At 43.7% G+C, this 72,089-nt stretch overlaps 1 long non-coding RNA gene across 4 annotated transcripts; it reads right to left on the reverse strand.

Annotated features, from left to right (window-relative positions):
- Positions 1-12,811: 12,811 nt before the first annotated feature.
- Positions 12,812-42,451, reverse strand: LOC310831384. Of its 4 annotated transcripts, none has more exons than XR_014557833.1 (3): positions 42,214-42,451; positions 38,150-38,314; positions 12,812-13,435 (listed from the first exon to the last, which is right to left on the reverse strand). It is a non-coding gene; the product is annotated as an uncharacterized lncRNA (long non-coding RNA). The 4 variants fall into 4 exon arrangements; XR_014557834.1 differs by lacking the exon at positions 12,812-13,435 and adding an exon at positions 28,850-29,016; XR_014557835.1 differs by lacking the exon at positions 12,812-13,435 and adding an exon at positions 34,941-35,020.
- Positions 42,452-72,089: the final 29,638 nt, after the last annotated feature.

The raw sequence follows: 72,089 nt of genomic DNA on the forward strand, positions 1-72,089 counted from the left end.
CCAGATGTTTTGAGACTACAACTCCCATCACCCCTGACCACTGGTCCTGTTAGCTAGGGATGATGGGAGTTGTAGTCCCAAAACATCTGGAGGGCCGAGTTTGCCTATGCCTGGTTTAGGGCATTCTCTGAGGTCCAACAAACATGTGGTCTTAGGACTATTTTGTTGTTTGGGTTACATAAGCCACATCTGGTATTTACACCAATGGTCTTGATATATCAATGGCCTTGGTGATGTTTATACTATCTCAGCAGTGGGAAAGTGATATTTTATGGAACTAAAAGGGAAAGGTAAACTTTCATTACAAGGCCCACAGGACTTCTAAGCAGGAAAGGAGCATCGCTGTATACCACCTAAACCTCCTTGAAATCACAATGGTCTTCCACGATTCGACAATACAACTTATCTTACCAGGAAATTAGTTTGAGATGGTTTGCTATTGTTTTATTCTGTTAACAAAATCATTGAACTTCCCTTCCCCAAATCACCGAATTTCTCCATGTTATAATATCAAGAAATCCAAAACGTCAGAGGCAAAAGTCTGAAGACGCTTCATTCCGGCAGAACTGAAAGGAAAGTTAAACTCCACCGTTCTCCAAACACTCTGCCAAGATCTGGACGACTTCGGCTACAAATCCTATGTGCAGATCTGGTTGCCTTCCCTCAAAAAGGACTTTGTGGAGTTGAGAAACACTTCGTAAAGGGCAACCACAGGAATCAAGGAGATTGGAGGAGATTGGTTGTAACATTGGGGGCTTTTAAAGTGAGAGGAAGGGTGAGGAATAAGAGACACAATAGGAGGAGAGTATCAAATTAGGCACAGCTCTCATTTGTGGCCTTTCCAGGGTGAAGCAAACTCAAGAGGGTGGTGGTGGGGGTGGGGAATGAGGTATGTTTCGAAAGTGTTTCCATTAGCAAGCAGGGTGGGGGGAAGCCTTGTGTAATAGTCTCTAACTGAAAGCAATTTATTCAAAGGAAATAGTTTTCCTAGCAGTCTTTTAAAGATGAACTAGAGCTTAAATCCCATCTGATTGCTTTCCTTCCTTATATCCTTGTGGGCATATATTGAGGATCAGTCTCCCACTGGCTATGTAAAGTAGCTTTAGAATAGCTTTCCCCAATGATACAACTTTTGGAGGTTGTCAGCCAGGCTATATAGGCGATGATTGGCTGCACTGGGCAACCTCTTAAAGTTACCAAATTAATTCAAAAATGTCTGAACTTCACCTGAAAGTAAGTTCCTGGAATTTCCAGGAAAACTTAACACCATTTAAGTTCCTTTTGCAGTGGAACTTTGGGCGATTTTTAATTCAATTCTGTTTTAATTCATAAGCACACAGACATGGGTTTTCATCACATTTAACACTGTTTGGTTGTGACTATTGCAGTTCAGATCCCGTTCTTCCACGAAGCTCATGGGTGGGGCTCGGGCCATCACTGCCTCTCAGCCTAACCTACCTCACAGGGTTGTTGTGGGGACTGAGGGGAGAGCCACGTATGCTGCTTTGAGTTCCTTGGAGAAAAGGGTGGGATATAAATGCAATGCAATACAATACAATAAAATAAATCTATAATGGTATCTCAGGTTACATACGCTTCAGGTTACAGACGCTGCTAACCCAGAAATAGTGCTTCAGGTTAAGAACTTTGCTTCAGGATGAGAACAGAATTCGTGCTCCGGTGGTGTGGCAGCAGCAGGAGGCCCCATTAGCTAAAGTGGTACCTCAGGTTAAGAACAGTTTCAGGTTAAGAAGAGACTTCTGGAACGAATTAAGTACTTAACCCAAGATACCACTATATAATGTTTACCTATCTGAAAAGTGCTGCTGCTGCTGCTGCTGCTTCAGCAGCATCAAAATTAGTGGGGAAAATAAAGAAAGCAATTATTCACATTTGCTACCCTCAAAAGAACTTGAGCTGGGTGTTCAGACCCAGAAACCTCCCCCCTAAATAAATTTACACTTGACTCAGAATTTGTTTTGGTTTCTGGCAGAATTTAGGCCACAACTTTATTGATTACAGAAAGTGACTGGTTGCATAGGCTCTGGTTTGACTAGCTCCCTGCCATGCAGGTAGCGCTGACCCAGGGCACCAGCATAGGTCAGCCAAGGGTGAACACCTGGATAAGTGGAAAGCCAGGAACGGGCTAACTCTGCCACCCAAATATCCCCCTGAACTCAGGCACAGGCACAATCCCCTCACAGGGGTTGACCAAACCATTGAGTCCCTGGATTCCTTTAACGGAATACCCTTCACATAGGGATGGCGAGAGCCTTCTCCCATCCCTATCACCTGAACCTGAGCCTATCCACAACCTTACAAGTGATGATTTGCCACAGCCAATCAGCCAAGTGGGGGAAATTCCTGCTGTGCCCCTGTCCCAATGACAGACGACACACGACTGCATAGCAAGGTCAAGCGCAAAGCCCTAAAAGTAGGGAGAGGTGGGCAGGTGTTCCGAATGCACGTGCCGAAAAAGGAAGCTCTGGGTCACGTGTATGGGCATAAATAGGTCCCTTGAACCGTTTGGACTGCGTCCCATTGGCCAGATTGCACCCAGCTTCGAGGGACCTACCAATCAGGTGTTGTGGTCGACCAGTCGTACCCACCCACAGCACAGGGTGTCAGTTTTCCTGGTCTCACCGCAATACTTGCCATCTTTAAGGGAGGACTGGATTTGTGGGAATGAGAGTAGGGAAAAAATGCCCTATTCAACTATTACAGTGGAGCAGGGATTGCTTGCAAAATTCAGTCTAATTTCATGTGGGAAGTGGAAAGAGGGTTGATGCCTTCTTACCCCACACACAGACTTCCTTCTTGTGAGTATCTGGTGCATAACAGAACTCTCGACTAGACAGATCTTTATCCCACTTGCTTGCTGGTGTTCTTGATGGAATTGTAACGCATCTTTGCATACAGGAGGTACCAGAGTGAAACCGTTTTGAATGTACCATGGGAGGAGAATCAGGAACTGGGGGTGGGGGGGGAGATATGCAAATTGTGGCCTATATCACCTACTGCCAAATTACAAGATCTGGAACAGGAGCTAGCTGGATTGGGAAAGAGATTTCGGCTCAGTAGTCCCAGATGCCAATGTGATATTTATATCCAAGGACCAATTAGGCATGTTTTTAGATCTTCCCTGCTGGTTTCTGGAGTCTCCATCTTTTTTTCCCCTTCTAAGCTCCCTACAGCTTCCTTAGATGTACTCAGTGGTACTTGGGATCCAGTCAAATGGCCTTTTCTTAAAGGATAACTGGCTTCAGAATATACTAGGAGGGCTGCAACACTCTCTGTCCAAAGTTTTTGCACAGTGACAAAGGGGTGGCAGAGACACTCCATTATAGTAAAAACTGAAGGGGAGCATCCCTGAACGAATTCAGTAAAATATGTGCTGAAAATTCATGGAGAGGTTGTCATTCCCCCTGCTCACTCCAGAATGCCCCCCCCAAAAAAAACATGGCAGTCACCAGCAGCCAGTCTCCAAAATTTCTGTTGCTGCCATCACCACAGCAACAACAACAATTGAAACACATGCAAACACTGGGGGGCAGTAATAATAAGAATAAGAATAAGAATTTATTTATTTATACCCACCCATCTGGCTGGGTTTCCCCAGCCACTCTGGGTGGCTCCCAACAGAATATTAATAAATCATCAAACATTAAAAACTTCCCTAAACAGGACTGCCTTCAGATGTCTTCTAATAGTCAGTTAGTTGTTTATTTCCTTGACATCTGATGGGAGGGTGTTCCACAGGGCAGGCGCCACCACTGAGAAGGCCATCTGCCTGGTTCCCTGTAACCTCACTTCTTGCAGTTAGGGAACTGTCAGAAGGCCCTCGGTGCTGGACCTCAGTGTCTGGGCTAAACAATGGGGGTAGAGACGCTCCTTCAGGTATACTGGGCCAAGGCTGTCTAGGGCTTTAAAGGTCAGCATCAACACATTCAATTGTGCTTGGAAATTGTGCAATAGCAACAATTAAACATGCACACACACTTTCCCTACCAATGGTAAATCCCTCTCCAGGCCTTTGAGAAATTTTATTTCCCTGCCCCCCACAAAAATTTCCCACCACCACTCCATGTGCTTCTTTCAGATAATACAGCACACCTGAGAACAAGGGTTTTCATTCGACCTTTACTTTACTTTCCTGCTTGCACATTTCACAGATGGACCCAGTCGTAGTCTTTACTGGAAGAGAATGCTAGAATAGATTGGAGCTGTGTGCAAATAAAAATTATCCAGATTCTCCATCCTCTGTTTATGGACAGAGAACTTGAGGAAAAGTGTGGAGAAAATTCACTAATTTTCTGGGGTGGGGTGAGGAGGAAAATGGACTTCTGCAGCTGTTTCTTGGAGGTGGGGCCCACCATCAGCAGTAGCAGAAATTCAACTTATTTCTTGCTTACTAAAGGTTGCTTGTTTCATTTTGCATTTCTGCTAGTAACCTGGCTGCCATTTTGCATCCTCCTGGACCTCATGTCCTTCTAGAGCATCATGGGAAGAAGACAATGGTTGCTACACACAATGGAGAATTTCCGGAGAAAATAGCACTTCGGAGGATAGTGAGAAAGATAAACATCTCATTTCCCCCTCTCATAAAAATTCCTAAGGAATTTCAGGTCAACTCTAAGCCATCTAGGCCCTTGGCATGTTCCAGCATCTCATTTTCTTTTCAAAGGGGGACATTTCTCTTCTTTTGTTTTAATCAAAATCCCAAAACTATTGAAAATTGGACGGGCCCTCTGTCACACATGACCGCCTTCCTGTTGTCATAGAAACAACACTCCTTCCATCTTTATGATGCATAGGTGTGATTGAGCCACCTGAAAAACATCACATCATAAAACTGATACTCACATTTCATGGGAAACTTCTTCAATACTGTCTCTCGGGTAAAAACACACACGGCAAAAAAAAAAACTCACAAAAAAACTGTTATCTTGCACAATTTCTCGGGTTAATTTTTGCCTATTGTTAAAGGATTGATCAGATGCTAATACGGCAGGTTGGCTTCTTTCCTCCCTAACCCTGTTGCTGATTAGAATTTTAAACTTGCCGGATGAATGCAATGATTTTGTGCCATTTTGTGTGTCTCTTTTATAGCCTAACGACATGTTCTCGCAAAACTCTTGAGGGCAGAGATTCTTTTTCTCTGGATATGAATGCGTGAGGAGAACAATGTTTGGGTAATTACAGAGGGAATGAAAAGAAAGCTTTAACAGGCTGGCAGGGACCGTGAAGTTTGGAAAGCGACATTAGGGTGGGTGTGTTCCTAAGGGAGAGTGGGAGAGAAGGAAGGAGAATTCTCCCTGAATCATCCTGCAAAACAGGGCTGAGGGGAACCAGTAGCCCTTGAGATGCTGCTGGACTTGAATTCCCACCATCTCCAGTTGGTATGGCCAATGGTCAGGGATGATGAGAGTGGAAGTTCTGCAACATCAGAAGGGCTTCCCCTCATCCTTGCTGTAAAGGAAACCCAACTGTAAGTGTTGCAAAGCTACAAGGAAGTCAGAATTAGTGGGCAATCTTTGGGCAGCTCTCAGCATCCTCAAAGAACTGCACTTGCACGGCAAGTCCCCCTCCCCCCCCCTTGGGAAATAAAGACACAGAACACGGTATTTAAGGTTAATGGGCGGAAAAGGCCACAACTTTATTGATTGTAGGAATTGAGCGGTATTGGCTTAGGCACTGGTCCTATCAACTAACCGGCTTCAGCCTGATTGCATGAAGACCGGCAAGGGTTAACCACCAGTGTGGGGAGTCCTGCTAATGTACATCAACTAGGAGCTCCCCCGGGGTCACCGCTCGGGGGCGTGCCTTAGGCCCACACCTCCATAGGCTTCAGACAGGGCAACGCCCCCCGGAATCCTTTACCGGACTACCCTTTGCTTTGGGGGAAGGTCATGGCGCTTCCTTCCCCCCTCATTTGCATAACAATACCCCTACCAATGCCTAACTGCCAATGCTGAGAAGTTGTGACGATTTGCTACGAGGTAGGCAAAAAACCAAATTGCTGGTGCCAATTTGCCAAGTGGAAAGAATTCCTACCAGGCCCCTTGATGGCGACCAACCGAAGTCCATAGCAAGGTCAGAGGAGCAAACTAAGGGCGGGTGGGGTGGGAAACCAGATCAGCTGGAACGGCGAAGAGAGGGCGGTCCTCTGGCGTGCTGGCCCTAAATAGCCCAGGCCACGCCTCCCTGGCCAGCCGATTGGCTGGACAGGGAGATGACGCGCCCGAGGATTCCCTCATTCTCGCGGGGGCTATGAGTCAGCCCCCGCGTGCGTGGGGAGGACGTGGACCCGCAACCCCACCTCCTCTCCAGTTCGGAAGTGGCTTTCTCAGGATTCCTTGGGGAAGCCAGAATGTTGCCTTAATTGTCTCCTAGGTTACAGACACCTGACTGGCCTCAGCTAGAAGTTGGGCATTTAGTGTCACCGATCCGATGCTGTGGAACACTCTCTTGCAACAGAGACACAGCAGGCACCTTCACTTTTGACTCCTAGAATCATAGAATTGTAAGGTTGGAAGGGAACCCAAAGGTCATCTAGTCCTACCCCCTCGAAGACCTTTTTATGTCAATGGGCCTTTGCAGCTGCTGAATTTTGACTCTTGCTTAGCTGGTCACCTTGCTGATAGCCATGTTTGTTTATTTTTTAAAAAAATGGCATTTTATGTTGTACATTTAAGTGCCCTGATATTTTGCAATATGACGGTATAAAAATACTTCTGTAAATAAATGCATTCTCATTTTTGTGTGTGTTGAGAACCACCCTGTGATCTTCTGATGAAGGGTGGTGTACAAATTTTTAATAATAAGAATTGCTATTTTTCAGCTGGAATGCACCGGAACTCAGTTCCGACACCTTTCAGGTGAACACCATTGCCATTCTAAGAGAGTGAGGAAGGTATTCATGGTGAGTTTCGGCAACTCTTTTTGTAGAAAAATAGCACAAATAATAATAGTAATAATAATAATAAATTGGGGTTTTTTGACAAGGATTTGGCTGGTTTCAGTCATTAGCCAGGATTGTTGTCTTTTGAATACAGGGTAGCTTTTCATGTGTGAATTTGACATGGACTCAGATCCAAAGCAGTGAGGATATGGGGAATCAGATCTCCCAGGGTTTTAAGAAGAGCCATTCAGGAGAATTTTGATTGGTCAGTTCAGGCGAAGGGGGATATAGACATGTGGTCTGATAATAAGTGGGGTTGGGGAATGTGCTGTCCCAAGGGTAGGCAACCTAAGGCCCAGGGGCCGGATGCGGCCCAATCACCTTCTCAATCTGCCCCACTGACAGTCCGGGAATCAGTGTGTTTTTATGTGAGTAGAATGTGTCCTTTTACAATGGTACCTCTAGTTATGAACTTAATTTGTTCTGGAGGTCCATTCCTAACCTGAAAATGTTCTTAACTAGAGGCATGCTTTCGCTAATGGGGCCTCCTGTTGCTGCTGAGCTGCCGGCACATGATTTCCGTTCTCATCCTGGGGCAAAGTTCTCAACTCAAGGTAACTCTTCCAGGTTAGCGGAGTTTGTAACCTGAAGCGGTTGTAACCTGAGGCATTTGTAACTCGTGGTACTACTGTATTTAAAATGCGTCTCTGGGTTATTTGTGGGGCATAGGAATTCGTTGTTGTTCTTTTTTCAAAATGTAGTCTGGCCCCCACAAGGTCTGAGGGACAGTGGACTGGCTCATGGCTGGAAAAGATTGCTGACTCTTGTGCTATCCCCTTTACTGAAGCACCCCTATCCCCACAAAAAAGGAGGTTATTAGCCCTAGTGGAGAAAAAAAGCAGACCTGAAAAACATAACTGTATTTTTTTTCCCAGGAGGGGGCTTTAAGCACGGTATTTCAATCAGAAGATGCCAAGGGGATGCTTAAATATGCTCTTTACCAGCACTGCTTGTGTGATCAAAACTGGACACACACACACACACACACAGAGAGAGAGAGAGAGAGAGAGAGAGAGAGAGAGAGAGAGAGAGAGAGCTGCTTTTAAGTTTAAAAATCCTTCAGAGTGTTATTTAAATATGCATCTGTTTCTGGCTTTACTTAGGAATAAATCCCATTGAAGTCAAGGGAACTTACTTCTGAGTAAATATGCACATAATCTTTTTTTCAATCACCAGGGAGTTCAAATATAATTCATTCAGCTGACTACCTTCCTACTCCCCAGCAATTATTATTTTTTGCGGGGGAGGGGGGAAACATCCACAATGCAGCGAAATGTTTTAAAGTCAGAATACTTTGATCTTTCTCTTCACTCAAGGTACATCCCCATTGTATGGATGCTAAGTAACTTGTATCCTGACTCTGGGTAATGGGAGCTGATAGGTTATTCATCAGATATAGAGTACAAAAGACAGAGTAAAAGGCTGTACTGGAAAGGTTTTAGAAGCAGATGTTTTGAACAAAAAGTTGCAAAACTCCACCTGTCCAAATCAAATAGGGAACAGGAGATGTTGTTGAATGAGGATTGTGTAAAGAGGGAAAGAAAGTGGGCAAAGAGAGGGGGAAGTATTTATCCTTGTCATTCCAATGCAAATAATAATAATAACAATAATTTATTACTTATACCACGCCCATCTGGCTGGGCCACCCCAGTCACTCTGGACGGCTTCCAAAAGGATATTAAAAACACAATAAAACATCAAATATTAGAAACTTCCCCAAATACTTTAATAGTAAAAGGAACGGGTGGGAGACAATCCCGAACCTTCCTTCTCTCCCATATCTTCCTACAGTTACAGATAGCCAAATCTGTCAATTTTGGTTTCTTCAAGTTTCTCATTTTCCCCCCCAATCTCTCTCCCACACCTTAGGGTTTTGTTTTTGTTTTGTTTGTTTTTTAAGATGAGAAGATTCAACAGCATTTAACGGACACATTTCGGCAAAGATTTTTCCCTATCATTGTTAATTCATGTTCTGCTTAAGGCCAAATTAAAAAAAAAAGACTTCTAAAACAGTTTCCAAAGTATAAATGTTGGTTGCACAAAGATGAAAACAAAAATCCATAATGAAAATAACTAGACAATAATATTTGAATAATAATCAAAATGCACAAACAACTCCATGAAAATGGAAAAAAGACACTTTATTTTGAATTTAGAAATGGCCAGTCATCCGCAAGCAGTGCCGGATTTACGTATAAGCTAAACAAGCTATAGCTTAGGGCCCCACTCTCTTGCCCCCCCCAAAAAAAATTTAAAGGATGTACATTTCCAAAATATAAGATAAAAAAAACAAATAAAATAAAACTTGCATACAGAAACAGTGTTTTGTGTTGTATATGGACCTATTAGGTCAGGGTTCAGCAAACTTTTTCAACAGGGGGCTGGTCCACCGTCCCTCAGACCTTGTGGGGGCCAGACTATATATTTTTTTTGGGGGGGAATGAACAAATTCCCATGCCCCACAAATAACCCAGAGATGCATTTTAAATAAAAGGACACATTCTACTCATGTAAAAACATGCTGATTCCTGGACCGTCCGCAGGCCAGATTTAGAAGGTGATTGGGCCAGATCCAGCCCCCGTATAGCATATATTCAACACAAAAAACTGCAACAATTTGTTGTTGACAAAGGACAGCTGGACATATAAAGGGCCCCATTACCTTGAGCAGCTTAGGGCCTCATCAAACCTAAATCTGGCCCTGTCTGCAAGTGTTGCATTTAAGAGCAGAAGAGGAGCTCTACTGGGTCAGGTAACAGGGCAGCATCTTGTTCTCACAGTGGCCAAGGAGATGTCTCTGAGATACCCACAGAGCAGCCCTCTCACCACATATGATAGCACAAAGCTCCTGCTCGCAGGCTTCCCAGAGGTATCTGCCTGACCATCATGAAAACAGGATGCTGGACCTGATGGACCTTTGCTCTGATCCTGCAGGGCTCATCTTATGTTCCGATGGGCTCAAAGTCAAAAGCAAACTGATGCACCAACTTGCTGCTTGCAATAGCCCCGTTCTCCCCTCTTGTGCACACTTGTGCTTCTGTGCGGCAAAATTACATGCACAGCTAAGCGCCTTGGAGTTTTTCGTTTTGTTTGCCAAACTGTGATCTTGGTGGGCCATTAAAAGTCACCATTAACACACCAGGATTTATCATGTTTACCTTTTTGTGCTCTTTTAACTTGTCACATCGGCCGTGTAAAACTAGGTCACCGTTGCTGATCAGACATGGCTTTTTCCCTTTTTTGCTTTTGACAGATGTTTGGCTAGAGGGAGGGAGGAAGCTACAGACCTAACAGTTATTTCCCAGGAAGCTTGCTAGAAGGTTAGTATGACCAGAACACTGCACAAGTTGCCTCCTCTAAGTGTCTCTCCTTTTTTTGCTAAGGAAACTGTCATAACAACTTGAATTTAGAATGCAGACTGATCAAGGAAGAAAAGCCTCCTGAGAATGGGTAGACTAGGCAAAGTGCTACTTGTGAAGGGATGAGAGTGAACTTTCACGGCATGCAGAAATGGCAGATCTTTTATTCCTGAAATGCGGGACTCTCCGTTAGAAAGCTGATTATTTTTTGTCTCTTGGTACAGGCTGCCCTGTGTGTGTGTGTGTGCACTGTTGTTGTTGTTTAGTCATTTAGTTGTGTCCGACTCTTCGTGACCCCATGGACCAGAGCACGCCAGGCACTCCTGTCTTCCACTCTGCCTCCCGCAATTTACTCAAACTCATGCTGGTAGCTTCAAGAACACTGTCCAACCATCTCGTCCTCTGTCGTCCCCTTCTCCTTGTGCCCTCCATCTTTCCCAACATCAGGGTCTTTTCCAGGGAGTCTTCTCTTCTCATGAGGTGGCCAAAGTATTGGAGCCTCAGCTTCAGAATCTGTCCTTCCAGTGAGCACTCAGGGCTGATTTCCTTCAGAATGGATCTTCTTGCAGTCCATGGGACTCTCAAGAGTCTCCTCCAGCACCATAATTCAAAAGCACCAATTCTTCGGCGATCAGCCTTCTTTATGGTCCAGCTCTCACTTCCATACATCACTACTGGGAAAACCATGGCTTTAACTATACGGACCTTTGTTGGCAAGGTGATGTCTCTGTTTTTTAAGATGCTGTCTAGGTTTGCCATCGCCTTTCTCCCAAGGAGCAGTTGTCTTTTAATTTTGTGACTGCTGTTACCATCTGCAGTGATCGTGTACACACTAGGGACTGCTACTTTCTTCTAACTGAGCCTCCATCCCTGCTCAACTCAAACTTCTGCTGCTGTTTTAAGCCATTACGTTTCCCCTCTCAGTGTCCTTCCCTTCTCACTCCCATGCCATAACCATAGCTGTTGTGCAACCTGCCTTTGCCTTTGCTCCTCTAACCCTCCCTGACTTCATGCAAATCATGTGATGTGGCACCACACATCCTCCAATAGGGGCTGTGCAACTGTGTGTCCGTGTGGAGCATTGGAGGACCTGGGAAACCAGGGTTCAAACCCCGCCACACTCAGCCATCAAGCTCTCTGAGTGAAATTAGGTCAGTTTCTCACCCTAAGCACCCTCAGAGAGTTGTGAGGATCAAATGAAAAACAGAAGAACCACTTGTGCAACCTTGGGCGCCTTGGAGCAAAGGAAGAATATACATGTACATAGAATCTCAGAACCATAGAGCTGGATGGACACCGAGGGTTATCTAGTCCAACCCCCTGCAATGCAAGAATTCTACCCATAGCCATCCTTGGGTGGGCTCAAACCACCAACCTTCTGGTTAGCAGCCAGACACACTGACCTATTGTGTATACAATGGTACCTCAGGTTAAGTACTTAATTTGTTCCGGAGGTCCATTCTTAACCTGAAGCACCACTTTAGCTAATGGGGTCTCCTGCTGCTGCCACGCCGCCGGAGCACAATTTCTGTTCTTATCCTGAAGCAAAGTTCTTAACCTGAAGCATTATTTCTGGGTTAGTGGAGTCTGTAACCTGAAGCATATGTAACCTGAGGTACCACTGTATGTAGAAACAATAACTTTATCATCATCATCATCACCACAGACATACAATAGCTTGCCACTTGGCATCAGTAACTCTTGCTACCGATGGAATGAATAGATTCCCAGAGATTTGTGGGTAAATAATACATATCCCTTGGTAGAGCCAGCCCTAAGGCAAAGGTACCCCTGACCATTAGGTCCAGTCGTGACCGAGTCTGGGGTTGTGGCGCTCATCTCGCTCTATGGGCCGAGGGAGCCGGCGTTTGTCCACAGACAGCTTCCGGGTCATGTGGCCAGCATGACTAAGCCGCTTCTGGCAAACCAGAGCAGCGCACGGAAACGCCGTTTACCTTTCCGCCGGAGCGGTTCCTATTTACCTACTTGCACTTTGATGTGCTTTAAAACTGCTAGGTTGGCAGGAGCAGGGACCGAGCAACAGGAGCTCACCTCGTTATGGGAATTTGAACCACCGACCTTCTGATCGGCAAGTCCTAGGCTCCTAACCCACAGCGCCACCCGCATCCCAATAACAGTAGAGCCAGCCCTACTGTTAGACAAAAGGAAAATGTTGTCCAGGAATTGGGGGCTGCAGGGGAAATGTTACATGCTAAATGGTCTATGCCCTAGCCAGATGGGCGGGGTATAAATAAATTGTTGTTGTTGTTGTTGCTGCTGCTGCTGTTGTTGTTGTTATGCACTGGTGGGATCTCCTGGCTGTTCAGCTGCAACAGCAATTCTCCCAGTTGCTCTCCTTCCTCTCCAAGTTTGCCTCCATAACCACAGGCCATTGCTGGAATGCTTTGACAGGTGTCAAACAAGGCATGTGCAATAAACTAGATTATAATCGGTCTAGTTACCTCTGCAGAAATTGCATCCTTTCTCAGTGTTGATTTTAGAAAATGTTTTATTGAAAAGGTTAGCTAACGATTTCCAACTTTAACACATCTCAAATGTAATTCATTAAAATGACAGTGCACAGTAAATTTTTAGCATCAAAGGCTAATTCATTCTCCTTCCTTCTCTCACCCCCCCCCATATTTTACATAACATCATTGCCAGCAGAAGAGAGAATATATTGTTATTTTAATCATCATGTGCCGAACATATAATTTTTTAAAGGAGGAATTTACTTTTAATGTAGGTTGGGTCACAGGAGAGCAATTATATTAGATAGCAAGGATGGTATGGCATTATTTAAAATATCCTTTCAGGTCAGCTTCTTTTACTTATCTAATTTATCAACAGTTTCGGCTAGCGGTTTCCATAATTGTATTAGCATAATACCTAGGTATGTAATTGCTTTTTGATTTCTTCCTTTCTAATCACAACGTCAACCTGTTAACTTGGTGAAAAGTTCATATTTGTGTCTGCTTGAAGATTATATATATAATGTTTTTAGGGAACCAATGAGTGATGATATTCATTTCTCTTTAAGGTCAGGCATTATGGAGATGTTGAAATGCCGACTCTCTCCTGGAGTAGGATCACTGGAGGCTGGTGTCTATTGGTCCTAGGAGGACAGGAAGCAAACAGTATAGGCAACATCTTATTTATGTGCATTCAATACATACATGGCCATGCATATGCACATCACGCCAAACCCAAAAGTGACCCCAGAACATCACAGAAACATCACAAAAAGGGGAAGAACAGGGCAGGGCTGGGGCAGAACAGGGTGTTTGCAGGCTTTTCCAATGGTGTTTCAAATATACACAATTTCACTGATGCCTTGGAACATAAAAGGTAAAGGTAAAGGACCCCTGACAGTTAAACCCAGTCGCAAACGACTCTGGGATTGCAGCGCTCATTTCGCTTTACTGGCCGAAAGAGGTGACGTTTATCTGCAGACAGTTTTTCCGGGTCACGTGGCCAGCATGACTAAGCAAAACCAGAGCAGCGCACGGAAACACCGTTTACCTTCCCGCTGGAGCTGTACCTATTTATCTACTTGCACTGGTGTGCTTTCGAACTGCTAGGTTGGCAGGAGCTGGGACCAAGCAATGGGAGCTCATCATGTTGCGGGGATTCAAACCGCCAACCTTCTGACTGGCAAGCCCTAGGCTCAGTGGTTTAGACCACAGCGCCACCCGTGTCCCCACATAAAGGGGGTGTTGCCTGTAGATGGTGCCAGAGCCAATGACAGGCAGAGCAAACTCAATTTACTTTTGCCCCCATTCTTCTCCCTACTGAGTTTTACAGTGGTAACATTGAGACTAAGGAGGAAGAAATCGATAAGGCAGTACCTTGACTGGTTGTAAGTAAGAAGGCAAGGAGATAGTGCCTGCTGTGGGCAGACTGAGATTGGTGAGACAGTGCCCTGTTTGCCTTACCTGATCAATAAAATATTTGAGGAGGCTGGGCACCCCCCAAAGTTGGTAGGCATTGCCATTCCAATTGTGCGTTAGCACTGTATCTTGTGATCAATTTTGTGGGGCGGGGTTTACATGGGTCCCCCGATTCAAGTTGACACCCATGGGCGGAACAATTTGCCTCACTGAGTAGACACACAGATTTATCTAAACAAGATTGAATGACCTAGTGAGCTTAACTGGCTGGAGAGTCAAACCTGGGTCTCTCCAATCTTAGCCCAGCACTCTAACCAATGCACTGCATTAAAGCATGTGGTCATAATACTCAGTTCAATATTTAGAAATGAAAAATGGAACCACAGAAAATTCCTAATGCATTCGTTCAATTGTCAAGCATTTCTCAACTTTTGCTGTTGGACTACAACTCCCATCATCCGTGATCATTGACTATGTTGGTTGGATATGATGCGGGTTGTAGTCAAACTATATATGGGAACCAAGGATTGGGGTAGGCTACATCAGTCCTACTTTACACACAATACCAGGTAATTCAGATGAGAATTTTGGAAATGTTCCATATTTCTAAAGACAATATGGCAGTTTTCATTGACATGCTTTCTGTTTTTTAACGGTAGGTTTTAAACTTTTTTAATTGTCTGGCTCCAGTTAGTGGAGCTGTAATCGAAATATGTTTGCGCAATTGCTGCCATACTACTTAACAGTGTTGCTTAAGTGCTTTTTAATTGTTGGAGTTCAGCCAAAGAAATAACAACGTCTACAGAACACCATTTGGAGATTAGTGAAATTTAGCTTTGAGCATCTGCATTGGTAGATGGCTGGGAAGAAGGGGTGCTTGGGGTAATTTGATTTCTGTTCAGTCAAATGTGAACTAACCTGATCCATACAGCACCCAGATTGGAATCTAATTTCTTTTGGATTTGTGATACATTTCTTGACTCAAAATAATAACAATGCCCAAGTGTGTTTAGAATATATTAGTTTTTCCAACTAAGGCCACATACACACCCTACATTTAAAGTACCATATTACCACTTAAAACATTCACATGAAATCTGGGATCTGTATTTTTTTTAAAAAAAATTAGGTGCTGAGAGTTGGTTGGTTGGTATTCCGCTTCCAGAGGTACAATTTCCAGAGTGGATTGGCAATCAACCAGTCTTCAAAAGGAACACTGGTTTTGCTTTCAACAACTACATCTGCATGTTTTTATTATGGTGGTGGTGGCGATTACTGAGCCAAAAGAGCAACATGCAGCTTTTGGTGGCTTTGCCACTGCCTTCTCAACATCCCAGTCCCATTTAGGCAAGAGCAAAAAGAAGAAGAAAAACTTCCCTGAGGCAGCTGAGAAAACTCATGCCTCTGGTTTCATACAAAATAAAAAAAATTCTTCTTCAGTATGTGAAGAAGTGTGCATGCACACGGAAGCTCATACCAATAACAAACTTAGTTGGTCTCTAAGGTGCTAGGGTGCTAAGAGACACAGTTGGTGCTGTGGGTTAAACCACAGAGCCTAGGACTTGCTGATCAGAAGGTCGGCGGTTCGAATCCCCGCAACTGGGTGAGCTCCCGTTGCTTGGTCCCTGCTCCTACCAACCTAGCAGTTTGAAAGCATGTCAAAGTGCAAGTAGATAAATAGGTACCACTCCAGCGGGAAGGTAAACAGCATTTCCGTGTGCTGCTCTGGTTCGCCAGAAGTGGCTTAGTCATGCTGGCCACATGACCCGGAAGCTGCACGCTGGCTCCCTCAGCCAATAAAGCGAGATGAGCACTGCAACTCCAGAATCGGTCACGACTGGACCTAATGGTCAGGGGCCCCTTTACCTTTACCTTTAAGGTGCTACTGGAAGGATTTTTTAAAATTTTGTTTCGACTACGGCAGACCAACACGGTTACCTACCTGTAACTAGAACTCTGGTTTCATACAGAGCTGATGCATGTCTGTATTCAACAGTGATTTATCTTGAACAAAAGACAATGCTGTGCTTCTCTTTCTTTCTGAGGACAGTTCATGTTGGTTCAAACTGGATGACAAAGCCATACAGGGACTGCACCACGTTTGGAGGACAAGTTGCCCAGCTCTTGGTTAACTCTTCTTCACATACACAAAAAGCCCTCTTTGTTATAGGGTAGCAATAATATCAGGGGTAAGAGCTCTGACCTCAACCTCTTCTTGAGGTGAAAACCCTGTTTGATCAAGGAGTTATCACATAGAAGTGCATTCATTCCCAGCTGTACTGTGAAGTGATACGGACTCCATACCCTCCAACCTTTCTCTGATGAAAATGTTGTTGTTGTTGTTTAGTCGTTTAGTCGTGTCCGACTCTTCGTGACCCCATGGACCAGAGCATGCCAGGGACTCCTGCCTTCCACTGCCTCCTGCAGTTTGGTCAAACTCATGCTGGTAGCTTCAAGAACACTGTCCAACCATCTCGTCCTCTGTCGTCCCCTTCTCCTTGTGCCTTCCATCTTTCCCAACATCAGGGTCTTTTCCAGGGAGTCTTCTCTTCTCATGAGGTGGCCAAAGTATTGGAGCCTCAGCTTCACGATCTGTCCTTCCAGTTAGCACTCAGGGCTGATTTCCTTAAGAATGGAGAGGTTTGATCTTGTTGCAGTCCATGGGACTCTTAAGAGTCTCCCCCAGCACCATAATTCAAAAGCATCAATTCTTTGGCTATCAGCCGTCTTTATGGTCCAGCTCTCACCTCCATACATCACTACTGGGAAAACCATAGCTTTAACTATACGGACCTTTGTCAGCGAGGTGATGTCTAGGGATGTCTTATTCCAACAACAACAACTATACCTTGTCCATGTGATGCCCACTCTGGGCAGCTTCCAACATATAAAAAGAAAACAAAGCATTAAACATTAAAAAACTTCCATATACAAGGCTGAGTTTGGGTGAGTTCTGGCTGAAGAAAAGCCCTGGGGATGTCCTATTCCATACCGTCCAACATTTCTCTTATGAAAATAAGGGACATCTTAAAGAAAAGCGGGACATTCCAGGTTCAAATTAGAAACCGGGATGGCTTCTGTAAATCCAGGACTGTCCCTGGAAAATAGGGACACTTGGAGGGTCTGAGACTCTGGAGGTCAGTAGCATATATTTTTATAAATGAAAACACAGAGTACCTCTAACTATCAGGACAGTTGTGGCTCATATGTACGAAAAGTAATTTTCTGCAGAAGAATAGCTTGTCCATCTGCCTGTCTCTCTATGACATGTTTTCTCCACTTCAAATACTTTCCCCTTCTCCTTCTCTTTCTCCTTCTTTGTATCTTAAAAATCACCACAGGTCTTAAAGGCCAAACATTTCAGACATGTCTTCTGAATCATCAATACCCTACTCATGTAAGAGTCAATTTGTCAAAAGCTTACTGCATTTCCCTTCCTCTGCGATTTCATTTTCTTAATCTTTTAATCCAGTGTACCACTTTGTAATGCTCAAGACACTTTGTTGATTTGCAGAAATCCCCCCCCCCCCAGCCCCCAGCCCTGTTCAAACCACAAGTCTTGTTCTTAAGACAATTTTCTTCCGGCGTGATAGAAAATGAGATCTTCTGCTGGTATAAATCTGCAGAGCTGCAATGAAATCAATAGAGCTGCACCAAGTTTACACCCCAGTTGATTACCTCGGTCATTATCTTGTGTCTGGGCTATCTATTGGCAGTTGCCATTTCCTCGTTGTCCTGTTAACTTAGTAGCAAATTACGGCTTGAATCCTGGCCTAAGGCCCTAATATTTAATGGTTTGACATTCACAATGAACATTGTAGCCGTTGTGTCAATTACTAGACAATTAGCAGCTGAATTGCTGCCTGATTCAAATATAAGTAGCGATGCTTTTTTCCTTTGTTTTTTCGTTTAATGTTTCTACAGAGAAGGGATTTTTGGAACTAGCTGAGAAGCTGACATTGTGTCTTGTGCATTTCCAAATGCCTCCAGAAAGGAAGATGAACTATCCCTCCCAGGTAAATTAAATGTCTAGTCCTTGTCTTTGTTTTCTGAAATGCCTCTCCCAGCACTCGCTGACTGGAACTTATTAGGCTATAGGTGTGCATTAAAAGATAGGCAGGCAGCTCCTTTGAAGATTGGAATCCCACAAGAGGCAAGCTAAGAGCTCCCTTCCCTCTACTGCCTCTGATTAATCATGCAACTTACAATGGCCATACAGCAACTACAAGTGAAATTAGAGATGATCCATTTATTGCAAGCTGCCTAGACGACACCCCAACCAACATTTTTTCACAGCATTCTCTTCCACATTCAAGCCCTATGGCTCACTGAGGACCAGCAGTGGAGGTACTGGCATTCCTTGAGCACTGGTGCAGGGCTTGCTGGTAAACAGTAGCAGCTCTCAGCATCAATAGCTGATGGAGGCTTCTAACCAACAGCTGTTGTGGGTAGCTGGATGTTTCTGAGCATTCCAATGCTTTCTTTTTTGGCCTTGTGGGTGAACCAGGGCAATATCCAACATAAAAAGAGTATTTTGCAATGTGAGGTTTTTTAAAATAATAATAATGATTTATTCCGCTCACCATAAATGTGAGTGTGTCTGTGTCAACAACACACACACAGAGGAGAGAGAGAGATTTGTATCCAAAGCTAGTCCTACTCGGAGCAGACCCCTTGAAATTAATGGGCATGGTTAATGCTGGTTTATCGAACTCAGTGGGTCTACTCCTGAGCAGGAATTAGTTGGAGGCAACCCATATGTTGTTGGAATCCATCTGTCTCGAGAGACAATGGAATGCATGTGGGGGGGTGAAGTCAAACCACTCTGTTAACAGCACTGAAGTGACCTCCCTAGGGTGTATGCCTAGGCAGTGTGTATGGAGGTCCTAGACTGCCCAGATAACAAGAGTGATATCATCTCATTGACGTGCTCCAAAGGGAAACAGAGCAATATGTTTGGCAGCAGCCTGGCTGCAGGAGTTGCTGAAAGACTGAAAGACTTTTGGGGAAAGATTTATAATGAATTGAAAAAAATATTGAAATATACATTTATAAAGAAACCAGTGGCCTTTCTTCTTGGAATAACAGGTTTGGAATTGCCCAAGAAAGATGCTAAATTATTTTTGTATGCCACAACTGCTGCCCGTATTTTGTTAACTAAAAAGTGGAAAACCCAAGAATTACCAACAATAGAAGAATGGCAGATGAAGATGATGGATTTTTCGGAGCTAGCTGATCTAACCGGAAGTGTCCGCGACCAGAAGGAGGAGGAGTATCAGGAGAGTGGATTAAATTTAATGGTTATCTAGCTAAATTTGTTAAGTCAAATTAACTGAAAACAGCTTGCAGATACTTAATTGGCTTAGGATTTTATTTATGTTAAGTGATGAATTAATATGTTTAATTCCATAAGGTGAAGATTTAAGGATGTTAATGTCTAAGTCAAATTTTATAAGAACTGGGATTTGGAAAACCATTAAAAGGACATGCAATGAAATTCAACCAAGCGGAAGCGAGGAAGTCACTTAACAAAGTTAATAAATGTAATTTTCAATAATGCTATGATTTACGTTTGTTTGTCTTATGTGTTTGTTTGTTTGTTTGTTTATAATATTGTAAAAACTAATAAAAAAAATTGGGGGAGAGAAGGAGTTGCTCGAAGGAAGAGTACAAGACAACAGCCAACTGCTTTAGGGACTCCACTCCAGATCTGTGTAGGCTTTACTCCTTAACCTTTTCTTCTCCCAAAGGTGTCCCATAAGGCAGCAGAGGTTTAGGACCAGAGTTTTCCTCCTCCTAGATGGACTACCTTTCCAGGCGGACAAGCCCCATCTGCTCCTCACTTCCCTATACACAGCATAGGCAGAAAACGCCTTCTTGACTGTTGGACCCACTGTCGGTCTCATCTGCTCAATCTACCAGAGCCTGCCTTCACATGGAGTGGACATCCCTAACTCACTGAGGGTTTGAGACCCATCAGCTACCCTTACCTGGTACAGCTGGCCAGTCAAAGCCGTTTCCAGGGTGTGGCTGCTGTCACATGTTGACGGCTTCTAGGAGCCAGAGCTGAGAGCTGAGAGCATGCTGGGGACCACAGGAGGACAAGCTACCCTTGTCCTCCACCATATATAATTTACACATATTTCCTATTGATGTCCTTTAATGTGCAATGATTGGAAACATATTCTTCTGACTTGGTGAGACATATTTTTTTGGGGTAATCCTTTTTCACACTTTTGCAGGAGCTCTGTATGCCCACATCAGGATTGTTTCTCTATGCTTGGAGAGAAAGGATGGGCTGCTCCTGTTGCTTCACACGCTATCTATTACAGCTGCTATACAAGCTAAGAGTTATAGCTGCTCTTCTCATTTTGCCTCTCAGTGCATGACATCTTGATGTTGCTGCCCAGCTTTCTTTCTAAGCCTCTCTTCATGGACCTCGCGAAGGGGGGAAATGAGTATTATTATTTTTTTAAAGACATACAGCTTTTTGAGAGCTTTAATCTAGCGAGGTTTACAATCAGCTTTGAAGATGATGGGCCTAAATCTGACCTCTTGCAACCTCTCTCTGATTGCAGAACGCATGGTCAGGCTGGTCAACTTCAAAGTGCGTTGTGCATTTGCTTAGATTAAAGCTCTCAGAAGGTCACCTGTATTTAACAACCACATGTGGGATTCCCACCCGCCCACCCTTCTTCAAAGAGAGATGTGTGGGACAAAGGGTCATTAAGCAAAATGAGATTGGCGGTGCAATCCTATACATGTGTCACCAGGCATAATCCCCATTGAGTTCGGCTTCCATGGAGATAGAGAAAGTTTTTCTGCTTTGCTTCTAAGTAATTTACAGGGCTCTTAAGCATTAGGGCATGGGTTAGTTCCCTTATATTCCTGCCCAATCATTGAGGTCTTCATGAATAGCTCAGTTGGTTAGAGCAGGGGTGGGCAACGTGCGGCCCATGGGCCGGAAGCTACCCATGGAGGTTGTTTAAGTGGCCCACAAGCCACACCAGAACCGAGTTGCCCCAGAACTGAGCTGCCTGCTTGGAGATTCCTGGTACGCTGTGCTAAAGTGGCGCAGTGTGGTGCAGGGACTCGCTTCTGTGGCGCCAGGAATCGCATCTGCACACGCATAGACACCGGAAATCATGGGCAGGCAGGTGATCCGGTGCAATCTGGCCCACGGAGGGATCTTCGCTAGACCGATTTGGCCCAGGCAAGGTAAACCTTGCCGACCCCTGGGTTAGCTGCACAATGCAACACAACACGATGGCCAATAACAATTGCACTAAACACTATTTATAGACTAATACAAATGATCAGAAATTACAACCAAAGTCTCTATATCAGCAGTTCTCAACCTGTGGGTCCCCAGATGTTGGACTACAACTCCCATCATCCCTGAGCTCTGGCCTTGCTAGCTAGATGTGATGGGAGTTGTAGTTCAACAACATCTGGGGACCCATAGGTTGAGAAAGGCTGCTCTAAATCTTCTTCACCAGTTGCAGTAGAATAATTCAAAAGTTTAATATATACACAATCTGTCACCAAATATCTCTGGAACAAAGTTTCCGGATAACCAATCTGTTTCGTTCAATGCTTGATCAGCCAGTCTTGATCAATTCTTCATCAGCTTGTCTATATTGCAACACAGGGGTCTGTTTACGGACCCCTGGGTTAGAGTATGGTGCTGATAATGCCAAAGTTGCAGGTTCCATCCTCGTATGGGACAGCTGCACATTCCTGCATTGCAGGACTAGATGATCTTCAGGGTCCCTTCCAATTCTACAATTCTATGATTCTATGAGTTAGTGGTCCCCTAAAGGATTGGATGGATGGTTCATATCCCCCAGGAGCTGTGCTTTCAGTATTGTGGGCCCAATTTTATGGAATTCCCTTACAACTTAAGTCAGACAGCCACTCCACTACTGAGCTTCCAGTGCTTACCAAAGACAATTTCTTCTTATTCCAGCAGGCATTTTAATTAAAGTTCGATGATATTACCAAAGTCTGTTAGTAACTATTAGAAACTAATAAATGGCAGTATCTTGATAAAAACTGGGATATGATGTGAAAATACAAGCTGCAGGGTTTCCTCCCCCACCCCAGTAGATTAAAAAACAGAAGAGTCACATTCTAGGAATCAGGAGCATAATCAACACTGCTGGTACATTTGGTTCATCTCATACTTCACCCCTGTTTGCTTACACCCCCCAACAGCTGAAACTTGAACATCACCACCTACAGCAGTGCCAGATTTATGTATAAGCTAAACAAGCTGTAGCTTAGGGCCCCACTCTCTTGGGCCCCCCAAAAAAAATTAAAGGGGAAAAAACTGGATGCACATTTCCAAAATACAATATAAAAAACAAATAGAATAAAACTTACATACAGCAACAGTGTTTTGTGTTGTGTAGGCTCCTATTTGTTGTGTGCAAATGGCTTTAGATACCCATTAGGTCCATAAATTACCATATAGCCCATTTGAAAAAGATGCTGAAATATACATTTATTTAAAAAAAAAAAAAGAAGCATTTTTACTTGGTATTGTAGGCACTGACATTAAAAGACAAGATAAAAAACTGTTTTTATATGTGACAATTGCAGCAAGACTATTATAGGCACAAAAATGGAAACAGGAAGAACTACCGATGAAAGAGGAATGGCAGATGAAATGGATGAAACGGATGGACTATGCAGAATTGGGTAAGATGACAGGGAGAATTCGAAACCAGCGGGACCAGAAATTCTTGAAAGATTGGAGTAAATATACGAGTTCTCTGAAAGACAATTGTAACCAACTGACTATGCTTGCAGGACTACAAGAACTTTTGTAAGGAGAACGATATGAAATATTGCAGAAAAGATTTATGAGAATAGATTTTAAGTTATGGATTATTAAAAGTAATAGGGTAACAAATGTAAGATTAAGAGATGAGGTTTGAAAATCATTAGACGTGTTTGATGGAAGTCTCAGGCTGAACTAGCCAAAATGTTGTATAAGATGAGATGAGATGAGATGTTTTGTTTGGAAAATATATGTAAAAACTAATAAAAATGTATATAAATAAATAAATAAATTACCATATAGCTTATAGTCAACACAAAAAACAGTGACAATTTATTGTTGACAAAGGACAGCTGGACATATAAAGGGCCCCATTACCTTCAGTAGCTTAGGGCCTCATCAAACCTAAATCCAGCCCTGGCTTACAGGCTGAGTGAAAAAGTTGTAGTGGGAGCATTTTGGGATCAGCTTGAAACTGGTCCCAGAAGGCACCTGCAGGACAGTGCTTTCTGCAATCGGCCCTTTGAAAGTAAGCCTTTTTTTAAAAAAAAAAGTGCTGCTGCAGAGTGGAATGGGATGGGGTGGGTATGAAAGCTCTGGGGTAGATCCCCAGTCCTAAGCTCTGGAATGTCATCCTTGCAGGAACATCACCAAATTCCAGCAGCATGATTTGGAGAAAGTGCTACAGAGCAGGATAGTTTGGGCAGGGACTGGAGATGCTGGGGGCGGAGTGGGAAACAACCTGGGCTGCAGATACATATTCCAATTCTGTAGTCCTGTTGCCTGTTTCTTGGGCTCCATGATCACCATGGATGGTGATAGCAGTCACGAAATTAAAAGACGCCTGCTTCTTGGAAGAAAAGCAATGACAAACCTAGACAGCATCTTAAAAAGCAGAGACATCACCTTGCCAACAAAGGTCCGGATAGTTAAAGCTATGGTTTTCTCAGTAGTGATGTATGGAAATGAGAGCTGGACCATAAAGAAGGCTGATCGCCGAAGAATTGATGCTTTTGAATTATGGTTTTGGAGGAGACTCTTGAAAGTCCCAGGGACTGCAAGAAGATCAAACCTATCCATTCTTAAGGAAATCAGCCCTGAGTGCTGACCAGAAGGACAGATCGTGAAGCTGAGGCTCCAATACTTTGGCCACCAAATGAGAAGAGAAGATTCCCTGGAAAAGACCCTGATGTTGGGAAAGATTGAAGGCACAAGGAGAAGAGGATGGCAGAGGACAAGATTGTTGGACAGTGTTCTCGAAGCTACCAGCATGAGTTTGACCAAACTGTGGGAGGCAGTGGAAGACAGGAGTGCCTGGCACACTCTGGTCCATGGGGTCACGAAGAGTCGGACATGACAAAACGACTAAACAACAGTCCTGTTGCCTTCTAGATATTGTAGGACTCCAACTTCCATCAGCTTCAGCAAGTGTGCCAACTGGTCTGGGATTATGGAAGTTGAAGTCTACAATATTTTGAAGGCATCATGGTGGGAACCACTTCCATAGCTTGTGTCACTGTGTTCCTTCTGCCCTGCAGGCAGATTCAGGCAAAATGCATTCACACACACACACACACACACACACACACACACGTAGAAAGAGTGAAAGCTAATCTTTTCTGAGCAGCATTTTAGGCACACACACTAATGAAAGATTAGACTATAAAGATGTTCATTTTTGATTATTTGCCCATTTACAGCAAATTTAGTTAAAAACTCTGTTTGGTTTTTTATCATCACCAGACAAAATAAGTATGACAGGATATTCTAGCCTCTGGATTATGGAGATATCGTAGAGGAAATGCCATTTACATTTACATTCTTTTCACAGGGCAACAAAACCACGCATGCAAGGAAATTAAAATTCAAAACTTAATTGGATTTTCGTACTCCCTTTAAACAGGTAATATTGTTTTTCTCCCTTAAAAAAAAAAGTGTATCTGAATGTGAAGATTTAATTCAAGGAAGCCTTCGTTGAAGGGCTAGTTGTCCTTTGGTGCAAAATGCTTCATTAAAAGCCATTTAAAGTCTATCTCACCCCAATATTTTCCGAGCAGATATGTTGCTGCATCCTGATATTTCAATTTTGCTCCAAAAGGCGAATGTAAATGTTAGCTGAAGCAAAATAAAACAAAAAGAAAGGGCCTCTTCTTCCTATTCTCCATCCCTGGTAATTTCATCCTCAGGGACCAGGGAAAGGGGAGAAACTGGAACCAGTTCACATTCAAAGGGGAATTGACCTAATTGTGGGATATTTACAACACAGTCAAACCAACAATGCTTGTTTGCTAGATAGGCATATGATAGGGGCTGGAGCTCACAGAGTTTTCCTGTAAGTTTGCTAGAGAGAACTCTGAGAGACACTCCAACTGTGCCCTGACCTTAAGTATCTTGGTTCTCAAACGCCTTGGTACTCAAACAACTTGGAACCCAAATACTTCAAACCCGGAAGTAAGTGTTCCAGTTTGTGAACTTTTTTTGGAAGCCGAACATGCTCCGATTTGAGTGTCACACTTCCGTTTTGAGTTTTATGCTGAGGTCTGTCTGTTTTTGGTATTTATTTTGCGTTTCTGTTTTTGCGGCTCTTTTTTGTTTTGTTTTTGTGACTGTGTGGAACCCAGTTCAGTTACTGATGGATTGATTGATTGATTGATTGATTGATTGTGTGACTGCAGTATATTGTTTATTGCCTTCATTTTACGCATCAGTGGTCTCATTAGATAGTAAAATTCATGTTAAATGGCTGTTTTAGGGGTTGTTTTTAAAAGTCTGGAATGGATTAATCCATTTTGCATTACTTTCTATGGGAAAGCGCACCTTGGTTTTGGAACGCTTTGGTTTTGGAACAGACTTCCAGAGCGGATTAAGTTTGAGGACCAAGGTACCACCGTATAATCTCTTCACCTGGCTAGGCGCTTCCTATTTGCTCTTTTGCCTCTCTTTACCCTTACCTCTTCACCTCATCACCAAGCTAGAAATGTGACAACAAATTGCATGTCTGAGCTCCATTGCTCAGACACCATCTTAAACTAGACTTAAGCATGTCTGTCTAACTGAATTACCATTTTAAACCTGCCGAACAAAGCTGCTTATATTCAGCAACAGTAGCTCTGAGTGAGTAAATGCTACTATTTTTACCTTTTAAAAAGCCACGTGTGTGATTATTGCTTTAAGGGGGAAACACCAGGAGACTCCAGTCTGCTTTGAGGCATCCTGGATTACTCAAAGGCTGCACACATTCCAGCTTGCTGAACTACAACTCCCATCAACCCCAGTGAGCATGACTCAATGGCAAGGAATCATGGGAGTTTAGCAACATCTGGAAGGCCAAAGAAGAAGAAGAGTTTGGATTTGCTATCCCGCCTTTCACTCCCTTTGAGGAGTCTCAAAGCGGCTAACATTCTCCTTTCCCTTCCTCCCCCACAACAAACACTCTGTGAGGTGAGTGAGGCTGAGAGACTTCAGAGAAGTGTGACTAGCCCAAGGTCACCCAGCAGCTGCATGTGGAGGAGCGGAGACGCGAACCCGGTTCCCCAGATTAGGAGTCTACCGCTCTTAACCACTACACCACACTGGCTCCCAGTGTGGTTCTCCACTCCCTGCTGCAGACTACTGAGGTAGATGTACCAATGCTCTGACTCGATATAAGACAGATTCCAATGTTGTCTGACCTGCTGGGAGCCTGAGGGCCCCGTTCCGGCCTCTCTCCACCTGGCCCAGGATGGGGCCTGACAGACTTCATAAGACCTGCTGCTGCTGCTGCTGCTGCCCAGCAGGGACTGAGGTATTTTGGGGAAAGTTTTGTCGAGAGTTTTTGCTGTTACTGATATATTTTTTTGTATCTTTATTTTTATGGGGAAATTGTTCAGTTATGTAGTTTTTGATGTGTTTTACTGTGGTACCTCGGGTTACAGACGCTTCAGGTTACAGATGCTTCAGGTTACAGACTCTGCTAACCCAGAAATAGTACCTCGGGTTAAGAACTTTGCTTCAGGATGAGAACAGAAATCACGTGGCGGCAGTGGGAGGCCCCATTAGCTAAAGTGGTACCTCAGGTCAAGAAGAGTTTCAGGTTAAGAACGGACCTCCAGAACGAATTAAGTTCTTAACCCGAGGTACCACTGTATTTATTTTTATGACTACTTTGCTATGTTTGTAACTATGTAAATATTTTCATATTGTAAGCCGCCTTGAGCGTTGTTTAGCTGTGGAAGAAGAAGAAGAGGAGTTTGGATTTGATATCCCGCTTTATCACTACCCTGAGGAGTCTCAAAGCGGCTAACATTCTCCTTTCCCTTCCTTCCCAACAACAAACACTCTGTGAGGTGAGTGAGGCTGAGAGACCCCAGAGAAGTGTGACTAGCCCAAGGTCACCCAGCAGCTGCATGTGGAGGAGCGGAGATGCGAACCCGGTTCCCCAGATTACGAATCTACTGCTCTTAACCACTACATACAAATAAAATGATGATGATGATGATCAGCAGCAGATGGCGATCCTTGAAGCCACACCTGTTTGCATGCGTACTATGACTAATCAATTCTAGAGTAATAGAAATGCTGTCTTGGTCTTGAAGGAGCTGCAATTTTTCCTTCACATTTTTTTCCCCTGGCCGTGATTTGTCAAAAATCACACTTCAAGAAATACAGTTACCTGTGCTGTGGAGAGAGAAAAAAACCACACACTCCTGCACAAGGAAATGGGTGTCTCTGAGTGAGGGTTTAATTATAAAACCATCAGTCCATTTGTGCGGCTTTTTGACCATCCACAGCAGCTAATCAGGCAGGCCAGGAGGCTTCCGTGAAGTTTAACATTCTCAGTGTTAAGGCCGCACTTCGCACCACAGCATTTTCAAGTGGGTGGCTGATAATGATATGGTGTGACATTTTCCCCACCTGTGAGTGTGTGTTGCTATTGCTGCAACAGTTCCATTTCAACAGCAGCTAATGAGTTATACAAGTGGATATATTTGAAATGCGAAGGGGCGGGTTGGGGAGGGAAGAGAGACATTGCTCAGTAGGAGAGAACGTATTTGTCACACAAAAGGTCTCACAATCAGTCCGTGGCATGTGTCGTCTTTGGCAAATACCTTTCTGAATCAAAGCAGACCTAGATCTGCTCAGTGGCAGACTGTCCAGAAACCACAAATACACCCACCTTAGGTTCCAAGTTATATATATATATATATATATATATAAAAGATATACCGGTAGATGTAGCCAAGTAAAAAAGATGAGATATATTTGCAAGAAAATAACCTAGTAAAATGATAAGGAATAAAATAATAGGCAATGGGCAAGACCTTTGCTGTTGTGATAAATGGGAATAGCCACCATGGAAGGGAGATCAGGAGCTCCTGGGAGGACAAGCACATTGAATAGTGTCCAAGTTACAGGACCACGGAGAGCATTCTCTCAAGCACTTTGCAGGGAGTCTAAGATGTGGATTCAGCACCATGGACAGCACTTATGCAGCTGAAGCCAGGAATTCAAGTTGTCTCAGCAAGATCCTGGAAAAGGTAAATCAAAGGCACATAAAATGGTGCCTTGGCTGCCTTCAGCAGCCCAGCTGTATTGCTGGGGCAAAATGTAGCATGGACCTATTGTATTCTCTGTGTGTGATCTGTGGCTTTCTAGATATTGTTGGGACTCTGCCACTGATCAAACAAAACCAGTGGTCAGAGATGAAGGGGAATTGTAGTTCAGCATATATCTGGAGGGCCACGGGTAGTAGTAGTAGTAGTAGTAATAATAATAATAATAATAATAATAATAATAATAATACAAAGACAAATAAATAACTTCCTTTTTAAAGCAGAAGTATGCCAGGTGTGTTCTCTGCTTTAAAACATTAAAACATGATGTTAGACTGGCAGAGAAGGGTTGCATGATATCATCAATTGTTTACTCTCATGGAATGGAATTTTGGTGTGCTAATTTCTCAGTATTGCATCAGTGCCCCAGGAGGGAAGATGACTGATGCGAAGGCAAGAACAACCTCCCCAAACTGCCAATGAAGCCAGGCTGTGAAACAATGGGAGGGGTACAATTAGGTTGTCACGTCGCGAGGGGAAATGTTGCATTTATCCCCAATTACAACAATGGTTTTGGGGGCTACAGTTTGTAACCTTTCCTTATGACAACATTTTCAAAGTATTTTGCACCAGAATTTTGTGAACTAAGTAAATTGCGCACACATGCACGTGCACAAACATATTCTAATATATTGCGCTAATAATATATGTTACTGTAAAATGCAGATTATACTATTTACTCCAGGGCTTTGTCTGATGTAGGAATGTATTGCCCATCACGTCCGACCACTGCTCATGTTGGCTGGAGCTGATGGGAGCCAGAGTTTGCTGCTTGTGAGCAAGGCCAGGAAGTTACAAAGTTTAACACCAGCTCAGTCAGCTCTGCCACAGGGGTGTAATAATAATAATAATTTATTATTTATACCCCGCCCATCTGGCTGAGTTTCCCCAGCCACTCTGGGCAGCTCCCAGTCAAGTGTTAAAAACAGTACAGCATTACATATTAAAAACTTCCCTGAACAGGGCTGCCTTAAGATGTCTTCTGAATGTCAGGTAGTTGTTTATCTCTTTGACATCTGATGGGAGGGCGTTCCACAGGGCAGGCGCCACTACCGAGAAGGCCCTCTGCCTGGTTCCCTGTAGCCTCACTTCTTGCAATGAGGGAACCGCCAGAAGGCCCTCAGCACTGGATCTCAGTGTCCGGGCTGAATGATGGGGGTGGAGGCGCTCCTTCAGGTATACAGATGTAAGAAGGCAACATTTTCCATTCTGCCCTGCACTGTAGGCAGCACTGTTTCCTTTCTGCCACTGTTCATCTTCCACCAAAAGCTGGCTAATCGTCTTGCTGTCCCCTTTGGGGAAATTGCACAAGGAGTCATAGGAGGCAACCTCTAGAGGTCATGGGGGATTCGCCTCCACAATAAAATGTTTGAGGGGGCCGGGCCCCCACAAAGTTGATGGTGTGTGTGCACTGTTTCATGTGATCAATTGTGCAGGGTGGAGCTTACCTAGGCCCCCCACAATGTTTTATTTAAGTTGGCACCCCGTAAGGAATTCATAAATAACATTAGTTACATTGTCATTGTGCTGTTTCTCCCCACTCATTCCAGCCCAAACACAATGCCAATTTGGCAGTGAGCGACCATAATCAATTACACATCATTTGTGGACTGAAAGCAGCAGCAACAGTGAATACTGATCATATATGCTGGGTTGGTTTCTGTTCAGCACCTGGGAGAATAAGCAAGCATCAGCAATTTCTGCTCTGGTGTCCATTTTCGTCGAAATCCTCCAACACCCCTACTCTAGCATTACAGTAACTGCACACAAAGGCTTTTTGGCTCTGCAAAGGAAGGAAGGAAGCAAACAGACAGTGGCAGGCTTGAGCACCTGGGAGTGGTTATTGTCAGATGATGGAGAGCAAGAGGGAGCAGATTTGAGCTTCCTTCTCTTTGGCTCCAGTTTTGCCTGCAACGCTTATTGAATGGGGTGGTGTGGAGCAAAAGAGGGCAATAAGATTAGACAGTGTGCATTTTTTACTTTCTCCCCCTCTCTCGCTCATCTTTTTTTTTATAAATCCCACAACTGTCACTGAAGTGTACATAGCAGCAGAAGGATTCTTTCCTATCACTGTATATTTGGGAGACTTTATTTAGGGCGCTTTTCCTCCACACCCTGTCTTGCAGTGAAGGATGAATTGCAGCTGCAATAAATTACCTCCTTGCAGAAACAGGCAAAGCAGAGGAATGGCTTGCCAGCTTGTTTCTGGCACTGGGGCCTTTGCAGAGATATGCAGGTGGAGTGAGTGAGTGAGTGAGTGAGTGAGTGAGTGAGTGAGTGAGGTTTGCCTTAGCCACTGCCTGATCACAGTGTGTGTGTGTGTGTGTGTGTGTGTGTGTGTGCGCGCGCGCACTTCAAAAATGCTGAACTCCTTGTGACCCTGAAAGGAAGCTCTCTAGCCTGGGAGAACAGGGAAGATGAGCCAGGGGAACATTCCTGAATGAAGAAGCAGGGACATTTTTAACCTCTGTTTTGGAGCAAAGGGTGGATGTGGATGTTGGAGGACCATACCAAAATCATTGGCTGGAAAGTCATCTCAGACACATTAACCTATTTCCAGTCTCTGCCAGCTCTGCAAGTGCTCAATCGTAGGTTTATTCTTTCCCATTTTTGCAGTCTTTTTTTTTAAGGTACACATGTGCGCGTGTGCACACACATGGATGCAGTGGTTCAGGGTTGCAGGGGAATGAAAACCTGTTACTATTTTCTGCAGCAAGGTCCCTGTCTCCAGTTTTCTAGAGCTGCCCAGTCATCAAGAAAAGGAAACTTTGCAGCCACTGTATGCTCCAAAGCATTTGAGAACGCTGACAACACAGTGTGCTTCAGTATCAAGAGAACAGGGTGCAAGGTTTGTTACGTATAAGGGAACTTCATCAGTGGTGTAGCGTGGGGGGTGCAGGGGGGGCCGGCCGCACTGGGCGCAACATCTGGGGGTAGGGTTAGGGGGCGCAAATCCGCGGGTTAGGGGGTCAAATTACTTGCCTTGCCCCGGGTGCTGACAACCCACGCTACTCCACTGAACTTCATAGAAAACACAATTTACGTCACTCCCAAAGATTATATTGGAGCAAGTAAAATCATTTGCCTGCATATGTGAGCAGAAAACAATAGATCTAGCTGAAAGGCAACACACGGAGATCTACATCAAGCATTGCAATGCATCCCTAATTCTTATTATTTTATAATCTTAGAAGGGGCGTGGCTGTGACTATCATGAAGGGACCCCACACATCTGAATTTGCCACTACACTGGTAAATAGGGACACTTGGAGGGTCTGCATCTTGGCTCCCTGTACCTGCTGTAGTTGCAAGATCCATACATGGAGTGCGGGCTGGACTTTAATGTTCCTTCCAACTCTAAGATTCTACGGTTCTGTGATTTCCATGACAAACAGCGAAGCACTTTTCAAACTGAGATGACTTTGAAAACATTAAAAAAAAAAGTGGACTAGATGGGCTTCTTCTACTCAAAGAAAATAAAAATAGGAAAATCTCATTGGGGAACACAAGTCTTTGGTGTGTGCCTAAAGAAATTCATTGGCTCCTGAACTCTGTCTTCAGATCTCTCCTGCAATGTTGTGGCTATAACAATGTGATAACCAGCCCTAGGGACACAATGGGATTAAAATCTAGATGAAGTTGAACCAAAGACGGAAGAAATTGAAGTTCAAGGTTTCTTCCAGAATTCAACTTAATTTAATTGTAGTTTTGAAGTTTGCACCAGGGGCACCTCCAGATCCCCTGGTGTAATAACAGAAGAAACCTAATTAAGAGACGCTAATGAGAGACACTATTAAAAAATCCCGCTTGCTTTGATGAATTTCCTTGCTAGGCTTGTGCTGCAAATAAACAATAGGTTCAGATAGTTTTCGGCCTTAAAGTGTAAATTACCACCATACTATCAACTGATCTTGGCAGCCAATTAAATCAAATAAATGTTGTCTCAATGCATAAGGAAGAAATATGAATTAATCCAACAACAGAATCCATTAAAGTGGAAGATTTTTCAGGATATAAATGGAAGTAATTAAGGCCATGGTTCTTTTCATATTGTGGATGGCTTTCCAGTTATCGTCACCAAATGGAGAAAGGGGATTTGCCTCCATTGCTAGAATAGCTGCTGCAAACCTATGCAAATATGCTCAGAAGTACATGTCATTAAGTTCAGTGCTCTTTATTGCCAAAACCTCGGTGGAATATAGTCCTCCAAGATCAGCAGGCAGACAACACATTCTGATTACTCTTATTATGACTATGTACTTGTTTATGCTAATTCACTTCATTGGGTTCTAGAGATAAGCAGAGAATGGGCAGGGTAATCTACTGCTTGTATTATTATTATTATTATTATTATTATTATTATTATCATCCTCATCATCATCATCATCTAGCATTTTATTTATTTGCTGATTTCATTATTTTAATATAACCCACATGGAGAGTTTTCACTGACAGGTGACATGGATATTGCCCCCAAAAATATCCCCTGGTATTTGACATCCTAAGTACATTTGATCAAGTTGGTTGCAGCAACTCGTAGGGTTCTATTTGTATCATCTATGGCATCATAAGAAGAAGACCCAAAGCCCATCTTGTCCAGCATCCCATTCTTGCAGTGGCCAACCAGATGTCTATAGGAAGCCTTCAGGCAAGACCTGAACACAACACTTTCCCCCAGGAGTTCCAGCTTGGCACCAAAATTTGCGGGGGAATTTTGTGGGTGCTCAGGCACCCAGGGCCCCAGGGGGTTGTGCTTCCCTCTTATGCTTCCCTCTCCTGTGGTTTCCAGCAATTGGTATATAGAAGCATACTGCCTCCAACAGAGGAAGTAGCATGCAACCACTGTGGCCAGTAGACATTAATAGCTTTCTCCATGTATTTATCTAACCCTTTTCTTTCTTTTTCTTTTTCTTATTTTATTTTATTTCCATGCTTATTACAAACAAAAAAAAGGGGAACAATACCGAAAAAGGGGGTACAACTTAAGAGGGGAGGGAAAAGGAAAGAAAATGAAATTTACACAATCTGTTATTAAGATAAAAAATATGACAAACATTTATGATTACAATTTCATGTCACAATAAACGTAAAAAATCTCATCTTTTACACCCAACTTCCCATTTATTCCTTAATTCTTTTTACATAAATTTACCGCCATATCAAAATACTATTTTTATGTTACTATTTTCACAATTTATAAATGCTTATATTTATATAAGCAATTAATTACTTTTGGCTCCTTTGTACATTTTGGCTAATTTCCATGGAGTTAAATACCACCAGTGTTGTCTAACCCTTTTCTAAAGCCATCCACGTTGCTCACCATCATTGCCTCTTGTGGGAGCTAATTCCATAGATTCCCGATGAACTGTTTGAAGAAGCACTTGCTTTTAGTACCTGGGAGCCCCCCTCACCTGCCATACACACACCAGTACCATACTTTTAAGTCACATCCACATGAGAGCCCAAGATGTACAGGAGACCCTTCTGTCCACTTCTCCCCACCTCTCTTCCCTGCACACACCTTTGGCCTACTCTCAGTCTCACTCCCTTGCATCTCCACTGCAGACAAAGGGGATGGATGAACTTTCTCCACCAACAAGGATGAGCTGTTGGCAGCGCAAGACGCGTGCGAGCCCTAGAGTAACCAGCCAGGTCCCGAGGGCGGCAGCCAATGAGCCCAGATGGCTGGCTTCAGTTAATTGGTGCTTTATTTTTAAATTTGCAGTCAACATCACACTACTCCATCCCTTAATTGCACAGTCTAAAATAAACAAAGGGCTTTAAGTTTCGCCTTCCCTCTCTTGCTCCCACCTAGCCTTCTCTTTCCCTTGCGCTCCATTTCAAAGTAAGGCTTCAGATGTCTGACATGCATTCATTTAGATGATAGAAGTGGGGAGTGTTGAAGGAAGGGGAGATGTCTTAAGTGCCTGATATATAGCTTCTTGGCTTGTGGTCAACCATTCCATCAGCCGTTTCCAGGAAGAGCACCCCATCTGGAGCACCAGGAGCCAAAAGAACAATTTGGTTGGTATCTTGGGGCCAGCTTTAAACCAGTTCAAACTAACCCACCACATAGTGTCTGGGTCGTATTACTTCTGCTAGGATGCTGCTGCTTTCTTTCCAGGTGGGAGGTATTATGAATCATGCCGGGATTGGAAGGTAAAATTTATTAGTCATCTTTGCTCCCTCAAGAAGACCAGTGGAGGAGAATTTGCCTCCTACGGTGGCACCAGCTGCATAGCTAGATCCAGACTCACACACACCGCCAGCCAAGAAAGCACACTTTTCAGAGTCCAAAACAAGAAATGATCTCACCAGGAAGGGATGAAAGATGGATCTTCACAGTAAACACTGACCCATATCTAGTCATCTACTTCCTTACACAGCCTTCCAGCCCTCTCAGGAGTGTTAGAAGGAGCTTCACAGTGTCCCTGTTAAGGAGAAGTCTGGCAGAATGGGGCCATGGACAGGACCCAGGGCACCCATTAATTTGTATGGCAGCCTGAGATGTAAGAAGGCAGTTATTTCTATTGACCTGTATTCATCACAACCAGGCCTGTTTCAGTCCTGCTACACTTCTGGACTTCATTACAGTCCCAATGAAATTATTTGAGTGCCTCACCATGAGCAGCATCCCACACTTAAGGAGGTTTGGGGAATAAGGATTTCAGGATATCTGGTGTCCAGAGAAAGGCTTTGGGTGTTTTGGGAAATTACATTTACCAGGTTCCTTCATACCAGGGAAGCTGCTAATGCAGTGTTGAAGATGCCACGGAGGGAAGCTGATCAGATCAGATTATAATCTAAACCAAAAAAGAGGTACAGTGGTACCTCCAGTTAAGTACTTAGTTCGTTCCGGAGGTCCATACTTAACCTGAAACTGTTCTTAACCTGAAGCACCACTTTAGCTAATGGGGCCTCCTGCTGCTGCCGCGCTGCCAGAGCATGATTTCTGTTCTCATCCTGAAGCAAAGTTCTTAACCTGAAGCACTATTTCTGGGTTAGTGAAGTCTGTAACCTGAAGCGTATGTAACCTGAAGCGTATGTAACCCAAGGTACCACTGGATTAATGACTCTCTAAAACTGCTAGCACATTTGCAAAGCTAAGCAGGCCCAGTATGGTTTCAAATCGGATTGGGGACTGTATGTTGAGATCCTTGCTTTGCAGGGGAGTTGGAGCAGTTGAACCTTGGGGTCCCTTCGAACTCTACAATTCTGCAAACTTCAACAACATTTCTGTGTGGAACACTTCTGAGAAATCCTGCTGTCAGCATGATTCCGGCTTTCTTTCAAATTTCCTCAGATGTTTTGCCCGAGGAGCAGCCTCTAGAGTCCATTGAAAATCCATTCTCTTGTGAATTTCAGGTGACAACTGTAATGAACTGCAGAACCCCCCTGAGAACTTCCTTCATTTTTACCAAAACTTGTCAGGCTTCCCTTTGAAATTCCTTGGGTGCATCTACAGTAGAAGAGCCGCTAGATTCCCTTTCAATGTTGCTTTATGACAGACAAAAGAAAATCCTTCTTCACAAAGCACAGTTAAGCTATGGTATTTGCACCTACAAGAGGGAGTGATGGGCACCAATTGAAAATTAGACTAATTTATGAATGATAAAACTTTCAGCAGCTACTAACCACAATGGCAATGTTCTACCTCCACTGTCATAGGCACTACGCCTTTGAATATCAATTGTGTTGTGTTGCAAGTGTGAAGAGTTCTGCTGCATTCAGATGCTTCTTGAAGAAGACGAAGAAGAAGAAGAAGAAGAAGAAGAAGAAGAAGAAGAAGAAGAGGAGGAGGAGGAGGAGGAGGAGGAGGAGGAGGAGGAGTTTGGTTTTGATATCCCGCTTTATCACTACCCAAAGGAGTCTCAAAGCAGCTAACATTCTCCTTTCCCTTCCTCTCCCACAACAAACACTCTGTGAGGTGAGTGAGGCTGAGAGACTTCAGAGAAGTGTGACTAGCCCAAGGTCACCCAGCAGCTGCATGTGGAGGAGCTGAGACGCGAACCCGGTTCCCCAGATTACGAGTCTACCGCTCTTAACCACTACACCAAACCAGCTCTCATAAGCATCTCGCTGGCCACTGTGAAAACAGGATGCTGGATTATATGGGCCTTTGGTCTGACCCAGCAGGGCTCTTCTAGTGTTCTGAATACCAGTCATTGGGTTCATTAAGCAAAAGAGAGCTGTTGCCTTCATGTCCTGCTAAGAGCTTTTCAGAAGCATCTGGCTGGCCCCTGCTGGAACAAAGGATGCTGGCTGGAGTTGGCAGGCAAAAATATAATACATCTTTCTTGGTTGCTTTCAGTAATACAGTGGTACGTCTGGAGATGAACGCTTCTGGTTGCACATGTGTCAGGTTACGAGCTGTGCTAACCTGGAAGTAGCTGCTCCCGGTTGCGAACTTTGCCCTGGGATGCGAGCGGAAATCATGCACCAGGAGGCGCTCTTTCGCTAATGGTGCCTCATTTTAAGAACAGTTTCAGGATAAGAACAGATCTCCGGAACAAATTAAATTTGTAAACAGAGGTACCACTATATATGCATTATTATATACAATTCCACCTGATATGCACATGTTGTTCACACTGATTAATTGGAGAACTGCATTGCAAAATTCAGAGAAGTGCAAATTTCAAAGTATGGCTGTGTTTCATAGAATCATAGAAAAGGGATACAGGTGGCGCTGTGGTCTAAACCACTGAGCTTCTTGGGCTTGCTGATTGGAAGGTCAGCAGTTTCGAATCCCTGTGACGGGGTGAGCTCCCATTGCTTTGTCCCAGCTCCTGTCAACCTAGCAGTTCGAAAGCACGCCAGTGCAAGCAGATAAATAGGTACTGCTGCGGTGGAAAGGTAAACACATTTCCTTGCTTGCTCTGGCTTCCAGCACAGTGTTCTGTTGTGCCAGAAGCAGTTTAGTCATGCTGGCCACATGACCCGGAAAGCTGTATGTGAACAAAGGCCGGCTCCCTCAGCCTGAAGCGAGATGAGCGCTGCAACCCCATAGTCCCCTTTGACCGGACTTAACCATCCAGGGGTACTTTACCTTTACCTTTACCTTTACCAGAGAATGGTAGAGTTGGAAGGAACCAGGAGAGTCATCTAGACCGACCCCCTGCAATGCAGGAAACCTTTGCCCGACATGGGACTCAAAGCCACAACCCTGAGATTAAGGATCTCGTACTCTACTTACTGAGCTATCCTGGCTCATGAAACGTTTTGTGAAGTGTGGATCTGGTAGATTCGCCTTCAGATGCCGACTGAATCAAATTTCTCCCCCATCCCTTCTCTGCTCGTAGCTTCCCTGCCTGCAGAACCCCTGAACAAGGTCTCCTAATAAGCATGATCCCATGGCTGGAAGAGCTTTCAAATTTGCTTGTTTCCCAACAATATGCTTGTTCTACTGTTTTACTGGAATGGGGCGTTTGGAAACAGAACATGCTCCACCAAGACAGCAACCAGCAGCTAATAGACAATCCTGCCCCGTTTCACTTCCTCACTCCCCAATTTTATTGCAATTGGCTCTCGAGAAAAGATAAGAACATTGACATCCATACCAGCAAGCATCAAACTTTGGGGACACGCACGTTGCCCATTAGATGGTTCCAGAGCATTGTTCTTCCTCGGAAGCCACAGTTGGCTGCAAATGTACAAGCTTCCCCAGACGATTTCAGCTCATTTGACAATCCAGATTATAAAATTGGCAGCAAACTAGAGACAGGCTGGTGGTGTGTGGGGGGTGGGGGGAGAGAGTTGACTGTGCATAATTAAGGCCTTCGCTTCTTCCTTTCCAATTCCCCTTTTTTTCGCTGAGGGGACGACACTTGTACAAAAGACACACAAAGATGCAGGCCTCGGATGTGCAGGAGTTCATTTAAGAAAATACACCTTTCAACATATAATTCCCTTCCACTCTTCTTTCTCCTCCTCCCTCCCTCCCTCCCTCCCTTCTCTGTCTTGTTCAGGCTCATTATCTCTTGCTTTCCCTTGTATGGTTTCCTCTGAATCTGAGCTCACAATGACTCATTTGGGGAGCAGGGTGGAGGGGGTGCGGAGACTAAACTACCATGCTAGACTCTGTCCCCAGGGCAGCTTGACAATACTGCCTATTATCTGGCATCTTGAAAGGCTGACTTAAAGGCATGAGTTCGTCAAACACACTTCCTTTCATCCTTTCACCTCCAGGGATGCAAAGCAGAGAGGGGCGCAGACAGAAGCATCGCTTGCCTTTTCTTAAAGCAGCAGCAGAGAATTACTTAGGCCCCATCTGTGCTACGCATTTAAAGGACGGCGGTGCCACTTTAAGCAGCCATGGCTCCCCCCAGAGAGTCCTGGGAACTGTACTTTCTTAAGAGGGTTGAGAGGTGTTAGGAGGCTCCTTTTCCCTTCACAAAGCTGCAATTCCCAGAGTTCCCTGGGAAGAGGGATTTAATGTTAAACCATTTGGAAATGTGTAGCTCTGTAAGGGGAATTGGGGGGGGGGGCAGCAGTTCTACTGACAACACACCCTCCAGTATTTCTCAGATGGAAACAGGGACATTCCAGGATCAAATCAGAAACCAGGATGGCTTCTGTAAAATTTCAGTCAGTTTATTAATGCTTGGGTCTTAGGTCATTCACATGTGAGATAAATAAATACAATACCAAACCCAACAGTATAAAATCCTGAATAAAAGACTGCATAAAATCACGTTGCTGCATAGAATCATACATAAAATCTGCATCTTTGAAGTACAGCCATACTTTGGATCCCAAACTCCCAGGAACTCAGACATTTCGGCTCCCCAATGCTACAAACCCAGAAGTGATTGTTCCAGTTTGTGAGTGTTCTTTTGGAACCCAAACGTCTGATGGGGCTTCTGTGACTTCTGATTGGCTGGAGGAGCTTCCTGCAGCCAATCAGAAGCCATGATTTGGTTTTCAAACTTTTGGAAGCCGAACGGACTTTTGGAACGGATTCCATTCGACTTCCAAGGTACAACAGTACTGCATAAGTCACATGTAGCACATACAGAACTCACATATTGAGAGGGTAGAAATTTAATACAAACAGAAACATTAACTATCGAGAGATATTATGGTCAAATAATATCTCTGTGAATCCGGGACTGTCCCTGGAAAATAGGGACACTTGGAGGGTCTGTGACACCTCTCAGCACTCTTAGCCAACGCCACTTCCCAGGATTCTTTGGAGGGATGATATGACTGCATTGCAGGGGGTTGGACTAAATGGCCCTTGGGGTCCCTTCCAGCTCTACAATCCTATGATTCTATGACTCTTTAAAGTGGCTTGATACATCTTGACATGTGTATTGTAGGTGGAGGCAGACACAAGCAAGTGGGACAAGCGACAAAATGTTGCAGTATGGAGTGCTCCCTGCTTGGGACTATGGCCACTCTATTCCATTCCCTGCCCCTAAGAGACTTCCAGGCAGCATTCCAGGGCCACTGAGCATGCTCAGTACTCATGTGGCTGTTTCAGTGGGTGTCCCCACCCTGTTAAAGTTTTCTCCGTCTCTTTTTCTCTTTAAACCTTGTGGGTTCGCCCAAGCCTGCTGACACATCTTCCTCCTACATAGGGGGTGTCATTGTCATAGGGGCGCATAGTGCATTTCATTAGGGTGTGCACTCAGGGATAGATAGGTAGGTAGGTAGATAGGTAGATACACTGGTGGAGGAACGGGAGTACAGAGGGAGCGGACCACCCCAGGCACCACTATTCCGGTAGGGTGCCATTGCGGCAGCCCTCCAGACATGCACTGTGCACACACACACCCCACACACTGGGTGCCACACCCCACGGGTGGCATGTCACGCCCCCAGAACATACGCCATGCCCCTGCGGGTGGCGCACCACACCCTCATGGGTGGCACACCACGCCCCCGGGTTTGAACCATGCCCCTGCAGGCAGCGTGTCACACCCCTGGGCACCAACTACACCCCCGCCTGCTCTCTGCCCCCAGTAGCAGAGCATGCAGCTTCACCACTGGATAGATAGATAGATAGATAGATAGATAGATAGATAGATAGATAGATATAGATAGATAGATAGATAGATAGATAGATAGATAGATAGATAGATGATAGATGATAGATAGATAGATAGATAGATGATAGATAGATGATAGATAGATAGATAGATAGATAGATAGATAGATAGATGATAGATAGATAGATAGATAGATAGATAGATAGATAGATAGATAGATAGATATAGATGATAGATAGATTCGATAGATGATAGATAGATAGATAGATAGATAGATAGATAGATAGATAGATAGATAGATAGATAATGATGATAGATAGATAGATAGATAGATAGATAGATAGATAGATAGATAGATAGATGATAGATAGATAGATGATAGATAGATAGATAGATAGATAGATAGATAGATAGATAGATAGATGATAGATAGATAGATAGATAGATGATAGATAGATAGATATAGATGATAGATAGATAGAGAGAGAGAGAGAGAGAGAGAGAGAGATAGATAGATAGATAGATAGATAGATAGATAGATGATAGATAGATAATAGATAGATAGATAGATAGATAGATAGATGATAGATAGAGATAGATAGATAGATAGATAGATAGATAGATAGATAGATGACTGATAGATAGATAGATAGATAGATAGATAGATAGATAGATAGATGATAGATAGATAGATGATAGATAGATAGATGATAGATGATAGATAGAGAGAGAGAGAGAGAGAGAGAGAGAGAGAGAGATAGATAGATAGATAGATAGATAGATGATAGACTTACAGTGGTACCTTGGGTTACAGATGCTTCAGGTTACAAACTTCGCTAACCCAGAAATAGTACCTCGGGTTAAGAACTTTGCTTCAGGATGAGAACAGAAATCGCGCGGCAGCAGCAGGAGGCCCCATTAGCTAAAGTGGTACCTCAGGTTAAGAATGGTTTCAGGTTAAGAATGGACCTCCGGAGCGAATTGTTCTTAAGCCGAGGTACCACTGTATTTCAATGAAGGAAGAAGGGAGGGGGAGACAATGACAGGGCAAGCAAATAATGTCAAGCAAGAGGTAAAGATGCAAAAGGCTAACAAAGCAAGAAGCGGAAACAGTTGATCTTTCCTGCAGAGGTAAAGACCCATGTGAAACTGGGCAGAGGCAGGGCAGATCCGGAAGGCAAGGGTGGCGTGGCTCCCTGTCTGTGTGTCACAAAAGCAGCCCCTGGTCCTCACAGATATCTCTCTCTCTCTCTCTCTCTCTCTCTCTCTCTCTCTCTCTCTCTCTCCAACAGGATTGCCAGCTGGGCTCTGATGCAGAGAGAGCCAGGAGACAGATGCAGGCAGAATCAAAAGGCTGGAATGGATCCCACTGCCACTTCCAGAGAAAGACTCAGCAGAAGCTGCAGATCCCTTCTGGTCTTTTTCTTCTGCCTTCACCTCTCTCTGTTTGCTTCCCTTGATCCCAAGTCCTTTGAAACATATGGGCGCACCTGGGCAAACCCAGCACACCCCCTAGACCTGCCTATGGTTACTTAAGCAATATGGCTCACAGCCTGGACACCGGATATAGGAGCAGCTGACAGGGAGGGGCAGCACTGTGCAGTGACCTGACAGGTGTTGCCGTCACTTACCTGGAGGAAGATGGGAAGGGACAAGATGGCAAGAATATTGGCACAACAGTTTCATCTGGTTTTGCTCTCTGACACTCTTAGCTGCTTTCTGTTGGATAGTTAAACATTAATATTTCCCAGGGGAAGGAAGGAAGGAAGGAAGGAAGGAAGGAAGGAAGGAAGGAAGGAAGGAAGGAAGGAAAGAAAGAAAGAAAGAAAGAAAGAAAGAAAGAAAGAAAGAAAGAAAGAAAGAAAGAAAGAACCCAGACTGACCATAAGAATGTTGGTTGCCTGGAAGCCATGCATAATTCATAGGTTCTAGCATCTTCTGTTTTCTTTAGTTCTTTATGAATCCTGTTTAAATGAAGCTTTTTTAAAAAATAAAAAAAGAAGAGTGCTGCATTTCATTTGTCTGAGTTTAAACCTTGAATACACCTCTTTCGTTTCCTTTATTGATCGTCGCCAAAATTGCAAATATAAATTACAGCAGCAGCAAATTAAATGTCCTAATGACTGTATTTAAAAAGAGCACAGCACGGTCAATAGCAGATTGGATAAGACACAGAGAGAACTGGACACGACTTCAAAAATTACCTTGTAAATGCAGAAACATTTCCACACCTTGTAGGAAACCAGGAAATTCTCATTTATCCTAGGCCCACAAATTAAAGTCCACTCTATGCATTACCTATTCCAGTTCATGGGATCACTGCCACACATGCATAGCACTATGTTTGCCTTTCCTGGTGTTTGTTTCTCACTGCTAGTGCATTGGTGTCACTTTGGCTAGGATTTCTCCTCCCAGCCAATCAAATGTCATGTAGAGAGTGCATCACTAAGCAGCCAATCAGAGCTGGCTATGCAACATCACTAAGGAATAAAAAAAGCCAACTTGGAGGAAGGGCAAGTGTTTCCTCCTTCAACCTGCCCTTATTCTGCATGGGTACTGGACAATCCTATATTATGCCTTGGCAAGCCAGGGATGGTGGTGGTGGTACGTTGTCCCATAGCTGAGGAAACAAGGATTACAGTAGTACCTCAGGTTAAGAACTTAATTTGTTCAGCTTCCACCACATGATTTCTGTTCTCATCCTGAAGCAAGGTTCTTAACCCGAGGTACTATTTCTGGGTTAGCGGAGTCTGTAACCTGAAGCGTCTGTAACCTGAAGCGTCTGTAACCCAAGGTACCACTGTACTCCTAAGTCTGTGAGGCACCCTGTGGCACTCTATTGCATTTGAGCAGAGTGCAAATACTTCCAGAGGAATTTTTTCATGGAAGGCTGTGAAAAGTGCAAGGAGCCTTTAGCCATCCAGATGTTGCTGAACTACAACTTCCACCATCCCTGGCCATTGGCAATGTTTGCTGGGGCTGATGGGAGTTGTAGTTTAGCAACATCTGGCAAGCCAAAGGTCTCCCTATGCCTGGGCTAGGATATTCCCATTAGCATCACACCACCATTTGGATCCTTTCTGTAGGCTTATTGGTTCCAACACTCTCCACGTAAAGAGGTTGCTCATGTTGTTGTTTAGTCGTTTAGTCGTGTCCAACTCTTCATGACCCCATGGACCAGAGCACGCCAGGCACTCCTGTCTGCCACTGCCCCCTGCAGTTTGGTCGGACTCATGTTAGTGGCTTCGAGAACACTGTCCAACCATCTTGTCCTCTGTTGTCCCCTTCTCCTTGTGCCCTCAATCTTTCCCAACATCAGGGTCTTTTCCAGGAGTCTTCTCTTCTCATGAGGTGGCCAAAGTATTGGAGCCTCAGCTTCAGAATCTGTCCTTCCAGTGAGCACTCAGGGCTGATTTCCTTCAGAATGGATCTTCTTGCAGTCCATGGGACTCTCAAGAGTCTCCTCCAGCACCATAATTCAAAAGCATCAATTCTTCGGCGATCAGCCTTCTTTATGGTCCAGCTCTCACTTCCATACATCACTACTGGGAAAACCATGGCTTTAACTATACGGACTTTTGTTGGCAAAGGTTGCTCATATCCCCCTTTTTAATGCAGGTTGAAATATAGATTTCTTCCTCCGCCATCTCCCAGTCCCACCATCGTTGCTTCCCCCCCCCCCCTTTTCAAAACCTCACTAAAGAGATGTCAAGCGAAGGGGTCGTCCTTCCCAAGGGCAAACCTCAAATGTCATCACTTCAGACAGAATACATTTCTCGACCGCAGAGTAATCAGAATCACTTTTCTGCATGACTGACACTTAGACCTGGGTGCACAAAGGGATCAGCTTGCCAGGTTGTGAAATTGTGGGTATAATAGCCGAGACTCTGATGCACCTGAGGAAATGCGAAAGCATTTCATTTTGCTGTCTGGTGAGCTTTTAGAAAGAGACAGTCATGGAGAAGCTGCAACACTTTCTATTGCATTCAGGTTCCTTTGAATGAGCTTGCTTGCCTTTTATTATTTGTGCCTCCCCCCCCCCCCAAGCCAGAGTTTGGTGCCACCCACCAGGCTTTCTCTGAACTTTTTATTCGCTGATGTAAAAGAATAACTAAGCATGTGGAAGAATGCCTCTGAGAAATAGCACTCGTCTTACAGAACAGAGATGGCGGTGAAAGATTCCTGTGTGACGCACAGAAACAAACTTCTAGAGCACATAAAAGCTCACTTCAAAGGAGAAGCAACGTCTTCTCCAGATCAGATCCAAATCCAGCCCAAGTAAGAATTCCTGACTTCTCCCCATCTCTGCTACCCTCCCTCCCATCCCCAAACGTCATCCCTGCCACCCCACACTCCAAGAACACATTTGCCCTTCCCTTTCTTTATGTATAGGTCAGATTGAGGAACACATTGCCTTCTGGGTAAACTTCACGTGCTAGTGGTGGATGTGGCCACAGCTAAAAATGAGCAGAGCTAGTTTCTAAACGCACTTGCACATCCCACTCTGCCCTCCCTCCAGACACAGGAGCATCTGAGTTCAAGGACATATTCCAGCCAGGCAAAAACTCTCAAGGAGAGGGAAAAGCAGAGGTGTGGCCCCAGAGGGATGTGGACTGGGGACAGTGGTGTAGCATGGGGGATCCCACAGGGGCAGTTCCCCTGGGCGCAAAATTGCTAGGGGGTGCAAAATTTCAACACCCAGTATTGCCTCAATAAAGCTTCACACTTCTGTCACTGGGCTCCATTGAAAACAGCTTCTCCAAGCGAACCAGGAAGTGACCTCCCCAGACAATGGAACAACTCTTCTTTTCTTATCTCTGCACCTGTGATCTCCTGTGTGATGCGGATGGCAGTAGGCAGTTGAATGCACATGCACACTCTGGCCATTTCCATCCTTCCTTCCCACCCCTCCACACTGCCCCAGGCACTGGCAACCTATGCTACAACACTGCCTAGGTAGAGTACTGAGGGCCAGATTGGAGGCCTGGGGGTGTGCATTCAGCTCCCAGCTCCGAGGCTACCCAGCAGGGAATGCAGGCCTCAGGCTAAAGAAGATTCACCATTCCTGCCTTAGAAAGACTTGGTCCATTCCAAGCCCTTCCATGGTAGTTTCCTCTACTACTAGAGCCAGTGTGGTGTAGTGGTTAAGAGCGGCAGTCTCGTAATCTGGGGAACCGGGTTCGCATTTCCGTTCCTCCACATGCAGCTGCTGGGTGACCTTGGGCTAGTCACACTTCTCTGAAGTCTCTCAGCCCCACTCACCTCAGAGAGTGTTTGTTGTGGGGGAGGAAGGGAAAGGAGAATGTTAGCTGCTTTGAGACTCCTTTGGGTAGTGATAAAGCGGGATATCAAATCCAAACTCCTCCTCCTCTTCTTCTTCTTCTTCTTCTTCTTCTTCTTCTTCTTCTTCTACTACTACTACTACTACTACTTTCTTCAGCCTCCCCTTCAATGCAGGCCCAACCCAAACACAATTTAAACTAAATTAAAACTGTGTTATCTTGGAGCTGCCTAGCTCAATGCTATCTTGACCAGAAGCCCCTCCCAAACACAAGCAGTGCTGAAGAAGGGTGATGGTGATGGGATAGACTACATTAAGCTTGAAAGATTTACCAACATGAAGAATCCAGGTCAAGGATAAAGGCTGGCACCAGCACCTGGCGTTCTCAGACAACCTCCAGGGCCCAGACATATCCAACAGAGCCCTCCAGTGATGATAGTTGCTCACCCCACTTACCTGTTCCAGTGACCATACACTTATTAGATGGCAGAGGCCAGATCTGGCAAAATATCCGCCATTTGAAATTTCCTACAATTCCTTGGGCTCAGCAATGTGAAATTGAGACTTTGAGAGGACCCAAATGACAGGTGTTATGTGGCTTCCTGCCACAGATCATGGCTTGTAATGGTATACCTCCTGGGGGCCAATAATTATATCAGAAAGGAGTGGTGATGTCAGAGGGGACCTCCCAGACCGCATATTGCCCCTTCTAACCTTGTCAAAGACTTTGCAAACAATGTTCAATTAGGGATGGGTGAGTTTGTCAATGGTTGCTCATTTTTCCAAACTTAATTTCACATCTACACATTTTCACATAAGTTTGTGAATTATTCTGAAAAAAGTGTTCATGAAAATTCAACAACATTTTAGTGCAAATTTCTCCTAATGGACATGTGTGTATGTGTTTGTTTTCCCAGTGCACATACTTCTGCAGAGTATCTTTTCCTAATATAACACATGCACACTTTACCCTAATAGATGCATTTTTGTGCATGTTACTTAGCAAAACTCGGAGAAGCTCACATTTCCAATGATGGCTCTCTTTCCATCCATGCATTGTTTTGGAAAGTTCAGATTTTGGTACATTCATTTTTAATGTGCACTGAAATGAATTTCTCTCTCTTACATTCAACATTACGAATGAGATCAAGCTAGTTTACAATAAATCTGCTAAAGGTTTGTCTTACTGTGCTTACGTGGGTCGTTTTTTTCAATTTCAGCCTGGTAGCCATATCCCAGACTCTTCTTTTTTTAATAAAAAACAACAACAGCTACAACTGTGGAATAGTGAGAGGACAACCTTGTCCCCGCGTTCTCATTTATGGCCACTTGCCATTTTCTCCCTGCTCCTAACAGATGGTTTATTAAAAACTACTCTTTGGGAACTCTTCCACAGCTCCCTCTGAGCTGTGATTAGCATCCAGGACTTGGACGAAAAACAGAGAAATGCGTTCAGCTTTCATGTAAGTTGAGTAACTGTTGCATAAAAATCCCCACACCCTTTTTGAGCATGAAGATTTAGATGGAAAAATAAAAATATTAAAAATAAATGGAAGTTCATGAAAATATGGTTCAGCTTTCATTTCCGTTCCCTTTTCTGTTAAAATAAAATAATTCAGAATTCTGAGTACCGGATGGGGAAAAGGAGAAAGACAGAGAATCATGTAATGTAAAGACCATCAAACCTTCTTCACTCCTTCCCCGTGACAAGTTCAAACAAAGGAAGCCCAGAAAAAGAACTTCCTTTTTTCAAGACAACACGATGCTGCTATTTATGGACCAGTAGGAGAATTAGAGCTGAAGTAATTAGACAAACAATGAAGTTTGAATAAATGGATATAATTATTCCAAAAGGTGGCAGATTGGCAGTCCTGAAGATGGAAGAGCTGTGCTCTGTCCATTGAAGAGAGAAAACCTGGCAAAAAGCTGAACTAGAATGGAATAGCCTTCATCCATGTCGTCCTGCCAATTTCTTGCTTGCTCCAGATGTTTTGCTCACATTAAGAAGTCCTGCACCTGTCCTGCTCCACAGACACTAAGAGCCCGACTCACAAGGAACATTGTTAGGCGAGGAGGGCCACGTCACTAGAACCTTTGCACCCCAAACCTTTGAGAGTAAACCTTGTTCATTTATTTGGGTGGGGGTGTTAACGTTCAATACTGAAGTGTTTTGTTGAAGTGAGAATTGAGTAGATCAGGCATAGGCAAATTCTGGCCCTCCAGATGTTTGGGACTACAATTCCCATCATCCCTAGCTAACAGGACCAGTGGTCAGGGATAGTGGAAATTGTAGTCCCAAACATCTGAAGGGCTGGAGTTTGCCTATGCCTGGAGAGTCTGGCTAACCATCAGGAAGAACCTTCTGACAGGAAGAGCTGTTCAACAGTGGAATGGACTCCATCGGAAGGTGATGGAATCTTCTTCCTTGGAGGTTTTTAAGCAGAGGTTGGATGGCCACCTGTCATGGATGATCTAGTTGAGTTCCCAGCATTGCAGTGTGTGGGACAAGATGACCTTCAGGCTTCCTTCCAACTCTACAGTTCTATCATTCTATGAAGCATAGTCATCTTCTGAAATTCTCACTTTTCCCCATTTGGCTGTGCAATTCTCCAGCCGAAGGATGAATGAAAATACATATGCCAAAGGTAAATTTGCATGAAAATAACATACAAAAATGCATTTTAAGGAGGAAAAAGGCAGTGCAAAAATGTGTTGATTAGGACAAACAGACATTAAAATAATGGTTAATTTCCACAAGAATCATTAATGTTATTGTTGTTGCTTGCAAAGTCCTCAACCCAACATGCCTCAGGGTGCTCACCATTATCTAAGCATCTTATTTCCCTTTCTCCACGTGATGTAGCAAACCCAGCCCCAAATAAAGTTGAGAGGAATACTCTACACACATATCTCTCCATCAAGGCAAGCTACATCTATTGTCACTGTTCAAGGATACGTTCCACCTGGGGTGGGGGCACTGAGGGGGGCAAGTAAGGGATTGGCCCATGAGAAAGGGGTGGCAAAACCCACACTGCTTGTAGGATTGGAAGGTGCAGTGCCAAAACAGAGAAAAATGAAGACTCGGGAGAATGGCATCCTCCTATCCCTCAGTCCACTGTCCCTCAGACCTTGTGGGGGGGGGCCCCGGACTATATTGGGGGGGGGAATGAACGAATTCCTATGCCCCACAAATAACCCAGAAATGCATTTTAAATAAAAGCACACATTCTACTCATGTAAAAACACCAGACAGGCCCCATAAATAACCCAGATATGCATTTTAAATGAAAGGACACATTCTACTCATGTAAAAACACACTGATTCCTGGACCGTCCGCGGCCGGATTTAGAAAGCAATTAGGCTGGATCCGGGCCCCGGGCCTTAGTTTGCCTACCCATGAGCTAAAGCTTCCAAGCCAAACCCTAGGGTAGCCCCATGTAGAGCTTGCTGCAGTAATCCATTCTCCTGGTAGTGATCAGAGGAAATTCTCCCTTCAATACCACTGTTAAAAGCACAGAAGCACTGCCCTGACTCTCTCTCTCTCTCTCTCTCTCTCTCTCTCTCTCTCACACACACACACACACACACACAAACACAAACACACACACACACACACACACACACACACAGCACTGCCACTTGGCATTCCCCTGGAATTCACACTCAAATACACACCAGCTGGTTTCTATATCCAGTCTAGCAATTACACAATTTGGGCAAGTCAAGTTAGGTTAGGCTGCGAAATGGTGACTTGCCCAGAGCTATGTGATCTCTATGGCTGAGCAGAGAGATGAACTTCACCTTCCAACCTCCACAGTCAACACTCTCCAGCCACTAATTCCAAAACACGAGGAGGAAATTAATAAGGTAGAATTTCAGGATGGTATCAGGGAGATAGAAGTCCTCCTTTCTTCCCATGCAAACCTGTCTGCCCTTTAGCACTCAGACACATGGCTGTGCTCCCTCTACAAGAATAAGAATCCATGCCCAGTTAAGCTATATATCACACACACAAAAACAAACCCTGGAATCCTGCAACAAAAAGCACAAATGATGGGGAAACTTCACAGGAAATAATTTTTCAAACTATAATGAATATGCTTTGTCATGAGTCCCCATTAAGGTATGTAACAAAGTTCCTCAATAAAGATGGAGAGAGAAGTAATGTGACCAGATTTTGGGGTGGTTTTAAAGCTTAGCCTCTCACTGTCAGAGCACTTAGGAGTTCTGCTATTATCTCTAAGTGGTAGAGCTTCGTATTAACCAACAGCAAGGCAAGGCAATTTTGTGGAAGGACAACCTGTTAACACTTATCCCTCACCCAGAGGAGGCACTTACAGAATAAAACAAGAATTTTTTTATCTACATTCAGTGTAGCTTAATGGTTACTCTGTTAAGGCACAACACTACATTTCAGACAAGCACTCTTTACACAACTTTCTTAAATTTCACACTTTAAACCTGTGTCTGAATAGACTAATTTCTCTAATAATGGCTATGGGTCTTATACAACCAGGAAAAAGCTCCCTGCCCATTTGAGGACATTTCCTTTCCCCTCTGGGTTGCCGTGCTTAGCTAACCTCTAATTTGGCCCTAACCAGGCTTGAGACTGATCCCTATGTAGGTGCTTTCAAATCTCTATCCATCTTGACAGACACGCCCTATCTGATAGTTTAACCACCAGGTTCTAATTCCCTTTTCTCTCATGATTGGATGAAACTCCTTCCAACCCTGATTGGCCTCCGAGTCACTAGGAGGCTGACTTAGGGTACCATGGCTGGGACAGCAGTGAGAGGAGAAGGTGGCGGCAATGGCAGTATGGATAGCAGAGAGGCAGCCCTGGCTCGGCTCACATTGTAAGGAAGAAGGTGCAGCTCCACCCACGGACCAGCACCATGCACTGCTCAGCTCTAGGCCTCTGCTGCCTCCTCAATATTGTGAGGGCTGAGCCCCCTGTGAAACATTATTGAGGGAGCTGAAGGCACTTCAGCCCTACGGAGTTGGCACCTCAAGCAAGACCCAAACACAAGAGCAGTACCACTCCAGCAGGAAGGTAAACGGCATTTCCATGTGCTGCTCTGGTTTGTCAGAATTGGCTTACTCATGCCGGCCACATGACCTGGAAGCTGTACGCTCCACTGTCAAACAGCTCTTACTGTCAGAAAGTTCTTCTTGATGTTTAGTTGGAATCTCCTTTCTTGTAACTTGAAGCTATTGGTTTGAATCCTACTCTCCAGAGCAGGAGAAAACAAGCTTGCTCCATCTTCCATGTGACAGCCCTTGAGCTATTTGAAGATGGCTATCATATCTCCTCTCAGTCTCCTTTTTACCAGGCTAAACATGGTTTTAAAACCATTCAAGTTGGTGATCATCACTACTTCCTGTGAAAGCAAGTTCCATAGTTTAAGCCAGGCTTCCTCAGCCTCGGCCCTCCAGATGTTTTTGGCCTACAAGTCAAATGATCCCTAGCTAGCAGGACCAGTGGTCAGGGATGCTGGGAATTGTAGTCTCAAAACATCTGGAGGGCCGAGGTTGAGGAAGCCTGGTTTAAGCACTAGGTGAAGAAGGACTTTCTTTCAGCTGACCTGAATCTACCAGAATTCACCTTCATGGAATATCCCCACGTTTTAACTTTATGAGACAGGGATAAAATCTTTTCTCTACTCACTTACTCGATGGTTGTTTAAATAGCTCGGGCAGTGGTTGTACTGGTCTGTTGCATTTTATGCCGAGTAAATCCTATTTAAAATGAAAACATGTAATGAGAGATTCCTTAACCCCATTTCCTTCCTCGTTGTCAGTGCTATCGGAGACAGATCGCTTCTAACTTTGCATGTTAAGTACCACAATTAATTGCATTACTGCGCTGAGATGAGACATAAAAGGGAATTAATAACAGGGTTTAGAAGAAAGGATTAGAATGGACATTTTGTACACTGGAAATGTATTAGTCAGTTAACTCTGGATTGCAAATATTAGACAAGGTTAATATTTAGCTTAAAGGTAAACCCAAGTATGGTTTTACTGATTAGAACAAGTTGTTCCCTTAAATGATCTGCCTCTGTCTTTTCGATAGCTAGGGGAAGCTAGTAATGATATACTAAGCTTGGTATGAGATCAGTCTGCAACTTTGTTTAGGATTTTACCAAGGTATTTGCCAGGAAGACTGATAATGCAACATTAAAATTACCGTATTTTTCGCTCTATATGACGCACCAGACCATAAGACGCACCTAGTTTTTGGAGGAGGAAAACAAGAAAAAAAATATTCTGAATCCAAGAAGCCAGAACAGCAAGAGGGATCTGGCTTCTGGGATAGCCTCTTGCTGTTCTGGCTTCTGGGATAGCCGAGTGAAGCCTCTTCAGGGCAGCAGTATGAAGGCTAAGCCAGAAGCCAGGACAGCAAGAGGGATCGCTGCTGGCTTATGGGACCTCTTCAGGGCAGCGGGAGAAAGGCTTCCCCAAAAGCCCCCAAGGGCCGCACACACACTCTCCACGGTGCTCTTTAAAGGGAGCGCTGAGCAGAGCCTCCCACTTGCATTCGCTCCATAAGACGCATACACATTTCCCCTTACTTTTTAGGAGGGGGAAGTGCGTCTTATAGAGCGAAAAATACTGTAATTAGAAGTCTACTACAGCTGATGGTGAGACAATTTCCCTGCCCCCTGGGGGAATTCAGGCCTCTTCTTCACCATACATTTAAAGCAGTCACATTGTACTTTAAGCAAGCAAGACTTCCTCCGAAGAATGAAAGGAATGGTAGCTTGTTATGGCTGTTGAGAGTTTTTGGAGACCCCTGTTCCAGTCAGCAAGCTATACTTCCCAGAGAAGCAGTATTGACTGTTAAACTATTCTAGAAACTGCAGCTCTGTGAAGGCAATAGGTGTCTCCTAACAACTTTCTCTCTTTTTTAAAAAGATATTTATTGAGGTTTCAAAAGTTATACAAAAAATAAAAATAAAAAACAAAACACAAACACAAAAAATAACAAATATAAACAGCAAAATACAAAACTAAAAACTATTTAAAAACAAGTAAAGTTTCATTCCCTTATTTTCTTATAACTTACTTCCCCGACCTCCTCATACCTCCCCTTTTTGTATTCCAATTTCTAATTATTGATTCAACAAATCCTCTCCCTTAATTTTCAAATAATTTTCAACCTTTCTTTTCTTTTTACTTGATCATTACAGCTAAAAACCACTTAATTTCTAAACCAACATCATTCTAACATTCATAATTTTGCAATATTTCCCAAGATAGTCCTTAAATTTCTTCCAATCTTCTTCCGCCGTCTCTCTCCCCTGGTCTCGGATTCTGCCAGTCATTTCTGCCAGTCCCATGTAGTCTATCATCTTCATCTGCCATTCTTCCAAGGTGGGTAGATCTTGTGTCTTCCAATACTTTGTGATGCGTATTCTTGCTGCTGTTGTAGCATACATAAAGAATGTTCTATCTAACAACTCTCAGAACCACAAACAAACTGCATTTCCCAGAATGCCTTGAGGTAAGCCACAGCTGTTTAAAATTGTATAATAATGCTTTCAATGTATAGTGCAGATGGAGCCTCAGTGAAACCGTGCTCCTCAATTACTCTGCTTAAGAATAAGTTGAAGGTGGTTGTTTTTTTTGGGGGGGGGGGGTTATTTGCACACATTTCTACTGAGATAATGAGGGTGATCCATGCATGCCAAAAATGGAAGCAAAACAACCCATACCTGAGCACCTCTTGCAGTTGTTTGTAAGAATAGAACCCTGTTAGCTAATGAATGACTCTTACAGTGCCGTTGGTTGCATGCCTAATCAAAAACAAGCCTCAGTGAGACACAGCGGAAGCTGCACACACATAAAAACCATTCTGAAAATGCATTTTTTTAAAAGCAGTGTTTTAAAAGAATACATTGAATTTTCCATAAGGCCCACCATCAGCATCTAGTGTCACATTGTATGTTGCACTTAAAACACACTTAAAACATTGTATTTGCAGCTGTATGGCTGAGTCCTATACTCCAAATGTATGTGTAAATAGAGGAAAGTGGAACCTACTTTGCTCAGGTTGGCCACATTTCACGGCGGGCATCTTTCTGGCGGTTCACATGCCAGTGTTGGGTGGGATCAGATACAGAAGTGGACAGAACAACAGATGTAACTGTTTGCATTCTAGAGTAAATTCCAGGCACATGAGAACCAGACGTTTCTGCACTTGTATGAACGCCTGCATCTGATATCCAGGCAAGTGAGAGGCATCATCAGAGTTCAAAGATGCATTGCAGCCAACAACAGTGCTCAAGGAGAGTAATGAGCAAAGCCAGTGAGAGTGTTGGCCTTGGGGACATGGCTTGGGGCAAGTCCAGAAGTCCAGCTAGGAAGGGCTGCATTCTGCCCTGGGGCCTGAGCTCCTTCACGCCTGGAGCATAGGATTGCAGCCCTAGTCATTCCCCAAACCTAGAATCATTGTGAGTCTATCTGCTGAGAATGGCACAAGTAGCAGGTCATATCCAAAGTTGTGGGAATATTCAGATGCTCAAAAGCTTCATGGATTTTCTTTTAAGTGTAGCTGTGAATTCCCATTAATGCTGGCAAGATAACGGGCCTTTTCCTTTCTCTGCCCTCCTGCTCCAAGCATTTTTGGTTTCCCTGGTTTTAACCAAGCTCACACTGACCCTTTGGAAATGCCTTAATTTAGAAATAAAGCAACCCTATTATACTTATCTCCCAAGTTCACCTGAAAGCTTTCATCCATGTCTGTAATTTACTGAAAAGGGTTATACTTTAGAGCTACCCAAGGCTTCTCATTGCAGTCAGACATACTTGAGTTAAAGAGCTCTTGATATATTTTTCTTAAAGCCTCCTTTTTTAGAAGTGCTAAGACTCTGTAATAATGAAGAAGGTTGGAAGACTAGGTTCCTGAGTTCTATTTCCAGTCTTCCCTTAGACTGTTTTTGATCTTCGGTAACCTCAAGGAAGTACGGTGCTTTCCGATGATTCAAGATGCTCCAGAAGGAGCTCAAGGAGAACATAACAATCAATTAGAATGAATAATACTATTATTCTCTTCTTGGTTGAAAAGTCTCCTTGCATTGAAGTGAAAGCACAAGCATGAAGGGTGGCATGACAATTTGCAAGTCGTTGTGCTGGCCTTATAGAAACTTCCCACTCCACCCCAAGTTTTGCTTGAGATTCCTCAGGTGTTTCATTCAAAAAGGTTCTTCCACATTCCTGGGGGAAATGGCTGAAGGTAAAATTCAAAGGGGACGCGGGTGGCACTGTGGGTTAAACAACAGAGCCTAGGCAAGTCCTTCTGATTGGCAAGTCCTAGGCTCTGTGTTTTAACCCACAGAGCCACCCGCATCCCCTTCCAACATTGGATGTCCACAATTTCTTGTGTTAGGAGAGAAAATCTCCTCTATCCATTTTGTCCGTGTCATGTTGCCTGTCACTCACATCTTCTCTAAATGAAAATGTAGGGGAACTATAATGTCACCATAACTCAGCAACTGAGTTTGTTATTAGTATAAATTGAGGATGGGGAACTTTGGTCCTCCAATGGGTTGCTGGATTACAACAGAGGTTGTCAATCTTTTGAGGCCAGTGGGCACATTTGGAAATTTGAAAAAAATGACAAGCATGTCACTCTTAAAATGGCTGCCATGGGGTCATGGCATAACATAAAATGGCCGCCATCAGGTGTGGCATAAAGAAGTCACAAAATGCTTCAGGAATCCCCTCCCCATCAACTGGGGTTCAGTCAGTTCAATCAATTGCCCCTCACCACCTTTGTTCACAGAAAGAAGCTCTTTATACCTTTTCTCTTTTCAGAATGCAAGGCAGGATGAGTGTCCAATCCTGGCACCCAATGAAATATGGGCATGTTTTCAGTTTAGGATTGTTCAGTTGAAGAGATGTCGGGCTAATGCAAACATAAACTGAGCAGGAAGAGCAAAAGTCTCTCATGCACTATGGATTTTTGAAGGGATATTCACTAAAATATTTTGAGGTACTTCTGGGCACACCAGCATCCATGGGACCTCTAGCCTACATCTCACACTTTCCTCACCACTGAGCTAAATATTTGCAGAATGTAAAACAAAAACTAACAATTTTTGGTGGTTAGTCTGATAGCTTGGGCCCTTCCACTGTCAGAAACTGTATTTCTGAAGGATTTATTGTGACCTTGTGGTCTAGAATGCTGCTATGTAGTACACCAGGTGGCTTGCAAATGTGTGAATTTCTGCCACAAGAGTAAGTAGCACTGATAGGAAGGGCATTTGGGGGCCTGTCAGTATATTAGATGGGTTCTGGGTAGGTTGGAGGTGGGTTGATAGGGAGTTACTTTTAGTTCAGGTTAAATTCTAAGCAGGATAGGAATTCAGGGATTCATTATAGGTAGAAATATAGATTCCTGAGTTTCAACATTGAAATCCAGGGACTTATGGCCCTTGAGATGTTGATCTCATCATCCCTGATCATTGGCTATGCTGAATAAGGTTGATGAGAGATGGAACACATCATTTGGAAGGCTCCAGATTCCATATCACTGATTCTAGCTCAGGCAGTGCAAAATAAATAAAATAAAATAAAATAAAATAAAATAAAATAAAATAAAATAAAATAAAATAAAATAAAATAGTGCTTTAATTGCTGACCAAAGCACAATTTATTTTGCTTTCATTTTTTTGCAGCTGACTGATTCAGCATCTATACTTTTGTGCCTCTGTGTGTGACTAGCACATCCTGTTAATCGTCCATGGAAAATAAAAGGTCTCTTTTAAAAATAAAAAATAAAGCCTTCTATTTGGAAGCTGTATTTTTGTTGGGTGGCGGGACAAAATCTTTTCAATATTCCAACTGATACATCACATTAGACACATTGAATTGGATTGCATCAGCAATGTTGCATTACAGTGCATCACTAGAGTAATGTGGTGTGACGGGCTTGCAATGCAACTTGTCATCTGGAAAATTGGAAAGATGTGATTTCCTGGACAAAATGCTTTTGAAGTATCGGGGTATTTCCCCACCACTTGTCATTGAGCCATTGTGAAGGGGTGAGAGTGAGCTTTTTGATGACCTCCTGAAATGTCCTAACATCTTCTTCCCCAAAACGACTTGGATCATTTATATGTAAATAAATCTTCTCCGTCTACAGATCCATTCTTACAAACGAGGAGACATAAGAAAGAGGGAAAGTCTTCTGTGTAGATAGAATAAATACGTGCTGATTGCTTAAAGCCCTGAGCCATTGAAGAACCTCAAATCAATTTCATTCGGAGCGCATATTGCATTCTGCAAAAATTACAAAATATTCCCAGGTTGTGTAGTCCCTCTTTTTTTACCTGGTGATAAATTTGGTGTGACTTGCCACTTGCTTCTTTTCAACCAGATAAAAGGGGTAGAGAATGGCTCTCAGAGGAGGTGTATCTGACAGTGAACATCCCCCAAGGTAATTCTATTAAATGGCGACAGACTACTGCCAGCAAATAACTCCAGTGAACAAAAGCTCACACTGGCTGGCCATATGCTTTTGGAGCAGATTCAGGGTGCTTTTATTAATTCACAAGGCCTTTAACAACATGGGTCCAGGAGACCTCAAAGACAAGCTGATTCCTTGTACCCTGCTCAATCCCTGAGAACTTCAGGGGAGTTGCAGTTAGTGGTCCTCCATGACTCATATCCACCAGGAGCCATGCATTTAGGTCCAAATTTGCAGAACTCCTTTGCAATTGAGGTCAGTCAGGCCCTCTTTGTGTTGAATTTCCAGAAGACTTTTAGTATTATTATTTCCAAAGGGTTTTTTTTTCATTGAACTCTGATTTTATAGTTTTAACTCTTATTTGGTAGGTCAAAGGTTCCCCATCCCCCCATAGGAGGGATTTTGTTTATGGATGAATATGTGTGCCATCCTTTGAAGGGGGCATCCCCAAAGGTTATAATGCACACACACAATTAAATCATTTCATTGGTCTCTACTTCCACTTCAACAAAATGAAGGGTTTTCTTCCCTCCTCCACAAAGTTGTCTGGTACTTGCTGATTTTATTTGACATTATTTTGTTATACGGCTTCTTAAATCAATCCCGGCTCTGCTCAGACTGGAGAGAAGGCTATGGAAGTAGCTGCCCTTGTGTGTGCAGATGTACTTTTAAATTGGAGATGTTTGAGTTTTAGTGGCTTATTTTAGTGCAATCTGCTAAAGAGATAAGTAGAAGCAGATGTGCATGGCTTATGAACTACTGGACAGTTGCGAGTGGATTTGAGAACAATTTGAGAGTCACTCAAGCATATGCTCCCAAATAGCGTGAGGATAGAGAGAGTTCCCCCTGACTTTAAATAGTCTTTGTAAGTCTACAAATAAGATCAACGTTCTAAGATCCAATCTATGGGATCCTTCCACTATTACCCTAGTCACATTTGAGCCACGGTTTCATAAATAGAAAGAGGCCACCTGGTTGAGTGACGGTACACATGACACAGTCATAAGAGTAGGGTCTGAACACACCTGTTTGGACATCAATTATATGATTGGGAGTAGAGATGGGGGAAGATTTTGGTTCACACTTGAATGCAAACCTACCTAGCATAGCATAGCATTTAAGGAGCTCCTATGTGGAGTCAGAATCTGTCAGATACAGGAACTGCTCCACCATCTGCCTCTTCAGACTTGAGGGGAATGTAACACTGGAGTTCACAAATCTCACCTGTGTTATCATGGATAGGATTGCAAGTGGGTGACATTTTTCAATTCCCACTCCACTTGCTGTGTTGCTCCTGTGTTAATAGATCACAGGAAGACATGTTACATGCTGACTGCGGTTCAGTGTGCACTAGCTGTGGTTTTTTTGTTTGCTTTTTGTTTGTAACATTTTATTGATTTTCCAAAAATAACAAAACAAAAAAAAAGAAGGAAGGGGGGGAGAGAAAAAATCATAACCATATTAAACCATATATTTTTTTGCCAACTTCCCTCCACTCCCCCTCTTGGTTACATTATAATAAACTTGTTCGTGCACGTCCACAAAGCCTTATATACTTAACAATCCAATTTTAAAATCTTTTTCATCTTGTTACAAGTGGCTTCCAAAAGTTATACTATGCACAAAGCTTAAAAAATATGCATTGAACCGTTGCCCTTTTTTTGTAATAATTTGCCCTGCATAGTTCAGTATTTTATTTTGCCAATCTTCTTTATCATCTTCTTTAGCCAAGGCTTCTTCCTTCCATGAGGTGTGGCTGGTCTTGGCCTGGTATCCAATCTCACATTTCGGAACAAAGTCTTTCGCTCAAACAATCCATCAAGTCCTATACATCTCAATATCGTAACTTCATTTTTTTTTAACAACAATCATTTCCCACATTTTCCTCAGATCTTTATAAGTCTTTTCCCAGGCCTTTATGGTAATTTTACATTGCCACCACATAGGGTAGCTTTGTAAACCTTTCATCCAGCATGAGCTGTGATGTATCTCAAGGCGGTGTTACCCCATTACTCTCAACTGCTCTGGAAGAACACCCACCCACTGTGGATGGGAGCGACATTAGAAAGTAAGATTACAGAGCTGCTCTCAGACTGTGGGTGAGCTTATAGCACCCTCATCCTCTACTTGGCATGCATATAATGTGAGAAAATGAAATAGTTTTGGGAACTGATTTATAACGAATTGAAAAAGATATTTAAATATACCTTCCCGAAAAAGCCGGAAGCTTTCTTGCTAGGCTTGATGAGAGAGGAAATAGAAAAAGCAGATGGAAGGTAATTTAAGTATGCTATGACTGCTGCTAGAACTTTGTTAGCCAGTGTGGTGCAGTGGTTAAGAGCGGTACACTCGTAATCTGGTGAACCGGGTTCGCTTCCCCGCTCCTCCACATGCAGCTGCTGGGTGACCTTGGGCTAGTCACACTTCTCTGAAGTCTCTCAGCCCCACTCCCCTCACAGAGTGTTTGTTGTGGGGGAGGAAGGGAAAGGAGAATGTTAGCCGCTTGGAGACTCCTTCAGGTAGTGATAAAGCGGGATATCAAATCCAAATTCTTCTTCTTCTTCATTAACAAAAAGAAAAAAGAAAAAAGATTTGCAGACTAGATTCATCTTTGGACAGCCTCTTCATTAGCACTTTCATCTCTCTGACCCATTGCAGGCCATTTGTTTCTCCTTCACTTCCTGCTCAAGATCCACCCTTCCTTTCCAGCTGGGCTTCTGTCACATCACCTCCCAGCTGTTTCTCCAAGGTCCTAAGTGTTGGGATACTGCCAGGGAGACAGAGTCCATCATGACCCCACCTCGTCTCCGTTGTGATCCATTGGCCTCCCGTAGACATGCAGTATCATTCAATTAGTGACACGAGCTCCAGAAATAGCTTGTGACATTCCAGAGCTGGTGCACGCTCTATCAGCAGATAATGCACAGCGAAAGATGCACGCAGGAGAGCATTATTTACAATTTTATTCAGCGTTGGTCAGAACAAAGAAAACACATGACTGCCTGCTTCGGTGTCTCAGGCACAGAGAGAGAAACGAAAGCAAAGACACAACAGAAACATCCTGTGAACAGGAAATACACAGGCTGTGACACAAACATCCTGCTCCCTTTTAAGGTGGAACGGAAATATCCTAACACTAAGTTCTCTCCTCATTCATCCATGGTCCCTTTGTTCACCTACTCCTGTTCTCTCCCAAGATCGTCACAAGCATAAGAAAGAATATCAGGGGGCATAGAGCAGGTGAAATCCCAGCTGTGCAGACTTGAAAGCAAGTCCCATTGAAACCAATGGGTAAGTCAGCACACAGTGCAGGATAGTTTTATTGCATCTAGTTTGATGTCGGGTCCTGCCGTATAACTCAGTGCATCATCTCGTCCTGCCCAGGTGTCATTCAGAAATCACAAACTACATTTAAGCAACAGCTAATGGCTTCCGCTTTGTTCCTTTATGGACATCCACAGAGGAAGTCAATCTGTAGTATACACCATTTAACTAAATTAAATTCTAGTTAGCATCTGGGATCCCCTCAATAATTGCCTTTATATTTCTGAGGAGCCACAGACTAGTGCCAGTAATAGACACATAAAGATTTTAATAGGTAAATAAATTAGGAACTGCATTTCGGCTGCTACCAAAACATGGTTTAACAGAGCAATTAGTAATTAGGTGCCTGACTTTAATGAAGAAAATTTTGCAATCATTAAGATTCTCAAGGAAGACATTTATACCATCAGTAATGTTTATTTACTCTCCGATGCATTAACTCAGCACCGCAGCTTCGTTCTCATCTCCACCATTGTGTGATGTAAATCTTTAAGCAGTGGGAAATTCCCACCAACATTAGAAAGTGATTATTGTGCTTTCTTAATTTCACTTTAAACATAGAGGCAGAGAACGGACCTCATCTAGTCTAACCCCTTGCAATGCAAGGATCAGCGTTAAATGATGATGACCTGAAAGTAAAACTACAAAGCTTTATCTAAACCAGGTGTGGCATTCATACGGAGCCCCCGGTTGTCTCACGGACTATTGACCTATACACCACTAATCCGCTGCCATCAACCAGGTCCTCCCTGGTAAATCACTTAGTCGCAGCCGGGTTCTCAAGTTAACAATGAAGATTGTAGTTTATTGCAAACACAAATAAACTTTAAATGCATTTGAAACGCTATTACCCTTTACCCTTTTAGTCTTATTTTATCCTGTCACTAACTCTTCTACCTCCCCTGACACAAGAACTGTCTCTCTATTTCCATCTGTCCCCCAACTACTTTCTCAACTGCTCCCCCCCCCAACTGTCTAAACCTTTTAAAAACAGGTAGGCTCCACCTCTGGCTTTTCTATTGGTCTCCCTTTCTTTCCCTCTGTACAGACATTTCCAAAAGAACTGGCAAACGCCACATCAGAGCTCAGGAGATAGTTCTTTTTTTCTGTGAAGGACAATTTACTCATGGTGAGGTGATGGGAATCAATCTGGAGCCAGATCTGATGGTGGGTGGAGTCAGATATGATGGTAGATCTTCTTTGGAGATCACTTGTAGCCAAGTAAGATTGTCTTCCATAAACATGGTTTTAACAATGAGTCCGTAAGTGACTGTGGAGGCCAATTCTGGATCCACATGTCCTTCTACAGTGGAGGCATTGGTTTCCGGGTGGGAGTTGATCACGGTGTGGATTTGCCAAGCGTGCCTTCCTCTTAGCATGTTTCTCCCTTGCGTCCTGAGTTCATGTGTCTTCAAAGCCCATGACACCTTTGGTAAAGGCTGTTCTCCAATTGGAGCACTCCCAACTGTCAGTCTTTATACTACATTTTTTTAGTTTTGCCTTGAGACAGTCTTTAAACCTCTTTTGTTGACCACCAGCATTATACTTTCCATTTATAAGTTCAGAATAGAGTAGTTGCTTTGGAAGATGATCATCAGGCATCCAAACAACATGACCAGTCCAATGAAGTTGATGTTGAAGAATCATGGCTTCAACACTGGTGATTTTTTGCTTCTTCCAGTACATTGATATTAGTTCTCCTGCCTTCCCTAGTGATGTGTAAAACTTTTCGGAGACACTGTTAATGGAAACTTTCAAGGAGTTGGAGATGGTGTTTATAAGTGATCCATGTTTCACAAGCATACAGTAAGGTTGGTTGTACAATAGCTTGGTAAACAAGCAGGCACCTACATTAGGCACTTCTGTGCTCACACACACAGGAAGAAGCAATTTGCACCTCTCCTATGTGCAGGATAGAATTGTAGGGTTGGAAGGGACCCAACGGGTCATCACCCCCAACCCCCTACAATTTAGGAATCACAGCTAAAGAATCTCTGACAGGTGGCCATCCAAGCTCTGGGAGGATGGTTTCCAATCCTGACATCCAATGAAATCTAGGCATCCTTAAGGGTATGTGTGTTCAGTGTGGAAGAGTCTGAGCTGGTTCAAACAGGAACTGAGCAGGAAATGATCTCTTGTGCATTGTGGAATTTTGAGGAGATATTCACTGTGGTCTTCCATGAGCAGCATCCAAAGCACTGCTAGGCACACTATCATGCAGTACACCCCATTGGTGACCCCTGTAATAGTAAGCAGCTGAGACTGGACAATGGCCTTTACTACTGTGTCCCAGAAAATGTCCCAGAAGTGGTGCATTGTTCATCTATTTCTGTGTAAATTCTGCCACAAGAATTGATTGCAGCCCCAAGGTCTAGATTTAAAGGAGAGGATGGGACTCTACATCCAGAGGCTGAAGAACTTCTTACTAAAGCACTAACTAGTATGAAGACTAATAATGATGATGACTGATTTATTGATTGATTAAATGTTGGGGTTTCTAAACAGAGTTGTGAAGGTTCCAGAAGAATTTAAACATAGTCATAAACATTTCCTCTCCCTCCTTTTGACAGAAGCAAGTAGGATTTTATTTCAGATGCTGCCCATTAACTCGCAGTGGCTTTACAAGCTTAAGCAGTACTAATCAGCTTTGTACACAGCAGGCAAGTCTAAATACAAACTGGAATATCCTAATTGACATTGCATAGAGTAGGAGTGGGTGTTTGCATCGGGAAAGATTGGATTTAATAGCACCTCCCTCCAGTTTGCTTCTTGGATGGTCATTTGCAGCAGAAGTCTTTTGGTTGAAAAAGGATTTCACCCCTGATTTTGAATATCAGACTCACCTTAGCATTGCCAAGCACATCTCTTTAAACTATGACCAGATCATAACATTCTGCTGCCTGAGGCAAAAAAACCCACAGAACACATGATGGTGTGTGGTGTGTCCTCCCCACCATGCACTTCCACATTCATTTTTTTTAATAATAATTTTTATTAACAATTTTTTGTTTAAATCACAATGCCAATAAAACAATACAATATAACATCTTTTAACATAGATCTTTTCACTTCTTTGGACTCCCTCGCATCTCCCGCTCCTGCGTTCCTGTTTACAAAATTTTATTCAACAAATTTATCCCCTTATTTCTAATCTTAATATCTAATTTTCCAATGTTATATCTCTGATTTTGACTATCATTTTATTCAAGTCTTAAAAGGTTTAAATATAACCTACATCTTCCAAGTTTTATCTTTTCTTAAATTTATCTTATCTTCATAATTCACTTCATCTAACTCAATGGTGCCAAGTTGTTTATACTCTAGCATCCTTCTTAACATTCATACAATTTGCAATATTTTTGTAAATAAATCTTGAATTTCTTCCAATCTTCTTCCACCGTCTCCTCTCCCAGGTCTCGGATTCTGCCAGTCATCTCAGCCAGTTCCATGTAGTCTATCAGTTGCATCTGCCATTCTTCCAGTGTGGGTAGGTCTTGTGTTTTCCAATGCTTGGCGACAAGTATCCTTGCTGCTGTTGTTGCGTACATAAAAAATGTTCGGTCCTTCTTTAGCACATTCTGGCCGACAATACCCAAAAGGAAGGCCTCTGGTTTCTTAGGGAAGGTATACTTAAATACCTTTTTCAACTCATTATATATCATTTCCCAGAAAGCCTTCACTCTAGGGCAAGTCCACCAGAGGTGAAAGAATGTTCCTTCATTTTCTTTACACTTCCAACATTTGTTATCAGACAAGTGGTATATCATGCACTTCCACATTCAGAAGCTGATGGTTGAATCCTACTTCAACACTGGTGAAAGGGCAACATCTTCCACCTCACCTGAGGATAGCAGATAGGGCAGACCATGGGGCATTAACAGTTCTCTCCTCCAACAACTTGCCCCTAGCATCTGTCACTGAAGGCAGGTATCTTGCTCTGCCTAATGATAGGGACAGGGCAGACTATTGGTGTCAGGAGTGCACGCAGGAGCACTCCTGTGATTGGTAGGGCCTCGCAGGACTGGGGACTTCCTGAGTTTGGCCTGGAAGGGCAAGACGTGGCCGCACAGGTGAGGCTTGACAGAAAACTCGTAGCAGCTGGTGGCAAGGGCTGGAAGGGGTGTATAAGACCAGCATTTCCCTCTGGCTCTTTGCCACAGCAACATGCTACCCACCTAGCTGTGCTTCGGTTTCCTGACTCCTGGTATCCTGACTCTTGGACCCTTGGCTTCCTGACCCTCAGACTCTTGGCTTCCTGGCTTCTGGTTTCCTGATTTGTGGACTCTTGGTTTCCTGACCGCTGGACTGCTGACCCTGGACTGCTGATTCCTGCTGCCCCTCTACCCCAGTCCCGATGTACCAAGCTGGGAATCCAACTGCCAGTAACCCGGACCATGACAATTGGTTATGTGAAAGCCTGTGGTTGCCAGTGACTCATGCTCAGACATATCCATCGTTCATGTTGTTCTCTCTGCCCCTCCCTGTTCCCTGCTTCCCAGGACAATTCTGCAAAAAGTCTTATGTGGTACGCTTTGTGTCTCTGTGCCAAAGCTTGTTGCACTTGTCCGGTTTAAGTTGCAGATTATCCGAATGCTTCCAATGGCAACACACCAATTGACTTGGATGGGTCCCATTACTTAGAAGTTAGCCTGCTGATGTGAGTGCATTTCGAATGATGGCCTCTGCTGCGATCCCATTAGGTATCGCTGCTGGAGGCTTGCCCCCAAGGCCTCCTAGAGTGGTGTGTGGAGTTGACGTTCCCAGTGAGAAGCTGAATGAGGATAAATGGCTCCCTTTTAATGAATGTATGTGCTTGGCCTCATCTCCTTAGCTCCCAGGCTAATGAATTGTACTGGGAGAGATTCACTCCATTGCCTCTCAGATCATCAGAGCTCAATTAAGATTTCTCAGGCTCCCAGTATTGAGAGGTCTAGACTTCTGCTCCATATGCAATATATTTAAATAGTAAAATAGATAATGGCAGTTCACATAGATCTATTCATTATTATTAGTTTGATGAATTCTTATTGTTCACTGATGATGATGATGATAATAATAATAATAATAATAATAATAATAATAATAATAATAATGCTCACTATTAGGGTTACTGCCACTATCTCCTTAAAACAGTATTTGGAGTGAAATGGTGGAGGGGTTGCTAAGACGGAACTAGGAATACAGAGATCAATTTTGGTTCGCATGGTTTCTAATTTTTCCAATCTTAAATTGTCTTGCCTCTGTTCAAAACTGGATGAGAACCAACCAACCGAGGCTCAATCCAGATAAGATGGAGGGTTGTTGGTTTTTTCCCTACAGTGGATAGATGGGAAGTATCCTGCTCTTGATGGGGTTACTGTCCCACTGAAGGAGCAGGTACATAGCTTGGGGGTACTTCTGTATCCTTTGCTGTTGCTTGAGGTTCAGGTGGTCTTGGTGGCATTTTTGTTTTGGGTTTATTAAGTATTTTGTGTTCTCTCATATATCTATATATAGATACATAGTGTGTGTGTGTGTATAGTTTGTGCATATATGTGTGTCTCCATTCTGTTATCTTAAAATGAAAGGCAGTTGTTGTTTATCATCATCATCATCATCATCATCATTAAATTCAGTTTACCACGTTTCTACAGCAATCAGCAGTTTTTCCCCTTTAAAAATCCTGATGTAATTTCATCAGCAGTTTAGTATAAATTTCTCCTAATAAACACATTTTTGTATGCATATAACATTAGTGCAAATAACTTACAAAAATGTATTATATTAGAGAATATCGCTTTGCAAAATTTTCCCCAATATAATGCTTTTTTGCAAATATTGTTTGGTTGGAGAACCGCATTGCAAAATATGGAGAAGTGAAAATTTTGAAGGATTGCTGTGTTTTGGTCCTCATATTATTTTGAAAAGAGTGAAGCCCATATATTCACCTTTAAATGTTAACTGAATTGAATTTTCTTTCCACCCCTAGGCAGGACCATGCAGAAGACTTAGGAGCACAGAAAGCTGGTCAAAAATGTATTAATCTAGACCAGTACAGTTGCCTCTGAATGACAGAGACTCTTCAGGGTCTCAGGGAGAGATTTTCCCTATCACTTTCTGCCTGCCCTTTTTGATTGAGCCATCAGGGATCCTGTATGGTAAGCAGATGAATTTTCCATGTAATCGGCTGCTCCAAGTTTGGAAAATCGAGCTGAAAAGAGAATTCCCAAATTAGGCTTCCCATATCACTAGTGTATACCCATAAAAGTAACAATAAATATTAAGAGCCTATTCACATTACTAAATTGGACACATTGGGGATGCATATTGTATGCATGTCTGCAGAATTTGGCTTCCTTCAAAGCAATCATGTAATTGCTTTAGCCATGCAGCCAGCTTGCAAGCTGAAATTCATCCCACATGTCCTTGTCACAACAAGGCATATTTCATTACATTACGTGCTGCTTTGGGTTTGTTGCACAAAGCTGTTTTGTTGGTTTAGGTCCCAGGCTCGTCTATGGCATTCGAGCATCCTATGGTGGTCAACCATGTGCCCATGAGCATGGCATGAAGATAATACTCCTGATGCGACCCAACAAGGTCCATAGCTCAGTGGTCTCTGTCAGGGGGGTGTCAGGGAGCAAGGTCATCAACAGGTCAGAAGGGAGACTCAGAGACTCAAAGTAAAGTCAGCTGTTCTATTCAGGAAATAAGTACACAACACATGGCTGTCCTCAGTGAAGACATTGCCAAGACTGGCTCTTGACAACTCCTCCTTCTACACCTCCTCTTCCAGACATCTTGCAAGCAGACACAGGGAGGAGGGCGCCCTTTGGGCTTTCCTACCTTTCTGTTCAGCTACGTGTAAAACTCTGTGTGACCTTGGAGTCAAAGCGGGAGGGGAGCTCAATGCAGAGGAAGCAGGCAGCTGCTGTGAAGCTGCTGTCGCATCTGTCTCTTCCCCGTCCCCTCCTTCAGAACCTGAGCTCAAAGTGTGTCCATCTGCACTCAGTCCTGTCCATGGAGGTCTTCCTGCCTCTGGGTCTTCTTGTCCACTGAAGCCTCCTGTTTCTTCCACCTCCATGGCTTTCTCCCTCCTCTGATCTATCTTCCATGTCTCACCACTAGTCGCCTGGATCTGAGCCTTCCTCCTCTGTGGCTTCACTAAGAAGTCCCTTGACTGAAGCCTCCCGTCACTCCTCATCATCTAGCCAGTCCCTGACCATCTCAGGTTCAAACCCCAGCATCACAAGTTAGAGATGGGAAAGGCTTGAGGGCCTGAGGTTCCCTGCTACTGGCATACACTACCTGTTATGTTAAGCTATTAGAATCATAGATGGAGAATTGGAAGGCTACACCAAGGGCCATCTAGTTCAACCCGCTGCAATGCAGGAATCTCAACTAAAGCATCTGTGACAGATGGCCATCCAACCTCTGCTTAACAACTTCCAAGGAAGGAGAGTCCACCACCTTCCAAGGAAGTCTGTTCCACTGTCAAACAGCTCTTACTGTCTGAAAGTTCTTCCTGGTGTTTAGTGGGAATCTCCTTTCTTGCAACTTGAATCCATTGGTTTGTATCCTACCCTCCAGTGCAGGAGAAAACAAGCTTGCTCCAACTTCCATGTGACAAGCCTTGACATCTCCTCTTTTCCAAGCTAAACATTCCCAGCTCATTCAACCGTTCCTCACAAGGCTTGATTACCAGACCCTTGATCATCTTGGTCGCCCTCCTCTGCACACATCCCTGCTTGTCAACATCCTTCTTAAATTGTGGTGCCAAGAACTGGACACAGTACTCCAGGTGTGATCTGATCAATGCAGAATAGAGCAGTACTATTGCTTCCCTTGATCATACCATATTTTTGTATGTATAAGACAATGTTTTTTCCTATTAAAAATTTAGTCAAAAATGAGAGGTTGTCTTATAAACAGATGGTGAATGCACAGCGATTCGGGCTCTGGCTCTGGCGTGGGCAATGTGGGTTCTGGTTCTGGTGTGAGCATGGGTGTCCCAGGCTCAGGTTTGGGTTTGAGCAGGCAGCCCAGGCAGCCCCAGGCTCAGGTTCTGTTCTGGTTCTGGTTCTTGTTGGGTTTTAAACCCCAAATCCTTAATTTTGGGCTCAAAAAAATAGGAGTCATCTTATGAATGGAAGCGTCTAATACACGGAAATACTATGGTACTTCTGTTGATGCTCAGCCCCCTTTAAAAGCCACCATCGAAAAGCCACCGACGAAAGAAGAATGGTGGATGAAACTGATGGACTATGCAGAATTGGATAAATTAACAGGAAGGATTCGAAACCTCCGGGACCAGAGATTCTTAGAAGACTGGAGTAAATATATGAACTATTTGAAAAGTAATTGTAATGAACAGATTACACTAGTAGGACTGCAAGACGTTTTGTAAGGAGGACTATTTGAAACATTGCAAGAAAGACTATATGGAGAATTATTAGTTAATGATAATTAAGAGTAATAGAGAAATTAAGAAATGCAGAATAAGTGATAATGGAAAATCATCAGAGGTGTTGATGGAAGTCTAAAACATTGTATAAGATAAGGAGTTATGTTATATGATTGTTGGAAATGATATGTTAAAAAAAACCCAATAAAAATGTATAAAAAATAAAAATAAAAGCCACCATCTCCACATCTTATACCAGCGAATCCCATAAGTTAAACCCCGAGGGTTTCAGAAATACAAAAACATAAACTTCCTGGGCAGAAATGGGGTGGGGGTGGACGACAGCTCAATGAGATCTGAATATGCTGCAAGTCTTGCTGCTTGGGGGGGGGGGCAAGGGGGAGGATGGGGGGAGGAAGGCTCCTGGTGCACCCATGGAAGACTCTTGATATTTAGAGAGTGCTGCAGCTTAGAGGATCAGACTGCAAAGTTTAGAGCAAGATGGTCCTTGTTCCCGTGCTTGCATGATGCAGGCTGCTAATGTAGTTGTCCTTCACACTGATTTAAGCAGTCATCCAACGCTACAGAGGCATCAAGCCTGATTCTGGTACTACAAAGATAAAGTGATGAGAGCCAGACGTGACCAGGGTTGAACAGGAATAGTTGATGGCACCCTTTGACAGCGCTTACAGCACCACCCCACTGACACCACTTTGACAGGGCTCATCTAATCACTTCTGAACTGCCACAGGAATTCAGACATGGCATATCAAAAAGGTTCATCGTCCCAAGATAGCACATTAAAAAAACACACACAAAAACCTTCACTGCAGTTTTGGAACTGTCTATGAAACAGAGCTGTGCTGTGGGTTCATTTAAGAACTGGCTGAGACCCAAAATTCCCTTCTTATGCCCACCAGTGTTGCTGACTTTGGAGGGTCATTACCAAGATGCTTGGAATCGCACTCAATGGACATAGTTGCTTCACAAAAGAGACTCGTGTAAAAGGCTGGGGGGAGGGGACGGGGTGATGATTGCAGGAGAGGAGGAAGAAGAAGCTACTGCCACAGAAGCCAACTGAATTATACTGGAGCCTGGTGAAAACTTGTAAAGAGCTTGTGTGCAGCCAGTAAAGGTTTAATAGTTTTCATTTGGAGCTCTAGTCATGTATTTGGCACCTGATGGTACCAGATGCATAGAGGAGACGTGCTGAATGTGCAATCTAGCTCTACTCCAGGGGTGTCATGACCCCAAACTCTAGCAGTGACCAGCACACCAAGTTAGAAGCTACAGTGTCATTGGCTGAGGAGCTGAACCACATTCCAGCCTCAGAACCTGATGCTGCTGATCAGGAGACCATTGAACCTGAAGCTGGGAGGCAAGAGCCTGCTAAATCAGATCCTACAGCTCCATGGCTCATAGAACTGGAGCTTGGGCCAAGGGCCTCCCATGCCACCTGACCAACCCGTGGATAACATCAGAGGTTTCCATCTTCTGGACAAAGCACTGACCCTTAAAGATACTCAGGTTTCTAAAAGGGGCAGAGCATAGGAGAAATGTACAGGAGGCAAAGGGTACATTCAGATGTGGGTAATATTGTGTTAGCTTTCCTGATTATAATGCTGGTGTTTCTTTCCTATTTCCTAGTGCTGTACCTGTTGTGCTGTGGCTTTTGGACTGTTATACCAGCATGTCACACTAAATTTCAATTCACACCAGTGGCCATGGTGTGACACCAGAACCAATGTCATCACTCTCCCATGGTTTCTGCACATGCCTCCTTCTATTCTCCCATGATTCACCCATGAAAACAGCAGGAAAAAAATGTATCCTGCAATACTGCCCCAAATTTAGTCACTTCACTGCCATGATTTTCCAAGTTAAGGGGATTGCAAACAGACTTTTTCAGGAATCAATTAACATGGAAATGAGTGTTAAGCATGCACTATATTCAATTAGTTTTCTGGAAGTGGCTTCTATGCCATGTGGAAGCTCAAATATAATGTGAAAATTAACAGTTAGGAAAACATCAAGAAATGGAATAAACTGTTGTGTGAATGCAGCCAAAGGCTCAAAAGGCACACAGTTCACTACCAACCTTTGTGGGGTTAGGAGCTCTCCATGGTGCTGAAACACCCAACCTGCCTTTCTGCCTTGCCCCATAGGCTCTAATAGGGAATTACTGTATAGGCACTCCCTCCAGTAGATGCATAATTGGCATCAGTCTGAATGGAATCTATGTATGGAGGATGAACCAGGATTCCCATTGATTTGGGAAGGAGTCTGGAGTTCATCTAGTCCAACCCCATGCAATGCACAAATCTTTGGCCCAACAAGGCACTTGAACCCACAACCCTAAGAATAAGAGTCTCATGCTGTACCACCTGAGCTATCCATAGAGGGAGCCCTACATCTGTCACATGCTTCTGAGAGTAGGCCCCCTTTAGACTGATACCAGTCACACGTTGCCTAGAGGATATGACCAGTGTATGTGTCAATGAATAGGAGACAGGGCTAGCCCATGCAATCTGGGCACCATAGGTGCCAACTCCGTGGAGCCCTGGGTGCCTGAGCACCCACAAAATTCCCCATGAAGGGCCTGGGCACCCACAAATTTCAGAGCTAGGGCCTTGCATGCTGCATGGTACCCACGGTCCTGGGCACCCACAGTCACAGGGCCAAGCTGGAACTCCTGCTGGATACTCATGGATACATTGAATAGGGCTTGAGAGATGTTAGCTTTATCTGCATGTAAAGGCTGGGTTTATATGCAGTCTTGAAGACCTGTCTGGTTCAATTCCAATTTAAAGGTTGCATTATAATCACAGCTTTTACTTGCAGATTTTAATAGAGTTCTCCCTGAAGGAAGACTTTCTACTATAAAACAGGACACATAGCCAACACAGAGTCTTGCACACCCCTCAACACTGAAGCCAGCCCTGATCCTACAGATTATAGGTGAACTGGCCTTCAGTCTGTGGATATTATAGAAGCACACAGTAGCTCAAAACATGGGTGAGCATTTTGACCAAGTTTCTTTTCCTG

The sequence above is a fragment of the Podarcis gaigeae genome (genome assembly GCF_964106915.1).
Source record: "Podarcis gaigeae genome assembly, chromosome: 14".
Classification (NCBI taxonomy): domain Eukaryota; kingdom Metazoa; phylum Chordata; class Lepidosauria; order Squamata; family Lacertidae; genus Podarcis; species Podarcis gaigeae.